This window comes from Myotis myotis, unplaced genomic scaffold (assembly GCF_014108235.1).
Source record: "Myotis myotis isolate mMyoMyo1 unplaced genomic scaffold, mMyoMyo1.p scaffold_m19_p_17, whole genome shotgun sequence".
Taxonomy (NCBI): Eukaryota; Metazoa; Chordata; class Mammalia; order Chiroptera; family Vespertilionidae; genus Myotis; species Myotis myotis.
This window is the reverse complement of record NW_023416321.1, coordinates 3,449,052-3,518,042: the sequence shown is the minus strand read 5'-3', so window position 1 is coordinate 3,518,042 and position 68,991 is coordinate 3,449,052. Positions and strand designations below refer to the sequence as shown.

The 68,991-nt window shown below is 51.7% G+C and overlaps 4 protein-coding genes and 1 pseudogene across 7 annotated transcripts in view; 1 reads left to right on the top strand and 4 right to left on the bottom strand.

The window, feature by feature from the left end:
• Positions 1-117, bottom strand: part of CD300LD (CD300 molecule like family member d) — a 6,430-nt gene extending 6,313 nt beyond the window's left edge. For all 3 annotated transcript variants that reach the window (XM_036338985.1, XM_036338986.1, XM_036338987.1), the window contains exon 1: positions 1-117. This exon is cut by the window's left edge and continues 190 nt beyond it. The gene's annotated coding sequence lies outside the window, so the exon portion shown is untranslated.
• A 1,132-nt stretch (positions 118-1,249) lies between these two features.
• On the top strand, positions 1,250-8,120 carry LOC118671172 (CMRF35-like molecule 7). Its single transcript, XM_036338984.1, has 4 exons — positions 1,250-1,381; positions 2,849-3,178; positions 4,530-4,749; positions 7,109-8,120. The coding sequence occupies exons 1-4, from the start codon at positions 1,342-1,344 to the stop codon at positions 7,227-7,229; spliced, it is 711 nt and encodes a 236-aa protein (XP_036194877.1). The 5' UTR covers positions 1,250-1,341; the 3' UTR covers positions 7,230-8,120.
• Positions 8,121-8,929: 809 nt separating this feature from the next.
• Positions 8,930-15,548, bottom strand: CD300E (CD300e molecule). The gene is made up of 4 exons (XM_036338976.1): positions 15,423-15,548; positions 12,598-12,945; positions 11,371-11,470; positions 8,930-10,506 (listed from the first exon to the last, which is right to left on the bottom strand). The coding sequence occupies exons 1-4, from the start codon at positions 15,541-15,543 to the stop codon at positions 10,233-10,235; spliced, it is 843 nt and encodes a 280-aa protein (XP_036194869.1). The 5' UTR covers positions 15,544-15,548; the 3' UTR covers positions 8,930-10,232.
• A 22,006-nt stretch (positions 15,549-37,554) lies between these two features.
• On the bottom strand, positions 37,555-49,310 carry LOC118671168 (CMRF35-like molecule 1). 2 transcript variants are annotated; one of them, XM_036338974.1, is made up of 7 exons: positions 49,071-49,306; positions 45,770-46,099; positions 44,357-44,480; positions 42,041-42,153; positions 41,127-41,149; positions 40,675-40,824; positions 37,555-40,205 (listed from the first exon to the last, which is right to left on the bottom strand). In XM_036338974.1, exons 1-7 carry the CDS (start codon positions 49,111-49,113, stop codon positions 40,050-40,052), a joined length of 939 nt encoding a protein of 312 aa, XP_036194867.1. In that variant the 5' UTR covers positions 49,114-49,306; the 3' UTR covers positions 37,555-40,049. The 2 variants fall into 2 exon arrangements, with proteins under 2 accessions (XP_036194867.1, XP_036194868.1); XM_036338975.1 differs by lacking the exon at positions 40,675-40,824 and having other exon boundaries at positions 49,071-49,310.
• Positions 49,311-58,513: 9,203 nt separating this feature from the next.
• LOC118671167 lies at positions 58,514-65,122 on the bottom strand (annotated as a pseudogene).
• Between the last annotated feature and the right edge of the window lie 3,869 nt (positions 65,123-68,991).

Sequence of the window (68,991 nt, the reverse complement as noted above, 5' to 3'; positions counted from 1 at the left end):
ACTTCCTCATTTCATTATGCAGGAGGAGACAGGCAGTGTTGTCATTTACGAGTATATGGCTGCTGTGTCTCGAATGATTTGGGGGAAGCAAAGCGTCCAGGCCTGGCCAGGGTTCCACTCGTGTGTGTGTGTGTGTGTGTGTGTGTGTGTGTGTGTGTGTGTGTGTGAGAGGAGCTGAGACGGTGGCTGCAGGCAAAGTGGGCAGGGCGAGCAGCAGGGCCTGGGAGGAGCTCAGAGCTCGGGGCGAGGGAGTGACCGACTTGAGCTGGGTTTGCCCTTTGGGGAGGGCGCAGCGCTCAGGGCCTTGGGGACATTACGAGGACGGAGCGGTCTTTGGCCTCAGCTCATTTTGTCCTGGATGCTTTCCCCCACATCCTTGCATGTTTCACTGGCTGTGGGCTCTTGGCATTGCCAGTGACAGCCAAGAACCACCCCAGGAGATGGGGTGGCAGGAGGGTGTGTTTGTGACGGTCCTGTGCTCAGAGGTGATGTTACGCAGCCGGGAAGGGACACTCCCTGAAGACAAGAGATTCTAGGACAGACTCCAGGAGATGGGGTGGGCGGGGGGAGAGAGGACAGGTGAGAGAGAAGGAGGGAGGGGGCTTCTGGAGGAGAAGGGGAGAGGGCTCATCAGCATAAGCAGTGTCCACGCAGTGAGTCCACAGCCAGTGGAACAGGCAAAGATGTAGGGGAAAAAGCATCGAAGACAAAAAGCCACTTCTCCTTCTTTATCATGTCCCCAAGGCGGTCTCTGCTGGAGAGTGACTCAGGACCTGGGAGGAAGCTGTCCTGGGGGGGTGGGAGGGAGGGGGTCAGGGGGTCAGGCTCAGGGAGGGACAATGGCCCAGGGCAGGAAGGGGGTCTGAGGTGCCCTGTGGTGAGGCTGCCTGGAAGGAGGCTAGGATGGGGTGTCCCTTCGGCCATGCTGGGAATCAGCCCTGAGCACGGTGTCCTCCCCAAAGGGCAAACCCAGCGGAGTCGGTCACTCCCTCGCCCCGAGCTCTGAGGTCTTCCCTGGGCCCCGCTGCTCGCCCTGCCCGCTTTGCCGGCAGCCACCTTCTCAGTCCTCACACACACACACACACCCTGGCCAGCCCTGGGCGCTCTGCTTCCCCCAAATCATTGGCGACACAGCAGCCATACACTCCCAAAGGACCACACTGCCTGTCTCCTAATTAATGAAATGAGGAAGTAACGGAAGACAAAAATTTAAGGGAAGTTGATGAGGAACAAAATATTATGACTTAGACAAATCGAGGGCAGAGTGTGCCTGGGCTCCGCGCAAGTCCCCGGAGGCACTGGCACTGGACGGTGACCAGGGAGAGAGCCCGCAGGCAGGACATGTGGCTGCTCCCAGCCCTGCTCCTCCTCATCGTCCCAGGTGAGTGGGGCCGGCGTGTCAGGAACGGGGATGACCGAGGCTGGGCAGGAAACCCGAGGGTCTGTCCCGGGGGACGGGGCACGTCAGGGCTCATGGCAGGGCCCGTTCAGCACCCAGGCACCTTTTGGTTGAATGGAAATCGAGGTGCTGCTACCTCACAGGGTCTCTGTCAGGTGCAGGAAAGAAACAGAAAACCCCAGCGAACACCAGCGCCCCCTCTCGGCCAGTGTTTCCCAGCCTGGCTGCGCTGTGGACACAGATGGATGGATCGTGGCGAATCCTTGAATCCTTCTCAGGGGCTTGTAGGAGCACAGACGCTCAACTCAGACCCACCCGGTCATGTGGGGCTCGGGGTCTGGGTTGTTCCAGAGCCTGGCAGCTGGTGTGGGCTGGCAGCTGGAGCTGGGAAGCCTCCAGGAAAGCGCTCAGGTCCAGGGAGGGGACGGGCAGCGAGGCCAGGGTGGGCATGCTCTCTGGACGTGGGTCCAGCCACCCATCCGCCTGCCTGAGGTTCTGCTCTGGCCGAGCCAAAGGCCAGATGTCACCCAGCGTGGTCAGTGCGATGACGGAGACCAGGACAAAGTGGTCTGGCAGCATTGGGAGGGCTGTGTTGGCCGCAGAATCTGGGACCCTTAGGAGAGATGATACAGGAGCTGAGCCTGGAGGGATGGGTGCAAGGGTTTGATTCCTTCAGCGGAGGGACGAGAACCTTCCAGTGGGAGGGAACAGCTGTGCCAAGCTATGGAGACACAAAGAGCACGGTGTTCAAGGTAAAAGGAAAAGGGTGTGTGTGAGTGTGCCGTGAGTGTGAGTGTGTGTGCATGAATGTGTGTCTAGTTTCCGCAACTCTATCCCCTGTGCAGAGTCAGAGGGCGAGGGCTTTAGGTGTGTGGGGGATGGAGGAGGCCCAGATGTAACCTCATGGCTCTAGGATTCAGAAATAAACCTGTGGCCCTAGCCAGTTTGGTTCAGTGGATAGAGCGTCGGCCTGGGGACCAAAGGGTCCCAGGTTTGATTCTGGTCAAGGGCACGTACCTTAGTTGCGGGCTTCTCCCTGGCCCAGGGCCTGGTCAGGGCACATGCAGGAGACAGCCAATCGATCTCTTCTCTCACACTGATGTTTCTCTCTGTCTCTCCCTCCCTCTTCCACTCTCTAAAAATCAATGGAAAACTATCCTCGGGTGAGGATTAAAAATAAGAAGGAGAAATAAACCTGCAGACTGTGGGCTGGTGGGAAGGAGGAGTTCAGGATGGGAGAATCCCCGAAACGGGGCGTGGGGAGTGGGCAGAGGCATTCAGATCCCAAAGGGGACCTTTGCATGAGAGGTGACAGCAAAAGAAACCGTGCCGGGGACTAAGGAGCACACAGGAGGTGGGGACGTGAGGACCCTGGGCCCAGGGCGGGGCCGGAAGCCCGCCAGCCCTGGGCTGCAGGAAGAAGGTGCACGTTGGGCCTCTGTTTTGCAGGCTGCTTCTCCATGTCTGGTCCGTGGTCCGTGAGCGGCCCCAGAGGGGGTTCGGCGACCATTCAGTGTCGCTATGACCCAGGCTGGGAAAGCTACTCTAAGTGGTGGTGCCGCGGAGAGGCCTGGGGTTCCTGCGACACCCTCCTTAAAACCACGGGGTCCGAGTGGAAGGTGCAGAGTGGCCGCGTGTCCATCCAGGACGATCACTGGAGGAACCGGTTCACCGTGACCATCGAGGAGCTCCGGGCAAGCGACGAGGACGTCTACTGGTGCGGGATCGAGAAGTCAGGAACCGACCTGGGGCACCAAGTGCGCGTGTACGTTGGCCCAGGTAGGACCTGCCCCTCCTGTCCTCGGAGCCTGGGACCGACCATGGAGCAGGCAGAACGCTCCCTCTGTCTGCACTGACAGGTGTGGAGGAGGCTGGAGACCACACGTGTGTGTGCGCCCGTGTGTCCGTGTGGGCACATACGTGTGTGCATGTGGTGGAGGGGTATGCCAAGAGTCTGGGGAGACGGAAAGAAAGAGCAAGCCTCGGCATGTGTGTGCACCTCCATCTAGTGTCACCAGGGGGCAGAGAAGGGCCAACGGGACTGGGCAGGCTTGTGCAAGGAGGGGGTTCCTCTTTTCCAGGCCTTTCGGGCATTGCCTCTACCCTCAGGGCAGCCCCAGCGTGACTGACAGCGGGGAGGGGGAGGGGGGGGTGGACCTTGTGGGCTGTGCAGGGAGGAGTGGGGTGCTGGAAGCCATTATCCGATTGTCTCAGCCACCAGACAAGTGGCCCTCTCCCTGCCCCCCCCCCCCCCCCCCCGCCTGCTTCCTCTCCCTCCTTTGGCTCCATAAGAGCAAAGGAGCCCTGGCCGGTGTGGTTCAGTTGGTTGAGCATCATCCCATGCACCATAAGGTCACCGGTTCAATTCCCCGTCAGGACACATACCTAGGTTTCAGGTTTTTTGTTTGTTTGTTTGTTTGTTTGTTTGTTTTTTAATATATTTGTATTGATTTCAGAGAGGAAGGAAGAGGGAGAGAGAGAGAATTGATTGGCTGCCTCCTGCATGCCCCCTACTGGGGATCAAGCCCACAACCCGGGCATGTGCCCTTGACCAGAATTGAACCCAGGACCCTTCAGTCTGCAGGCCGATGCTCTATTCACTGAGCCAAACCAGCTAGGGCAGGTTTCAGGTTTGATCCTTGGTGGGAACCTATATGGGAGGCAGCCAATTGATCTCTCGCTCTCTCGCTCTCTCTCTCTTTCTTTTTCTCCCTCTTCCCCTCTCTCTAAAATCAATTTTTAAAAACATATTAAGAGCAAAGGAGGGGGCGAGGGACTCTGAACTCATTAGTGGCGGAAGGGAAGGGTTCACCACGGGGCAGGGGCCTCCCACAGGCCTCCCCTGGCTGCCTCTGAGCCTTGAAGGGGCCTCTGGGCTCAGCCACACCTGCCCCGGAAGCACCTGAGCTTCCCTGGCGTCAGAGACCTGGAAGGAGAGTCAGGTGGTAGCCCCGCCCACAGGTCCGCTTCCTGAGCCCTCGGTCTTGTCTCCACTCTGGGAATCAGGGAAACCACCCCTCTCTGTTCCCACTAAACATACGCGCAGACAGCAAACTCGATGGACCTCTGTCACCAACAACAACTAGACCTGTGTCAACACACATGGCTGACCTTATGTTAACATATGCAGCTCTACCTGTGACAACGCAACTGGCTGTACTTGAGACAACACACCCGCCTGAACTTGAGACAACACACCCGCCTGAACTTGAGACAACAGATATGACTGAACTGACGTCACCATACCCGGCTGTACCTGTGACAACATCCGCCTGGGTCGGTCTGGCTACCTCACCTCCAATCGCCCAGAGCAGCAACAGCAGCATGGCTCTCACCAGATCCCTCACCAGGTGAGCAGAGCTGGGCCCCTGCAGACCTTCCCCGCTGCCGCCCTGTGACTGCTCCCCTGGGGACGCCCGGTCAGGGACCCCCCGGCGCCGCTCTGATGTGCCCCGTGCAGGGGAGAAACAGCAGAGCCGCACTGCGCCTCCACGGCTCCCTTTGACCTCTGTGTGCTTAAAGGGCCCCCCACTCCCCGCGTGGAACCTAAACAAGCCCTCCGCGGGGCTACAGGCTCTGGCTCCCTCTGGCTCCCCACCCCCCAGGAAGCAAAAGGAAGTGTAGTGGGGTTCAGCCTCAAGTGCGCTAGAAGGAAGGTCTGCTGTATTAGTGTCTTGCGGCTGCTGTAACAAATCGCTACTAACTCGGTGGCTTAAAACAACAAAATCGTTGTCGAAAAGTTCTGGAGGTCAGAAGTCTGAAGTGAGGCTCATTGAGCTAACATCAAGGTGTTGACAGGGCTGAGTTCCTCTGGAGATTAAGGGAAGGATCCCCTGACTGTTCCAGCTTTTAGGGACCGCCCACATTCCTTTGGCTTGTGGCCCCGCTCCCACCTGTAAAGAGCCTGGTGATTACTTGGGATCCACCCACATAACCCAGGATAATCTCCCCACCTCTGTCAGCTGATTAGTGATTTAAGTCCACCTGCAGCCTGAATTCCCCTTTGCCATGTAACATAACATATGCAGAGTTTCTGGGGGTTAGGGTGTCTTTGGGGATCATTATTCTGCCACAGTCATGGGTAGATACATGCTTCATTGCTCCAGCCCTTCTCTCTCCAAATGCTGGGGCGATGAGAGGAAGGGGTGGGAAGCTGAAGGCATCAACCTGAAGTCCACACCCTTCAGGGTTCCCAAAGGACAGTCGATGAGTTCTTCCATCAAAGGGCAAGCACCCCCAAGCCCACATTTATCCCATCACAGCCTGGGGGACTCCCCGAAATCCAGGGTCAGGCTCCCTTCTCGCCCGGGGTCCAGCCTCTCAGGACCGCCCTCCATTGGCTCACTCCCCTGCTCCAGCCCATCCCCTTCCTTCCTCGAGGGTCCTATTCTGTGCCGGGCCAGCTCAGCCAAGGGTTTGGTGAGCCTGAGGGGCTGGGGGGGGGGGGGGCAGCGAAGGATGTAGAAAAGACAGACAGACAGAATAAGCTGGGTGTAGGTGGCTCTTCCTGTGCCTGGCTGAGGCCACAGAGAGAGATCCAGACAGCAAGCTGAGCCTTTATTTTATAGCCAGAGGTAAACAAGGAAGTGGTCACCATAGTTACAATGTTCTTGTGAGTTTCACTTGTTCTGGCAGCACTTGCTGCATTTCCCTCCCCAGATAAGATCTAGGGAGCATAAGGTCAAGCCTAATGATGCTAAGAGGGCTGTGACCTCTAAGCTGGGACTTGCTTGTGGCTTTGCCAACAGGTCAGTCCGAGGCTTAACCCTATAGCCCTACACGATTCCTGGGGGCCAGGCCCCGCTGGACAGTTTGTTCAGTGCCGAGTCTGAATGGGGCGAGGTTCTGGGGGCCTGCTTCAGGACCCGGCTTTGTCCTGTTTGGAGAGCGGCTGTTCCGTCGAGTGGAGGGTGCAGAAGGCAGGGCATTTATCGAGGCTGGAGAGGCACAGGAGGATACGGTGGGGGAGTGATGGGTGCCGCAGGGAGCAGGGCTTGTGAAGAGAGCGCAGTGGGTATTTTTAGGGTGTGCGATACCGCACGCCTCTCTCCCTCCAGGAAACCATCAGTGACATCACCATGACTCACCTGCTCAGGGCAGGCTGAGGGACAGGGCAGGCTGAGGGACAGGGCAGGGGTGCCTGCAGGGACGAGGGTCCTAGCAGAGGGGATGAGGCGTAGGGCGAGGGGATCAGATTCTTAAACCCGGATAGGAACCCGGGGCCCAATCGTCTAACTGGGCCAAGTGTCCACCAAGAGGGATACATGGTCAAGTGCACCTCACCTGTGCCCTTAGGTGGGGGGTCACGGCCGCAAGAGGACCCTCCCAGGAGAGCCCAGCAGAGAAAGCCTTGCTCACAGGGTAGGGGAATCTCCCTCTGCTCCAAAGACCAGAGCTTCAGAAATGGGCAGGATGTACCAAGGGAGGTGGAGGTGGAGAGAACAGTAGAATAAAGCTTGGCTGGACTGCGGGTGAGCTGCAATGAATTGTGGGAGATGAGCCAAAAGGCAGGAAGGAACAGACACAGGGAAGCTCCTGCAGCTTAGCCCTTGGGCAGCAGGACTGAGCCCCTCAGAGGGGCCTTCCTGGCCAGGACAGAGACCGGGGCTTGCCTGTCACCCAGTCTGAGCTGTGGGAGGTGGGGGTGCTTGAGGGGGACGGGGGCTGCCCCAGAAGAGTCTCACCCCTGTGGCCACGCTCCCTGCACAGGTTCCTGCTCTGCAACCTGCACGTGGTGCTCCTGACCGTCATAAAGGTGCCCCTGCTTGGGTGCCTGCTGTGCACGCTGATGTGGCTGAGCAGGAGCCAGGGCGACCCCAAGGGGAAATAAGTCGGTCTTTGCAGGAGACGGCAGTCCCCACGCCATCGAGACCCTCGCCTGGGACTAGCAGAACCCCCTGCCGTCTTATCAGAGGGTGGGCAGTGGCTGCAGTTCCAGGAGAGACGAGGGCGCCTGCTACCTGAGGGCCCCCTCATCCTGGCCCCGGGAACACAGTCAGCTGCCCCCTCTAGGCTCAGCTCCGCACCCCAGTCTCCACCAAAGGAGCAGAGACAGGAAGAGCGAGGTGCTCCCCTCATGCCCTGGGCCCTCGGTCACCTGCAGTCCTGCCTGTGTGGATGCCCCGTTTCCTTGTGACTCTGCTGTGGCTCTGCCCAGGGTCATGGACCACGGACGGCACTGCCTAGGGCTCCGGCCAGTAATGGAATCAAGAGTCCAGACCAACCGATGGGTACAAAACCTGAATTAACCCCAAAGCTCAGAGTGTGTCTATGAGGGCAAAGACCGCCCCCCACCACCGCCACCGCCACCGCCACCACCACTGGAGGTGTCAGAGGGCTGCTGACCGCACCTCCTGTTGCATCGGGACCTTCTGGAGAATCACCTGAGCACAGACGATCAGAGACAGGGCTGGACCATCGCGCAGCTCACACCGATATGTCTCCTGTATGTTCCTATTGCATCCATGGATTTCCTGGGCTCTTTGAGATGATACCATTTGTTGCACTGTTTCCATACATTCGAGAGGGCGTGAAGGGAGCCTGAATCAAGCACCAGGGTCAGGTGTGTCTCACGGGATGTACCTGTGAGCCAGGGGAGGGGCGAGGGGAGTAGCCTGGCAGATATCTTTCTGTCCGCCGCCCCCCCCCCAAGAGAGGTAGCAACTAGGACCCCCTGTGTAGATGCAAACTGTAATTGAAGGCTAGGAGTGAATAAAGAAGGCACAGGACGTTTGTTTGTTTGTTTGTTTGTTTGTTTGTTTGTTTTTGTTAATCCCTAGGATATTTTTCCTTTGATTCTTTAGAGAGAGTGGAAGGGAGGGGGAGAGACAGAGAGAGAGAAAAACATGGATGTGAGAAAGACACATGGATTGGTTGCCTCCCGCATGCGCCCCATCAGGGCTGGGGCTGGAGCCTGCAACCGAGGTATGTGCCCTTAACCAGAATCGAACCCAGGACCCATCAGTCTGCAGGCCAATGCTCTATCCACTGAGCAAAACTTGCTAGGGCCACGGGGACTTTTTAAGAGAACTTTTAAAATGTTATTTTCTATATTTTTAAAAGTAATTATTGAGGTGTGTTTATATCTCAAAAATTACAAAGTCTTCGCACGCTACGTTTATGGTTTAATAAGTTCTTTTAAGGGTAAACACCTAGGTTGTTGTCGTCTCAGTCAAGATACTAATAGAGGTGGTGGAGAGATGACTAGTTTTGTCAAAAGCATATCTCTGTTGTTAAAATGTTGTGGGATGGGGGGAGTTTCAGAAAAAGAAGGTATCTAAACAGGTTCCTTAGAAAGAGGATGATGGGAAAAGCGTAGAGAAACCTGCTGTGTTTCCTGGTTGAAGCAGCCACTGCCCACAGACTTCCGGGAGGGGACATAAACCCTCCTCATAGGAGGAGGACAGTTAAGGAGTTTTCATCCATGGGTTTTTTTTTTTAATATATTTTATTTATTTCAGAGAGGAAGGGAGAGAGAGATAGAAACATCAATGATGAAAGTCATTGATTGGCTGCCTCCTGCACGCCCCCAACCAGGGATCGAGCCCACAACCTGGGCATGTGCCTGACCAGGAATCAAATCTCGACCTCCTGGTTCATAGGTCGACGCTCAACCACTGGGCTACGCCGGTCAGGCTCATCCATGTTTTAAAACTGCCCCCGTGCAAGTCTTAACCCAGCATGTTCATGTCACATGTGAGAACAAGGAGACCTGAAGGGCGAGGCCGCTGCTCCCCAGGCACGAGGTCGGGGAGCAGAGTTGGACCTGGCCTGAGCCAGCCCGGGACGGCCGCACGTGGTCCCCGCAGGCCCATCTGTGCAGGGAGGGGCTCAGTTCCCACGCCTGCTGAGGGCGCCATATGGTCCCAGCCGTAAATACGGGCAGACACAGCAATGCTCTACGATGTCCCCGCTTCACTCAGAGCTGACATCCTGCACCCACGGCTGGCAGGGACTCGCAAGCCCGTTCCATTTTGATCACAATATTTTTAATGGCGTTTGATGCCAGACAGGAGGAATTTCACTTCTGGCTTCTCGTTTAAAAGTTTAAATGCCTGAAAACCATGGATCTCCGATGCATTTCCGATGCCACATGCTCCCGACGGCCACCCGAGTGCTTAAAAGCCTCCCGGGGCTCCCTGGGGCCTCCCGGACACCATTAAAGCATATCCATTAGAAAAGAAGAAATAAACGTGTCTTTCTTGCACAATGCTTTTCTCTGTAGAAGATCCCAAGGAATCTACCAAAAAACTGCTAGAACTGATCGATGAGTTTACAAGGTTTCACCTCTCCATCCGTCTCCTCTCCCGCGCCAATGCTCTGCTAACCCACGTCTCTGGCTTCCTGGTAGGTTTCTCTGCTTGGTCACACAGAGAAATCTAAGCTATGCATCACTCAGGCCTGCGCCTGCCTGTCCTGTGCCTGTAAATGACGCCCCGTTCTCGTGGTGTTCTAGGTGTGGGACCCCCAGAAGAGGGGACGATGGAGCCCAGGGAGCTCAAGGACTGACGTTGTGAGGGGCGTGTGGGAGGTCAGTTCCCAAGCCTGCTGAGGGCGCCATATGGTCCCAGGCCTAAGTCCTGGGCAGGCAGGAGCCTCCTGTCTGCAGGGAGGAGGTGGTATTGCCCTGGGGGATACTGAGCTAAGCTTTTGTGCCACAGAGAAGAATAAAGAGCCAGGCTTCTGAGCATGCAACCTCCAGAGAATACTTGAGGATCTGGGACGGAGAGGAGGACCCGACACAGGGGCCCGAAGGTTCATCTTTCTCCCCTGAGAGGGTGTCCTCTGAGAACCAGGAGTCTCTGAAGGCACAGGAACAATACCCTCCAAAGGCTTAGGTCTCTGCAGAGTCCGGGCACGGCTGCCTCCCTGCCCTGGAGTGCAGAGCCCGCAGGTCTCTCTGGTCCAGTCGGAAGGTCTGTATTCCTGGACAGGGCTTTCCCGGAGCTGGTGGGCGGCGTGGTGGAGTCCCCTGGTCAGGCCGACTCTGTCCGCCTCCGGGGCCCTTCTGACACCTGCTCACCCAGAGGACAGCACCGAGCACGCCCAGGAACAGGGGCAGCTTCAGGAAGATCAGGAGCAGGAAGTGGACAGTGCTAAGCGGAACCCTGCGGGGGACACGGTGATGGGAAATGAAATGCCCCTCAGGGGGAGGCCCCGGGACCCTTTTGGCCCTGCTTCTCCGTGTGCCCTGATTCTAAAGCCCAAATCACTCTGAATCCAATTTAGAAGGGACCCACTCCCGGGCCCCTCTCTAGGGCCCCTGCCACCTCTCCTCCCTTCGTCCAGACCTGCCCTTGGGACTCTCCCAGAGGGACGATGGAGAAAAGGAGAAGAGGAACCAGGCTGCGCCTGCTTTCTGAGCATGCTCCCTGTTCTCTCTCTCTCTCTCTCTCTCTCTCTCTCTCTCTCTCTCTCTCTCCCCCCCCCCCCCCCCCCCAGCTTCCCCTTTACCAACGAAGTCTTGAAACACACACCGTTAGCCCTTGTCCCTCCCCTCAGGGGCAGGCAGCAGCATCCCAGCTCTTCTTTAGTATCATTGGGAGGCTAATGGGTCCAAACTCCAGCCTGGAGCCAGCCTGTCTCCCCACAAACCCACAAGCAGCTTGTGGGAGGAGCAGGACTCCAGTAGAGAAAGGCCATTGGAGCGAGCCCAGGTTAGGGGCCAGAACCAGGACTCCGAGTCCAGCACAAAGTGGGAAGGAGGAGGGGAAAGGTGGGGCTGGGAGAAGGGACTTCACCGGCCACCTGAACCAGCCTCCTCCTGTGTCCCCGAAACTGCCCCACGGGGCAGCATACACAGAACCAGTGACATTTTCCACTCAGAATTCCCATGTGAAAATCAGGACCTGGTTTGGAGGGAAACCCACAGACGTGAGGAAAAAAAGACATGGTGTGTTTTCATCCCCACCACAGGGTCCCATAAGGCTGCTGACCCTCCTCTCCATGGCCTCCGGGTCTTGGGCCCTTACCCTGGGCAGTGGTTGGTACTGAAATTCTGCCCAGCGGTCTCCGCAGGGAACGTGGCAGGTGTGGCTGGATGTGTGGTCCGTCTTGTGGTCGTACAAGGTGCTGGAGGTAAAATCACCCATCAGACATTGCTGTCTCCCCAGCCATGCACCACGCAGCTGTTTGAATCTTGGGGCGGCGGTGGGGGTGGGGAGAGGGGGAGGCGCGGTTCAAGAGATAGCCTGAAGCCAAACCCAGGCCACATCCTGGGTGGCGCCCCTCAGGGACTAATGAGACTTTTCTAGATCCAGCCAAGAATCACCTCTAGTAAATGCCAGGTTGTTCCTTCCACCCCAAGTCTGATTCTACCGGGGGTGAGGCCAGGGGTCCCTCAGGGGTTCCCCAGCCTGATGGGAGCCTCGGAGGGGGTATTCTGGATGAAGATGGCTCAGAGCCTCATAGAGACTGTGGGAGGGGCTCAGAGCGCCATTTATATGGGAACTAAAGCCACTTTAACCCAAAGCGGGATGGGGTAGGTGTCACCCAGCTCTCCCCAGGACCTCGGGTGCTCAGACAGCCCCACCTCCACTCTATCTGAGCCTCCTGATGGCCCCTGAAAAGCAGTCATCCGGGCTCAGCCCTTCACAGAGCACCCAGCACAGGCTCAGGTTTACCCAACCACAGCCTTCGAGGTCCTTGCTGTCGGGGACTTGTTGATGGATGTGGCACCATCCTGCCCTCACAGAGAGGCAGAGACACCTAAACAGACCAATTGACTCGCTTTAATGGAAAGTGTGGACTCTGGGTGGGACCCCACCGGGCACAGCTGGAGCATCGAGGAGGAAGCGTCCCTCATCCACCTTCCAGGCCAGCGGAAAGGAGGGAAGGAGGAACAGTGGCCGGGGGAGGAGGCCGCAGGATTACCAGCTGACATGCACAGGGGATAGGCCGAGGCGAAGAGCAGTGATGAGGAAGAGGCTGAGGATCGGGAAGGGTGTGGGTAATGGATGGAGAAAGGATACGGATCAGCAAAGAGGGGATTTGGCCCAAGGGGATGGGAGGCAAGGAGCCATGGGGTGAGAAGCCAGCCACAGGAGCATTGCTCTTGAACTGGGGGAGAAAACTTTACCCTCAACCTAAAAGAGAAAGAGGGAAGAACGGGTTAGGCTGCACGGAAGTTTGCAGGTGAAGAAGGAACGCAATCGAGAGAGTTAGTCTGATATCCCATGAGGAGCAAGGGGAGCTCTTACCTGGGGAAACAGACACCTGAACCTGGAACGAGGGGTCACGTGACCACTCGTCCAGGATCCACACTGTCTGAATTTTACACCAGTAGGATCCAGCGTCGGCTGCATTGAGGTTCTCCATGGTCACTGTGAGGGTGAGGGAGTCAGCGTTGTCTCTGATGGACACACGGCCACTTCTCTCTTCTCTCTCTGTTCCCTGGGTCTCCACAATCTTGTTACAGTCGGTGTCATACTGTCCTCGGCACCAGTACTTATTATACCCCTTGTAATCCTTCTCATACCGACACCGAATGGTTAGGGAGTCCCCCGTGGTGCCGGTCACAAATCTGGGGCCCACCAGGGACCAGCAGCCTGGAAAACACAAACCACATCCGTCCCAGGACTCCATCCCCTGGCCCCCAGTAACAGCAGCAGCAGCTGCCTGGAGGCCCCGGGGGAAGGGGCCAGGGAGGTGTGGACGGTTCTGGGCTCGGGAATGGCGACCTGGAAGGACACCTGAGCTTAGACCGAAGCCAGAGGGTCTGGGGACTGCAGTCAGCGGGAGGAGAAGCCTGTGCTCTGGGTGCCCAGAGACATGGAGTAACCACAGGGGCCCCTGTCCCTTGGGGACAGGCAGAGTCGGCCCACAGCTGGAGGTGGGAGCAGAGAGAGCTGGCTGTCCTGCCCTGTGCTTAGCCTGCAGCCTCTGCCAGGGGGGCGGGCGGGGGCAGGGGGGAGATTTGGTCATTACTCAAACCTCCCTTTGGAGTGAGGGCTATGCATGCTGGACTTCCTACAACTCGGACCTGTCCTTTAAGAGTCCGCGTCTGTTTACTCCGCTCTCCGTGTGTCCGTGAGGGAGGAAAACTAAATCTCTGGCTCTCCAGGACTCTCTAGGGAGGATCAACACACTCTGTCACACCCCTGGCCACTGAGAAGGGGCAGGTTCCCAAGGAGGCCCTATTAGGCTTCCTGACACAGGTTTGGGGTATGAGCTGGTCACCCAAAATCAGAGTGCCCAGGGCCTGGAAAGACAGGAGCGGGGATGAAAAAGGAGACTGGACATGCAAGTCTGTCCTAGTGACTTTGAAGTTTTCAGTTGAGCCCCAGCTGCAAAGGGCCCTGGAGGGAAAGGTGAGCCTGTGGGGTTGTGGAGGTCAGCCAGCTGCACACGAAGGGGTGGGACGTGCTCTCCGTCATCCGTTCACTGCACCCAGGCTAGGGCATTTAGGTAACTTTATCTCATTGAAGCAAGTACATTAAAACAAGTAGTGACAAAGCTGATAACCAGCTCTCTGCGGGGGAGAGGGGAAGAAGGCCTGATTTGAAGCATTTGCCAATTTCCCTGGTGTAAACACTCTCACTATGACTGATCTCAGGCTAACCACATGCTGTCACTGAACGTGAGGTTGGGAAAACACGCTCATCATCGACTCTCGTGAGCCCGTGCAAGCTGGCCCCAGCCAACACTCTCTGCGTGCCCATCCCGTCCCCGATGGTGATTCACAAAATGTCTATCCATGAACATCGTCATCATCTTTTAAGACATTTCGAGCACCTCCCAGGTGTACGGAAATACATCTCTGGAATGTCGTTCTGCATCTAAGACTTGGATTATGAGGGCCTTAGGACGCCTCGAAGGTCAGCCAGTCCACTCATTCATTCCACTTATTAGGAAACTACACAAGGTCAGTGTCACCCTTTGAAATCTCTGCCTTCCCACCCAGTTTTCTAAAAGAGACTATCATTGTGTTGGGCAGGTTCTATGCTTCATATGGAAACCCAACCATAAAATTATTCTATGAGCATGAAGACTACCCTCTCATTTTTATCCTAAACTTACTTCCCACAGAGGGGAAAACATGTGCCCTCAGGCATGTGCAATGTCTTTTCTAAGAGTTGCTCTTCTAAAAGTCCAGCCTGGGGTGGACAATTTCATTTACTTGCTTACATCACACCTTGACTCTAGAAAAAAATGTAAGGTAAATGCTGAAAATGGCATTTTAGACCTCCCCCCCCCATTAATTCTTTCTAGCAAATCTTTCCAACTCCTTTCAACTGGACTCCGACAAAACAGAACCACTGCCAATTCCTGAGCCTTCCACGATCTCTCTAACGCAGTGGTTCTCAACCTTCCTAATGCCGCAACCCTTTAATACAGTTCCTCATGTTGTGGTGACCCCCAACCATAAACTTATTTTCGTTGCTACTTCATAACTGTAATTTTGCTTCTGTTATGAATCGTCATGGAAATATCTGATATGCAGGATGTATTTTCATTGTTACAAATGAACATAATTAAAGCATAGTGATTAATCACAAAAACAGTATGTAATTATATATGTGTTTTCCGATGGTCTTAGGCGACCCCTGTGAAAGGGTCGTTCGTCCCCCAAAGGGGTCGCGACCCACAGGTTGAGAACCGCTGCTCTAGCACCACACTTTTACGCAACCTATTCCCCTTTCCACTCATTCTTCAAGACCAACGTCCAGTGAGGCCTTAGCAAAGACTAGTGTCCTTCCAACAGGAGAGTTAGGGGTCTCTTCTACAACGAGCTCCACGTTGTATCGGAATTACTTGACTTCCTCATTCAACCATGAGCCCCTGAGTGCAGAAAGTGTTAATTACAGCATCTGGAACAGTCCTGGCACACACTTGGTACTCAATAGGTGTCTGTGGGATCTGTGGACGGATGTTTAGATGCATAGCAGAATATTCAGGTGGATGGATCGGTGTGTCCTTCCCGTTTCTGCTTTTGCTTAGCCTCTGGCTTAAACCCAGGGCACACCTTCTACCTTCTGTCCTGCCCCTTGTAATAGCAGGCCCCCCAAGCCCCAGCCCCACTCACCTGGGAGGCAGAGAAGGAGCAGAGCTGGAGGCAGCCACATGGTCCTATATCCCTGGCTGGTGTCCCCAGCAAATCCAAGTCCCAGCTGGAATCCAGATGTCTGCAACAGAGCGTGGCTCATCCGCCCTCTCCTCTTTCCAGTTTCCTATATGTTTCCGAGTCATCTACTTCCTTTTTAATCGCTAAGCTACTTCCTAATTTGAAGCCTTAATTAGAAAAATGGGAGGAGGGGCAAGAGACATGCTGGAGAATGGACTAAGGAAAATCTGCTGACTTTCCCCCCTACTGAGTGGCAGTGTAATGTTTGGGCCACACCCTGAGCCTTCATGAAAGTCAATCCCAATTATGTGAAACCTCCCACAGAGGAGATCCTGTGTCCCCCTGACTCTCTCTGTCTGGGACTCTTCCTTGACCTAATCAGCTACCCCTTCTCTCTGGCTGCCTATTTCTGCGTCATAAAACACCCCACTTAGAGACCACCTCCAAGCAGATGGCCTCATACCTCTTCCTCAAACCTAATCTCCTTCCTGGACTCCAGACCCAATTTTCCTTCTTCCCAAGGGGCCACTCCTCCTGGTTGTACACTATTAATCTAATCCTATATAATAAAAGCTTAATATGCTGAGTGTCCAGTCGGCTATTCAACCAATCAAAGCGTAATATGCTAATGATATGCTAAGGCCGCTCAACTGCTTGCTATGACATACACTCACCACCAGGGGGCAGATGCTCCAACCTGTAGGTTAGCTTGCTGTTGGGGTCCGGCCTATCAGAACTGAGTGAGGTGGGCCAGACACGCCCTGGAGCCCTCCCGAGGTCCCTCCCTGGCTGGTCAACCTTCCCCGTCTCTCCCCAGTCCTGATCCTGCACCGGTGGGGTCCCCTGACCTGGCCTGCACCCTCTCACAATCCGGGACCACTCAGGGGATGTCGGAGAGCCAGTTTTGGCCCAATCCCACAGGCCAGGCCGAGGGACCCCACTGGTGCACAAATTGGTGCACAGGGCCTCTAGTTCGGTATAAGGGTATTGGTTAAGAACATAGATGTGAGCACAGATTCAAATCCCATCTCCATCCTTTACTAACCATGTGCCTACATCGTGCTCATCCTCAGTTTCTTCAGCTATAAAATAGAATAATAGTAATCGCTCTTATCTCATGGGAATAAATGAGTGAACACAAGTCAAGTGCTTGGCACAGAGCCTGGAACCTAGTAATTGCTCAGCAAATGCTAAATATCTTTGGAATAGTCGTGGACATGAAAAATAGCTTCTCATCTGGTCTCTCGGCCAGTTGTACATTCCCTCCAGTCCAGCATATCTATCGGAAGTGTATTTTTCTATAGGACACCGGTGCCTGAAAGTATAATCAGTGATGAGCCCCGTCAGCGGCTTCTACTTTTCCTTCTATTTCCCCAGAGATCGACATTTATGGCCTTAAACGTCACTCTCTTTCAGAACTCTCTGCCCATTCACCTGCCATTTCTAACTTTTGCTGTAAGGCACGACTTCTTATCTTCCCTCTTTTGCCATATCTGATGAAAGATGGTACATAGGTTGAGCCCTAGACCCAACAACAAAGCACATGGGTACTGACAGCATTCTATTTCTTGACCTCATTGGTAGTTATATAAACAGAGCTTCAAAATTGTTCTGCAAACTATACAGGTGTGTTATATGCAGTCTTCTCTAGGAATGATATATTTTACAATTAAATGCATACGTGTATATCTTATATACTATATGCAATTAAGTAGACATATATACGCAATGGAGTAATGTCTATGGTATTTTGAAAGAAAAGAATCAATGCCCAAGAATGTTATATCCCATAGAGAAAAAGAGACATTTTAAAAATGCAACGACTCCAAATGTTCACCCTCCATGTATACTGTCTTTTCTTAAAAAATGACTGATAGCCATGGCCAGTGTGTTCAGTAGTTAGAGCACAAGTCCACACACCAAACAGTCACAGGTTCAATTCCCAGTCAAGGGCACGTACGTATGTACATACATGGGTTGCAGGTTCGATCCCCAGACCTGGTCCGGGCGCATGCAGGAGGCAACCAATCGATGTCTCTCTCACATAGATGTTTCTCTCTCTCTGTCTCTCCCCCACCACACCCCCCTGCCCTGCTTCCACTGTCGCTAAAAATCATCAGGGGAAAAACATCCTCCAGTGAGAATTAACAATTATAACAAAAATGACTCATAGTACTCCACCCAACCCAGAAATCAACCCAAAGAATTTACATTTGAGGAAGATGCGGTATGCAGGCAATAACAGTGGAAAAAACTAGTTAAACTTTAACATATAAACTTTATTTTTTTATCTTTATTGTTGAGAGTATTACAGCTGTCCCCCCCTTCCCGCTCCCCCACTGCTCCCTTCCACCCGCCCCAGGACTTCACCATTGGTTAATCTCTTCCCACACCCCCTGCCCACTTCCCCCTGAGATTCACCCGTCTGTACCATGCTTCCAGGCCTCTGATTCTGTTTTATTCACCAGCTTATTTTGTTCATTAGATTCCTTGTGTGTAGGAAACACCTCTATGAGGCAGGACTTGCTTCAGTGGGGCTTTGGTGCTCACTGAGTCTGCCCCTTGAGTGTGTCGCTCATGGACGTGTAGAGCTGTAACCTGCTATGGTCTGCAGCTGTCCGCGGGGTGCACCGGCTCTAGGGCCTCCAGGGAGGTGCAGTCAGCCCCTGCCTGGGGCCGCCCTGCAGGAGCTATTTGTATTGGGCTTGGAGGTGCCCAGACGAGGCCCAGCTGGGAAGCAAGGCAGGCTCCTGCTGGTGCCGGGTCCTGGGCCTTTTACTGCTCGGCTTGGGGCGCGCTGAGCCAGCTGTAGCTTGTTTAGAGGTTTTACTACTGTAGTCTGAAAGCTGCTGCTAACAGGTTGGGTGAGGCTTCAAATCAGATGCGGCTATAAATTGGATGGGGCGGGCTCTTAAGGAATCACCAGGGCAGAGCAAACAGAGATGGCTGCCAGTCAGCCCTGTGACCAGGGAGGTCCCAGCACAGGAACAATGACCCTGCAAGCACCTCCATTTGGGAGAAAGCTGCCCGGAGTTCCTTCCCTGATGCCAGACAATCCAGTTCCTTCCGGTATGTGTCTGGGTTCCCCAGAGCCTCGCCCTGGCGCTGGAGCTCAGAGGAAGTGGGACTTTGTAAACTGAGGTTGTGCACTGGCCCTTTAAAAGGAACACCTGGGTCTCTAGCAGCTTCCGTGTCACTGAGCCCCAATCCCCGCTAGTTTTTACAGTTAGGGGACTTCTCTTCCCAGCTCTGGGAGCCTGGGCTGGGGGTATGCATGGGGCTGGGACCCCTTGCTCCTCATGGGCGGCCTCCGCAGCGGCGACCTCCCCTCCATTCAGCCAGCTGTCAGGCAGTTCTGAGTGATGGTTGTTCTGTATTTTAGTTGTAATTTTGATGTGGCTGTGGGAGGCGGTGAGTTCAGGCATTTACCTATGCCACCACCTTCTCCTCTCTTAAAATATAAACTTTAAAATGAGGTTTGGAAAGAGGCTTCTCCTGCAGGGGTATGTGGGATGAACTGGAAAGAGGAGAGTCTAGTAATAAAACTCCAAGTCATGAGAGCGGCTATGAGAATGGACAAGACAAGAAAAATGTGAGCGCTACGAAATAAAGGTAGAATTGACACCATTTTTGATCTCTTGGAGGTGAAGAATAAGGAGCCAAAAATAATCTAGAACATCTAGCTTTGGGGCTGGGGACACCACGAACGGAGTGAGGGAAGCCGGGGGAACAGGCTGGGAAGGAAATGAGAAGTTTGCTCTGACGCGTGGGGAATTGGAGGAGCTTCAGGAACGGTCATGAAAAGATCTCCAGGTCGAGGTCCAAGAGAGAGGTGGAAGGCTGACACACTAATTGGAGGGTTTGACAGAGGGGCTTAGGCAGACCAGTAGAATAGATGAGACAGTGGTGAAGAGGATGTCCTCCAACTTAAGTGTATGTACTGCTCAGAGAACCTGTACTGCAGACCAAGAAGCAGACAGGAATGTTGGAGGACCTGACATTTAAGGGGTTGGCTGAGGAAGAGGAGTCAATGAAGAAAAACAAGAAGCGAATTTCAGAAAAACAAGAGAACCAAGGGACATGATATGGCGAAGTTCCCAAAGGGAGCAGCCAACAATGGCAAGTGAGAAAGAAGGGAAAGTTGGCCTTCAGGGGCAGCAGGAGATGTCACTGGAGATTTAAAAAATATATATATTTCTTTTTATTGATTTCAGAGAGGAAGGGAGAGGGAAGAGAGAGCCAGAGACATCAATGATGAAAGAGAATCGTTGATCGGCTGCCTCCTGCAGGCCTCACGCTGGGGATCGAGCCAGCAACCCAAGCATGTATCCTGACCGGGAATTGAACCCTGACCTCCTGGTTCATAGGTCGATGCTCAACCACTGAGCCACGACGGCTGGGTGTCACTGGAAATCTTCATTTCCAAAGGTCACTTCAGTTCCTCAGGCCCCACAGCCTTGTCCCACACTCAGGACACGTTCTGTGACCGGCTTTCAGAGGCCATTTGGCCGGGTCCCTCCATCCCCTGTTGTTCCAGCCTGTGATGCAAACCCTGCCTGGGCCCACCCTATGGAGGTTTGTACTGGACAGTGTTGCTACTCCTTCCTCCACCTCTGCTTCCATCAGGATATCCCGGACAACTTGGAACCTGGACACTGGCCTCTTTCCCCACCCCCACGACGTGATTTCTCCCCAGAGGACCCCAGCAGAAGAGGGAGCCGGCAATGCTGCAGTGTGGCACATTCCCCCACTCTGGTTTCTGCAGCTCCTCACAAGCCCAGTGTGGCCAAAAACCAAACCCAAGGCGAAGGTTTATGCCCACAGGCTGTCCCGGGGAAAGCATCTGAGCCACAGCGGTCCCAGATATCTCTGGGCACGTGTGTGAGCAGCCCCTGCAGACCCTGCTTTTCCACTTGGTGAACCCCATAGAAGAACACATAAAATGCTCACAGGCAAATATAAAGAACTTTCAAAAGGCCCTAACCGGTTTGGCTCAGTGGATAGAGCATCGGCCTGCAGACTGAAAGAACTTTCACACATTCCCACTTATGTTCACATGCACAGTCCATAGTCAGCAAGAAAATGACAAATACAAGCTTCTAACTAGGAATTAGTCACCAAGAACCACACGAGCAGTAACTCTTAGAAACTGCCCAGCATTGCACACTTCCTGCTAACCTGCCTGCAGTTTCAGTTCCTAGATTCCACAGACGTTTCGATGTGAGCTCATACATGCATGCGGGCGAGTGTCCCAGGAAACTGAGGGGTGTAAACAATGGGGAGATGCAGGCACAAAGGCAGCTCAAGGCTTCCTGTGGTCATTGGTTAAGAGGTTGCAAGTTAGCCCTAACTGGTTTGGCTCAGTGGATGGAGCATCGGCCTGTGGACTGAAGGGTCCCAGGTTCGATTCCGGTCAAGGGCATGTACCTTGGTTGTGGGCACATCCCCAGTGGGGGGTGTGCAGGAGGCAGCTGATCGATGTTTCTCCCTCATCGATGTTTCTAACTCTCTATCCCTCTCCCTTCCTCTCTGTAAAAAAATCAATAAAATATATAAAAATAGCTTCTATTTTTTTAAAAAAAGAGGTTGCAAGTTAAAGAGTGTGTGGTTACCCTAAATATACAGGCAAGACTAGACTAAGGGATCATTGGAACTGTTTAGATCCACTGCAGAGGGTAAATGGAACTTAGCCAGTACTACCACTCGCCCAAGGTGGCACAGAGTGGGGCTGAACTAGCTGGTTGCGATCTCTTATGAAGAGAAAAGAGAGAGTAGTGAGTGAATGTCTAGCTTTACCAGCTATGGGGGTGAAACTCTTTTCCTTCTGCAGCCACCAGAATATTGAGGCAGGACCTCCACGACTGGAACAAGGCAGATAAGAATATCAAAGGCCAGTAAAGAAATGGCATTCAGAACTCCAGCAAGAAACTTACCCATGAGTTCATAGGAGAACCTCACCCAAGGATCCTCTCATCTGGCCACCCCCAATGGCCCTTGGTGAGCCTACACCTCCCCCAACTCTGCAGCCAAATCCTTGTGCACATGTTGGGTGTGGAGACAAGATACAGTCTGGTAGACAGGGAAGGAGTGTGAGCAGAAAACAGGCTGGGCTCTGTGGAAAGAAAAACCACAAACGTGAGCTATAGCACCACCCTCTGGAAAACAAAAGAGGCTCCCAACAGCCAGCCTAGTAAATTGTAAGGTAGAGCGAAAATATGCAAGCTTAAGAATTCTGCCAAGAGAGGGAGCAAAAAGCAGATATATTCATACAAGGTTGGAGAAAGTCCCAGATATAGATAAAACCAATGAAAAATATCTCCTATCTGAAGCCAATTAGTAAATACTGGAAGAGGTGACTTCTACTTCAAATGCAAAAACAGAATGCAATATGCCAAAGAACATGAAGACTCAAAGAACCAAGATATCATACACACACACACACACACACACAAAAAAAAAAAAAAAAAAAAAAAAACTAATAATAATCTTCTGGTAAATAAACTCAAAGACATAAAACTCTGCAACCTACCTGATGAAGAATTCAAAATAAATGTTTTGAGGACTCAAACAAAAAAACACACACACAAAGACAATTTAACAAAATCAGGTAAACTATACATGAACAAGATGAGAAATTTAATAAAGAGATAGAAATCATGAAACCAAATAGAAATTATGAAACTGAAGAATTAAGTGAATAAAAATTTTTTAAATATTATGAAGAGCATCAGTAGCAGAATAGACCAAACAGAAGATAGAATCAGTGATCTAGAGGATAGTAACTTTAACATAATCTGGTCAGAGGAGATCAAAGGAAAAAGAAGGGGGGAAAAAGCAAAGAAAGCCAACATGATCTACAGGACACCATCAGAAGTACAAACATCAGAATAATTGGAATTGCAGAAGGAGAAGAGAGGCTGAAGAGGGGAAAGTTTATTCAAAGAAATAATAGCTGAGAACTTCCCACACCTGGGGAGAGAGACTTGGACATTCAATTTCCAGAAGCTAAAATAGAGTTTATGCCAACAATAGTAGCAAGAGTCAAGAGGACATGATACATGAGGCCAGCCTTCAGGGAACCCTGCTCCAATTAAGACAGCTTCCAGATTACTAGTACATTTTATTAAACAAGAGGTCCTACGACTGAAAAAAAATAGTGTTAAAATATTTCATACAAAACATATATACCACCTATAAATAAATGATAAAGAGTAATAAAATACACACCTGTGTGTGCCCGCCATCCAGCTTTAAGAAAGAGAATTTCTTGTTTTTTCTAAATTTTGTTTCCTGGTTTAAATGTATATTTTCTATATTCACTATAGAAATTTTGCAAACTCCAGAAGACTGAGAAAATAAAAATTACCACAATCTCTTTACCTGACTACGAATGTGCTGGTAACAATGCTTCCCTTTTTATTCAGAATATATAGTCTACATCTGAAATTGGCATCTTCTTATACAAATTGTCCCCTTTTCTCACCATGACCATTTTCCACGGGCCAGCTCATTTCTTAGTATCCTTCCACCTCCAAGAAAATGATCCTCAGATACACTTATTTTTTGAACTGAGGGTTGTTTTTCCAAAAAGAAGCAGAAGCAGGAGTTGATGGATGGGGGGAATCTTTCTTGTCTGGTTTCTACCTGAAGCATAAACTAAATTAAGAGGCTGACAAAGCGCATCCTGTGGTGTCTGGCACAGGGCAGTATCTGGAGAGCAAATGTTGATTGATGACTGCGTCTCACGAGGCTGAAAGCATCCCTGGAGATAAGAGAGAAACAAAGGCCAGCGCTTTTGTGATAAACAAAAAGGCCAGAGAAGCCTTCTCTACAGCCCAAGCCGAGTTCAGGATCCAGGGTGGGTCTCAAAACATATCAGGAGTGTTTGTTTCCTGTGCTTTGTCACTGTGCCTTTATTTAATTATTATTTATCCAGAGGATAGAGGATAGAGGAGGTTCTGGGTGTTTTGAGGAAGGCCACAAAGAAGCCAACATGCTAGTAGGGGTTGTGCAGGAAGCAGCCAATCAATGATTCTCTCTCATCATTGATGTTTCTATCTCTCTCCCCCTCTCCCTTCCTCTCTGAAATTAATTTTTTAAAAAAAATTTAAAAAGAAGCCAACATGGTCCTAGCTGGTTTGGCTCAGTGGACAGAACATCAGCCCATGGACTGAAGAGTACCGGGTTTGATTCTGGTCAAGGGCACGCGTGCCGTGGTTACAGGTTCCCAGCCCTGGTCGGGGTGTATGCAGGAGGCAACCAATCGATGTGTATCTCTCACATCGATATTTCTCTCTGTCTCTCCCTCTCCCTTCCACTCTCTCTTAAAAAAAAAATCAATGGAAAAATATCCTCAGGTAAGGATTAACAAAAAAAAAAAAAGAAGAAGAAGAAGGAGGAGGAGGAGGAGGAGGAGGAGGAGGAGGAGGAGGAGGAGGAGGAGGAGGAGAAGAAGCCAACCTGTATATTGCTCTCAAGGAGTTAACAATCTGGTGGGAAGGTAGGGCATGCAGACAGATGACTCTGTGTCATGTAAGAGCCCCTTTGTGGCCCAGCTCCCTGTACACAGTAGGCGTTCAAGTACACTCTATTGCACGGTGGTAGGAGAATCACAGAGCTTTACTACTGGAAGGATCTGAGTGGAAAGAGACCTCAGTGCAAGTTCTAATTCTTACTTTTACTAGCCATTTGTTAAATGGGGCCAACAACCTGTGTCTCCTTTGATGTTATAAGGAGCAAAAAGGATAATGAACATAAGCTATGAAGGGCTTCCCAATGTAAGGTGTCTTGGAAATATCCTTCTCACCCCGCCCCAAATCCAATTTGAGCAATGGGGAAACTGGGACTCAGAAGAAAAGTGACTTGTCTTGCCCAGTACATTAGAGGCAAAGTAAAGACTGGAATCTAGTTTCTTAGCCCCCAAGCCCAGAGCGAAACATTGGATGTATTTGCTATGAGTAGTAGATGATCCTTGGCTCCTACCTAACCCACCCCAAACCCATGTATTCCTTCTTTCCACTACTTCCTACGGATCTTGCTCATGGCCCCTTGGATGGGCTACTGCGCCGTGGAAGCCAGGATAAAACCCCAAAGGGTCAGCAAATGCTTCCTTAAATGAGCATTGGGATTCTATGTCTCCCACCACTCTACCCTACCTCATTGATCGTGAGCACTCTACCTGGGGGTGCGGGGTGCGGGGTGTTTCTCAGCATACACCTCCCTGCGCTGGGCCCAAGGCCAGCTGGAAATGTGCTGCTGGAAGCTCACTCCCCCAAGTGGAGATTCCTGCTAAAAAAAAAAAAAATAAATACAAATGGTTTCTACAAGGTTTCCAATGAATTAGGCACTTTTTAAACTTAGCATTTCTTTTTTAAAAAATATATATATTTTATTGATTTTTTTAGAGAGGACAGGAGAGGGATAGAGAGTTAGAAACATTGATGAGAGAGAAACATCAATCAGCTGCCTCCTGCACACTCCCTTCTGGGGATGTGCCTGCAACCAAGGTACATGCCCTTGACCAGAATCGAACCTGGGACCCTTGAGTCCGCAGGCCGACACTCTATCCACTGAGCCAAACCGGTCAGGGCTAAACTTAGCATTTCTAAGGTGCTTTATGATTTGGGTGGTGCTTAAACAAATGATTGGTTACTCCCTTTAGGACCAGGTGTGCAGGCAGGTAGGTTTTGTTGCTCCCATTGTATGAGTGAGGAAACTGAGGCTCAGGGACTGGGCCTTGATCAAGGTCTCATGGCTTGATCGAGTGTTGGAGTCCGATGCAAATCCAAGCACTTCCTTAGGCTCTTCCCCAAAGAAAAATGGTCTCTCCTATGTCTACGGCCCATCTTACTGCCATTCCTACCAAGACTCTCCTCCCACCTCTCTGGAGGAAACAAAGCCCTATTTGAATTATATTTTCAGGTGCATCCATTAGTTTTGAACCAAGCAGAAATCCCAGCAACCCCATGACCTCTTTTTGAAGTCCAGATATCCCCTTCTTCAAGCCTCATGCTATAGGGAAACTGCGGGCAGGCAATGGGATCGTGTAATGCCTGGATATATAACAGACACAGCCCTAGACTGTGGAGATTATTCCAGGTTGACCCTATTTAGTCTCACAGCCATTGCTCACCTGGCAGACCATGAGGCCATAGCTGATAGGACAGGACAAAATAGCTGTGCCGCCTGCATCGGCCTCCTGGAAATGGGAAGGGCATAGGGCCAAAGTCTCATCCTCAGAGCTGCTCTTGGAAATAGGTTCCCCCTCTAGTGCAGCCACAGCCATGGCCTGGTGACCTCACTTTAAATATGGCTGTGGGTGTTGAGCTGCTGACACTCACCTGACTGTCACACATCCCTGTCCTTTGTCACACTCTCCCTGTTGAGTGCAGAATTTCTCTCCCCATTTATGCCTGATTTTCAGACCTTCCATCTGTTCCCAGCTCTAAAATACAAGGTGTAAGAAATACTCTCCTAATTAAAAACTTTCCATGCGGAACCTTTAACATGAAGATTTCCCTTGACTCTTTACTCTTTCCTCTCTTCCTTTCTTCTCCTATAATTCCTCTCCACTCCACCCAACCCTATCCCCACTCTACTCTCGCTCTGTTTCCACCATCCCTCTATTATCTATCTCATTTTCTTCCCATGATCAAGACTACAAGAGAGGCACCTAGGGCGCAAAACATAAGGCATAAAAGATCCTCAGAGTGGGGCATTGGGTGTACTTGCTAAAAGTAGTAGATGGTCCTCAGAGTGACTGTCCCTAGGCACCTATCATGCCTCATCCTGTTCACCCTTTCCCCACATCTGCTTTACATATTCAGACAAGTCTTTTTCTCCCATTCTTCCCGACTCTCTTGACCACCTGGTAGGGTGTTAACTTTTTATACACATAGCAACTATATTATTTAGAATACCCATTCAGCTGTTGTATTAAAGACCAGTATTACTATGGTATACACAAGATAGAAATGTATGTATCTTTGCTCTGACATCCAAGGGTAAGCAGTCCAAGGCTGATATGGCAGCTCCATGGGCCTCAGGTTCCTTGTAGCCTGGAGCTCTATGATCCTCAGCACCCGGCTTGCATCTTGGGTGGAAGACGGCTGCTCCAGCTTCCACCACCACCTTCACTGGTGGGGGGAACAGGTGGCTGTATGTACAGGCTGTTCCTTTCCTACTGTGTACTTCTCACTCACGCCAAGAGCCCAGAGCCTGGCCAGGGGAGCAGTGCCAAGCCCTTCACTAGAGGAGGGATGTTGCTGGGTTTTTAATGCAAGAATGGCCATCCCACCCCACCCCCATTTCACAATTTTATGCAGCATCAAATCCTCACAGAGTTTATTCTGGATATTTTCTTTAAATCCATTGAACCTAACAGTTCCCTTGTTTCCCACTGGGTACTATGATTAATAGATTACTTCCTTAGAGACCCTAACTGAAACTACCACTTAATCACCACATGAGGGTCAACTCAAAATTTCCGAATAAAAATAGTATATTGGTGAAAAGTGTGAAATCTGAAGTCATCTATTCCTTGGTTCAAAGTCCAACTAGCTACATCAGCTTTTTAAAACCCCTGATGCCTCAGTTTCCATTCCTGTAAAATGGATACACTAGTAACTATCTCATAGAATTCTTGGTCAGATCAATGAGATAATGTGTAAAACATTTTGCACAGTAACCTGGAGCAACTAAACATTATCGGAGCCAAGGTTTGAATCTGGAGTCTGTGCTCTCAACCAACATCATTCTGCCATTCCCAAGCCAGTTTTTCTTAACTTCCGGGGGGGGGGGGGGGGTGATGTGCATCCTAGAGAGTGTGATTTAAGGTCGGGATCCTCTCCCTAGGAAAATGCAGTTAAGGAGAATTTTGCAAAATATTTCAGAGACTTCAGGGGCTCCCTAAGGCTCGTCATCTATCAGTCTCAGGCTTCACACCGCTGTTTGTCTCATAGATGCTGGAGGGAGCTGCCAGGGAGAACAGAGGAGCGGCGCCAGCGTCTCAGGACTTCGCCTCTGCAAACCCTGGGGAAGAGCTGAGCTGCGTGGTGTGACGGGGACGCTCGTTCACTGAGAATCAGGAACCCTGAGCTCAGGGACCGCAATGCCCTGCGAATGCAGCCGGGTCGCTGAGCCTCCGGAGATCCCATAGCTGAATGAGATCCGCACGGGCCGCTGGCTAGACTGAAAGCTGGCGTCCCTCCCCGCACCCTGGAGTCACGAGATAGGGGACTCAGAGCAGACCAGGTCTCAGAACTCTGGTCCCACAGGGACGGTGTCGCTGTTCCTGGTGCTGAAACGCCGAGGTCGGGGACCTGAGCTCCGGGTACTACGCGCGGCCGCCGCGGGCGCTGTCCAGTGCTGAACCCGGATGCGGCCCGGCCCGACCCGCGGGACTTAGACCCGAGCCTGCAGCGCCCAGCTGAGCCTGGAGCCCGGACCCAGCTTCCGGAAGCTCTGACGCAGAACGCGGGAGAGCGGGATCCGCGGGCTCCAAGCCGGACATGGACCTGCAGAGACTCAACTCCTACCAGGGGGGAGCTGGCCCTGACTTCCATGAGCATGTCCTGCATAAGGTAAGACCCCCCTCCAGGCCCCCGCCCCCGTCCCAACGCTGGGAGAAGGCGCCCTCACCAGGAGTTCTCTCTGTTCCCCTGACTTGGCTTAGGGACTTAAGAAGAAACTCGCCCCTATCCGTGAGCCTAGGGAACCCTTTCTGTTGGATCCTGTTTACTGCTCAAAACAGAGATGGGTGTGCTTTGGGGGAAGGGCCGCCGCCAGAGGTTCCGATCGCCAGGAGCTTCGTTCATTCATTTAAATCACCGGTGTCCCTTTCTCATTCACCCCCTCCTGCCTCTCATCCATCTGAACTCCCGTGTAACCACTGGGGAGGCTGTTTGTCTTCCCACCCAAGCTCCAGTCTCTTTAGGTCCTACAGTTGTGGTCAAAGAGCTCAATCCCTGGCCAACTCGGCTAAAATTAGACACAGAAGTGATCTGCAGCAGGAAAAAAAAATTGTTGTTTTCAAGCCAGACTCCCTCGTGACTCCAGAAACCTGCCCTCCAGCCTTAACTTAGTCATATCCTCCTGAAACTGTCTGCTTATTTCACAGTTCCTATTCGTCCGTGGCTTCCCTCATTCAAGTTCCTTATGCAGCTCAGTCCTCAGTAATGTAGGTCTCCTCTTGTAATGATTATTGGGGAAAGTGGCAGCCTCACTCTAGGCAACATTTTTTAATCCAAAATCCATTGTTTTGAAAGAATCAGAACCTTATTTGTAAAGGGGCAGGGTCTTAACATACTTGTCTTATTTTTTTTTTTAAGTATATATAGTAGAACCCAAGGAATTACTGCTGTTTCATTGACTAAGGGATGTAGCCCCCCCCCTCCAACATCAGTTGCTAGGAAGAAGGGTTTTTAAAATAAACTTTTATTGAAGTAAGAATAAACACAAGAAAAGCTCAAATCATGCGTGTACACCCTGATGGATTATTACAAAGTGAGCACCTCTGGGCAACCACTAACAAGATAAAGAGATGGGACCTTCCGGTTTCTCAGAACTCCCCCCACATACCCTGTCCCACACACTCTCCTCCATCTTCCTCCCCAGAGGTTACCATTACGAAGGAGGAAGAATCATTTCATGTTTTGACAGAGCAGCCAGATGGTATGTCAAATAGTCCTGGAAACTTGTCAGAAAAGACTTGCTATATGGTGGAAAGAACCCCCAGGCTTGGAATCAGACAGACCTTGATGTGACTTTGAACAACATCTGTGGGCCTTACTTTATTTACCCACAAATAGGAAAAAAGATGCCTGGCTTATTGTTTTTGGAGGGAAGATGTTGGGTAATATATTATTTGTTCGCCGGTTTGTTTTGCAAGTTGAATATTTTCTTTTTCTGGGACATAGAGGAGGTGAGGTGTGGGTGGCCTAAAACCTCTCATTAAAATTTACTTATATGAAAACCATACGCCAAATAGCGTTCGCCTTGGATGGCACTTGCACTTTTGCTGGTCCCAACAGTTGGAAGCTGACCCAGATGAGCCTGAGCAGCTCTTAGGATATTCCTGGGGGGTGGGCTGGAAGCTGGGAACTGCTTGGAAACATTGAGTTCATCCATCACATGCCTGGAGTTTTTAAGTAGAGTTGCTGTTGTGCTCACAAATCTGAATATTTTATGCAACTAAATAATTTAAAACATGTGGACAACCTTGCTGCTCTTTCCCTTGGAGATGCCCCACCCTCTCTCGCTACCGGTACAGCCTTGAGAGCCATCAAGGGCAAAGATGTGAGTTAGAGGCTCAGGAACAGCCCAAGGGTTGGGTTCTTGCTGAGCCAGGCCTGACTGTGAGCTCTGGGAACACGAAGCACAGACAGGGGGCAGTGTTTGCCCAGATGCTAGTGAATCAGGACAAAGGAACTTCCGTTTAAGAGCTGTAACTCATGGGACAGTGTGTGGGGAGTGAGGGCAGAGGGTGGGATGGGAACTGGGAGGAGGGGAGTTATGGGGGGGAAAAAGAGGAACAAATGTAATAATCTGAACAATAAAGATTTAATTAAAAAAAAAAAAGAGCTGTAACTCATGCCCAACCAGTGCAGCTCAGTGTTTGAGCATCGACCCATGAACCTGGAGATCATGATTTAATTCCTGGTCAGGGCCCATGCTGGGTTTCAGACTTGGTCCTCAGTAAGGGGTGTGGGGGAGGCAGCCGATTAAAGATTCCCTCTCACCATTGATACTTCTATCTCCTCCCCTCTCCCTTCCTCTCTGAAATCAATGAAAATATTTTTTAGATAGAGCTCTAACTCACTATCACCAGTGCTCCGATGAATACCTACATGCCAGTCTTGTTCCAAGAGGAGCAAACAATTGCTAAGCTACAATCAGTCACCTCCGTAGCACTTCACAAAGACCAGCACCCAGGGGGGCAGAAAGATGTGGACTGTCCATCCATTCATCCAGGGCTTGGTCCCTGTTGGGGGAAAAAGGAATTACTGATGAGATAAGAACCGACAGTGTCTGTCCTACACGCGATTTCCATTCCCTCTGACTCTGCATAACACGTCCTCTCCGTGAGTGGGAAAGGCAAGCAGGTCATCTCTACTTCTCTCACTCCTCTCTCTCTCTCTCTTTTTTTTTAATATATTCCATTGATTTTTTTACAGAGAGGAAGGGAGAAGGATAGAGAGTTTGAAACATCGATGAGAGAGAAACATCGATCAGCTGCCTCCTGCACACCTCCCACTGGGGATGTGCCTGCAACCAAGGCACATGCCCCTGACCGAAATCGAACCCGGGACCCCTCAGTCCGCAGGCCGACGCTCCATCCACTGAGCCAAACCGATCAGGGCTCACTCCTCTCTTGCATTTGTCCTTCACTTCCCTCTTGTACTGCTCACCTGGTGATTTCTGCATCCCCTCGGGAGCCCATGTGCCTCACCTAGTCCTTCAGCAAACTGGTATCGAGCATTTCCAAAGTGTAAGGAACTATGCTGGGCATCATAAGAGAACACACACACACACACCAAAAAATAAAAATAAAAAACGGCTCTCACGCCAACCAGGGATTGAGCCTGAAATCTAGGCATGTGCCCTGACTTGGAAGGGAACCGGCAACCTTTCAGTGCATGAAACAACTCATCCCATGGAGCCACCCCAGCCAGGGCAAGTGGTGGGTTTTTTAAAGAAAAAAGACATGTAACCAAAAGGACAGCAGAATCTCCACTTGTTGCCACATTTCCATCCTCAGCTCAGCAACAAACAAGAAAACCCAGAAAAGTGAGCAGCTTTCCTCCCTGTGGAATGTCTCCATCCCTCCCTGTGGAATGTCTCCATCCCTCCCTGTGGAACGTCTCCATCCCTCCCTGTGGAATATCTCCATCCCTCCCTGTAGAATGTCTCCATCCCTCCCTGTGGAACGTCTCCATCCCTCCCTGTAGAATGTCTCCATCCCTCCCTGTGGAACGTCTCCATCCCTCCCTGTGGAACGTCTCCATCTCTCCCTGTGGAACGTCTCCATCCCTCCCTGTGGAATGTCTCCATCTCTCCCTGTGGAACGTCTCCATCCCTCCCTGTAGAATGTCTCCATCTCTCCCTGTGGAACGTCTCCATCCCTCCCTGTGGAACGTCTCCATCCCTCCCTGTAGAATGTCTCCATCTCTCCCTGTGGAAAGTCTCCATCCCTCCCTGTAGAATATCTCCATCCCTCCCTGTGGAATGTCTCCATCTCTCCCTGTGGAATATCTCCATCCCTCCCTGTAGAATGTCTCCATCTCTCCCTGTGGAATGTCTCCGGCAGCTTGTTTTCCTCCTGCTGGAAAGCCGGGAGACTTTCAGATAAATGGATGAAGTGCAGGTCACGTCACTGGTGATTGCTGGCTTGTGGGTCCTGCCCAGATCCCAGGGCAGGCAGCTGGCATGGGGGGTGGCGCTGGCTGGTCCTCCTGGGCAGCCTGAGCAGTAAAGGATGGTGACTCAGACCAATCCCCAACGTCATTTCCCACGCTCTGCAGGCCTCCCCCTCTGCGCGCTCCCCTCTCGTGTAGAGTCCCTGGGCCCTTTCGTGAGAAAGTTCCTGGAACGCATGGCTGTTGGTGTGCTGATGTTTCCTCTTACCAGCTGCTCTGGGGAAGGGCTCTGACTTCCTCCATGTTCAAGGCAGGAAACCCAGCTTGGCTAGAGGTAAACAGCCAGAGGTGAGCACCCGACGGGGGAAGTGTTGAACAGACACTTGAAGTGGCTCTAAATTTACCCCGGCCTGCTCCTGTCTCCACCTCCCGCTCAGGCCAGAGAAGCCTCCCTGGAGCCCACAGGGGAGGATGGAGGTGCAGAGCACGCGGGCATGTCCTTCCCAGCGGGGTCCATCCTCCCAGGGGAGATAATGGTGCAACTGTTGAAAGAAGTGGAGCTCCAGAGTCCCCCTAGCAAGTGGTGCCTATTCCCTGACCTTGATGGCAACGTCTGCTCCCTCCTCTCATTTGCATTTCTGCTCATCAGGGACAGCTTTTACCCATCCGGGTGGAGATGTTGTTTAATAACATCTGCTCCTGCAAATGCCTTTATGCATCTTGTATAATTTGTATAATTTTAGGTGTCTTGAACCAAGTCATGTTTAAGCTCATATTTCTTCTTGCTTTCTGCACCTCTGCCCCTGGCTGCCATCAGTAACACACACACACTCTCACACACCTCCTCTCATAAGGTATAAGCAGGGCCAGTGATGACATGTTCTTGCTCTCAGTCCCTCCTTCTCTTTTGTTGTTAAGGGCCTTTTAAAGGCAAAGCAAACCCCAACTTAAACCATCTGAAGCAAAAAAGAGAATTCATTGGCTCATGCAGCTGAGAAGCCTGGGGGTGCCGCCCAGTTGGATCTGGTGGCTTGAGCAATGGCTTGGGTATTACTCTCTGGGCCTCTCGACCTAGATCCAATGTTCATTGGACTGAAATGGGTCACATGCCCAGCCCTGAAGATGAGTATGGAAGAGCTTGGTTTCCAAGAGAAACGGGTGGTGTTAGCTGTAGGCAGCCATGGAGCCACAGCAGCTGATCCCAGGGGAATCACAGGGGAGGCTGGGTCCCAATATTTTTATGTCTTTAATGAGAAGTGACTGAAAAAGAAATAAACTTGTCATTCTCGCACCTAAACTGGGCTAGTTGTGTCTCACACATGGTGTCATTTAAGAACGAATAACCAGCCCTGGCCAGTGTGGTTCGGCGTCATCTGATGCACCAAAGGGTTGCCGGTTCAATTCCCAGTCCAGGCACTTGCCTGGGTTGCAGGCTTGATCCCCCATCGGGGCATGCAGGAGGCAGCTGATCATGTTTCACTCTCACATCAACATTTTTTTTTCTCTCTCTCTCTCTCTCTCTTCCTCTCCATTCCCTAAAAAAAAAAAAAAAAAAGACTGCATAATCAAACTTAGGTTATTAATAACTGGACTTTAGACAACGAACTGATGTCACCCTATAAAATTATTGGCTTACTGGGGCTCTGGAGCTAGACCTCACCTTTGGGTGAGAGTAGACTTTGCTGTGGAGGGAATAGATGACCCAACTTTCAACCACCCAAGAAGAAGGTTCTTGTGGGGACAGGGGACGAGGACACAGGAGGGGAGGCTCAGGCTAGAATTAGGGGAAGCTCTTTCTCCTCTTTTTGGGACCAGGGTGAGTGGGTGAAGGTGCCTGGATTTTTCCAGTGGGTATAAGGCATAAGCAACCATGGTCACAGGAAGGCTGGTGAGAAGTGAGGGGGGCGCCCGCCAAACAAGGCTGGCTTCATGGGTGTCACACAGGCACCACATTCAGAAGGGCCTTGTGATTGGTTTAACACTCTGGGGTCGCCATATCGAAAGTCTTAATAACTTTTGTACAAAGACGTCACGAAATTCTAGCACAGCCCTGGCGACAATCTCAGCCTGGCCCGGGACAAACACAGGGGTCCGTGCCAGTGGGGGACACTCGGTCACCATGCAGGTTCAAGACTCTGCCCCCGGAGCTGCTCAGATGCCCCTGCCAAGGAGGCTTGATGCAGTGAGTCACCCTTAATTGGGTCTTGGGAGCTGAGCAACATCATCCCCTGGGGATTTGGCTCCATCAAAACCCAACTGCAGAATTACAGCCCCAGGGAAGCAAGCCAAGATGTACTGACATCAGGGCTGCTTGGGGCAGAGCCTCCTTCACTTTACCGTCACCTGCTCTCACATCTGTTCTCATGTCTCATTGTATTTTAAGATAAAATGCTTTCTCTCCCAGTTCTACTTTCACTTGCCGTGAGCCAGACAGCAAGGTGTTCCCATGGGAGGACGCTGGGTCTCTGGGCTTAGTTCTTCTGCTTCTGTGGCTTATCATTAATCCTGCAAAGGCTGTGTGAAATTTGAAATGAGTACATCATCTGAACTTTGCAGCTCCTTCCAGTGCTTTTCAAGTGACAAACCAATCACCGGGTCCTTCAATAACACAGACACGATTGGGCATTGGGGCGGGGGGAGGGAGAGGAAAATATTAAAATAAGAAGAGCTGCACAGACTTGTCAGTTTAGTACAGAATACCACAGAATCGCCTGGCCTGCATGGTTCAGTGGTTGAACATCAACCTATGAACCGGGAGGTCATGGTTCGATTCCCGGTCAAGGCACATGCCCGAGTTGCAGGCTCAGTCCCCAGTGTGGAGTGTACAGGAGGCAGCCAATCAGTGAGTCTCTCTCATCATTGATGTTTCTATCCTTCTCCCCTTCTTCCTTCGTCTCTGAAATCAATAAAAATATTTTTTTTTAAAAAAAGAATACCACAGAATGCAGACCAGCTCATCTGATGACTTTACCCATTAATATGAAGATGAGAATAGTGGCCAAGGGCTGCCATGGACTGCTAGAGCTACCTATGCAACCATATTCCTCTTTGGAAGAAAAAAAAAGGCAAATAATGAGCTGTGTGGCTTCAGTGGTATTTGTAATGTTCCATTTCTTCAGCGCTGTCCTTTATAACATGTATACACTTTATATAAGTATGTAGTATGCATCAGATATTTTATAACTTACAATAAAAAATTAATAAGCTAATAAATGGTAGGATTGGGGCCATCTGGGTTGGTGGCACAGAAGGTAGGAAGGTGACAGGAAGGGATGCAGGAGCCCTCAGAGACTCACCAAGATGGGGTTTTCCCTCAGGGACCTGCAGGGAACACAAAGAAGACTCCCTTCCGCTCTGCAAAGAGCAGATTTCCTACCGCACGAGGGTTCGACATGTGCCTTGTCTATTCCTGAGCCTTGGAAATGGAGTCTTACCCAGTCCTTAATTCTGAACCTGTCCTCAGAGGTTCTTCAGCAAAACCAATGAGTCAGTCACCCTACCTTGAGGCAAGAACCCCGCACCCTCAGGGCAGGGCCATGTGAGTTTGAGATCACTGTGGGGAAGGGCTTGTGCTGGGCAGGGGGAATCTGGCGTTGGGCCATGGGGCCCTCATGACTGACGGCCTGAGTCAGCACCCAGACGCACAGGGTTACGAGAGGTTGTGAAGGGAATGCTAGACTACACCAGCTGGGACGTACTGGAGGGAATCATGTCCAGAGAACAGTATGAACGAGATCAATGGCTGCCAATCCTGAGTCCATATGTGAGTGCCTGCCCCTGATAAAGTTTCCATCCCTTAGGAGGAGATAAGGTGCACAGAACGTAAGTCCACCTTGGCATAAAGTCACCAACTATCTCTTCTTGGGAAACACTGACTGCTATTCTGACTTGGGACTGCTATTCTGACTTGGGGTCCTCGACTGTCCTTTCTTTTATGAAATTATGGTCATAACAGATGGTTCAGTGGAAACTTTCTTCACCAATTCCACTCTTACTAGTTCAACCAACACCCTTTAGTCTCTTGGTGAAACATCCTGACTTGGTCCCTGTGGCAAAGAGTAGATTCTTCTGTTCTCGCCCATTGAGGTGCGCGTTTAAGGAGCGTCAACTGTGTTCGGGCCCAAACTTGCTTAGGCCCGTCGTGCGCAGTAATTATGATGGTGTGATTTAATGCCTGCATCCGTGAGCTCATCAACGAAGAGTATCAACAGAAAGGATACCAATGAAAAAGAGTGTAAGCAAAAAGAGAACTGTTATTTCTACAAAAACGAAATGGAATGCTTTGGAAAGACTCGATAAAAGCACGTCACTTTTTTTTAATGCAGTCAAATTAGGAATGAGTGAGAGAGCTGTGAAATATTCTGAGGAAAAACAGGAAAATGAGATAGGGCTTTGCAATCTGATTGCTTCACAAGTGTCTCGCGCATCTTCCTCCACATCAGACAAACTGGAACTGGACTCCGGCCCCACACCACATGTGTGCAGTTCATGCTGAACTGGCAACAGCCCCTGAGAACGGCAAAGGAATGGCTCAGGTCGACATCAAAATACCAGCGAACTGCTACACACTTAAGTATTTGGAGTCAAGACAAAGCATTTAGAGAAAGAATACCTCTTTCATGATTCCCTGATTTAACCAACTCTTTCAGTGAACTGACCGATTAATTACCAATTCCAATCACTTTGGCTAAAAACGCACCTACTTGGTAAAATAAAAGGCCGGATCAGTCCCTCCGGATCTAAAACATTGTTGATTACGTGAAATCGACTTAGTCCAGCAGCCTGGCCCTCCCAAGGCTAAGCGGCTGCTGTTTTTAAGGTCAATCCAACACTTGTCTTCATCATGCATTTTGAAGGTTACCAGTCCAGTGTGCCTGTCTCTGTCAACTGCTCAGAAAGGCTCCGTCTTCTGAAAGCACAGCATTCTCAAAAGAAGACTGCCCAAACCCTACAACTTTTATAAAGTAGAATCTTTAAATATTAATAATTCAACAGCCAGGGGAGGGAGGCCCGAGTAGCATTAGACAGGCTGTGACTAACGAGGCACTCCGCCAGAGCTGAGTGGTTAGATACCTTGGCGTTTGCCTTCGCAGAAGTGCGCTCGCCTGGAAACGGTACCACAAAATGGCCAATGCCGCCGTCACTCAGACCAGAAGAACCATGTCTGGACTTTCTCTCTCTTGCAGTAAAGGTGCTAGACCAGCACCCAAGATCTGCCTTAAAGTACTCGTGGAGCCACCGGATATGGCCGAGACAACGCTGAGATGCCAATCTATAAACATTACGAAACAACTTCCTTTCGTACCTCTTGCATATGTTTGCTTCCCTTCCCCCGGGGCCCTGACCACTTCCAGACCACAGTCTAAACTCCAGTTCTGGCTTGAACAAATTGGACTGGCTTCAAGGTAGATTCCTGTAGTCAGGCCCACCGAAAGGACCCGATGCTTCCCGGCAGGACCACAGCCAGCAGTCTGCTCCGTGCCGCTGTAGGATGGATGGGGCAGCTTTCCCAAGTGCCATGGGCTAGTCAACCCCGTCCCTGAGGACATGAAAAGGTCCCTTTAAAGACAGCCACCAACCCAGCAGTATATCTGGTGGACACCTTTATAAAAGCTTGAATAAAACAATCGAAAGTGATCAGAGTGGATGTCTTTCTTTTTAAGAAAAATATATTTTATTGACTTCAGAGAGGAAGGAAGAGGGAGAGAAAGACAGAAGCATCAATGGTGAGAGAGAACCATTGATCGGATGCCTCCTGCACGCCCCATACTGGGGATCAGGGAATGGAACCGTGACCTCCTGGCTCATAGGTCAATGCTCAACAATAAGCCACGCCAGCCAGGCATGGATCTGTCTTTCTAAGCTGGTTTCTTTTTCCTCAGCTCAGCCAGGCTGCCAGAAACTTCCATTTCCAGCCCATATCCACGGTCCAGAAAAAGGCAGAAGCAACCAGAGTCCTCCAGCCAAACTAAACTGAGCTGCATTCTAGTCTCCCCGGTGTTTCTCGATTTATGTCAGGAGATTCATGGCAGGAACTCCACTAGTTACTAGAAAAGATGTAACTAGTCCGACAAACCCAGGTACTTGTGGATTCTGCTTGGCGCTGGCTGCTTAAAAACTCAGCAGTAAAACCCCGTTATACACAGAAGTTAAAATGGCACAGCGGTGCCCTGGCCCAGGGCTTTCTATTTTGACTTTTATTTTTCTATTTTGCCTCACTCTGATTTTGCTTAACGTTGACCTTTTCCATTTAAAGATCTCTCTGTCAGCACTTCCTGTTCGGTGTAAATCCTAAAACGGCCAGGGTCACACGGTCTCTCTCTGACCCCAGCAGCATAAATGACCAGCCCAAGAATATGTAAGCTTGTCAGGACTCTGCAAATTCCCCATGATCGGATCGTAAAGCTGTGGCCATGCTAGGGAATTCCCCCGGGAGGGAGAGCACAATCATGCTGGGATGGCCACCATCCTCCCCAGGCCCCTTGGGTGTCCACAGCTGTGAGAAGTGAGGCCAGCCCCAGAACCCACTGATAATGGCCCCTAAACACTTCCAGGCCCCCAACCCTGAGGCAACCAATTGATGTGTTTCTCCCACATCGATGTTTTCTCTCTCTCTATCTCTGTCTCTCTATCTCCCCCTCCCTTCCACTCTCTCTAAGGAAATCAATGGAAAAAATATATATCCTCAGGTGAGGGTTAACAAGCCTTATTAAGTTCCAAGGACAGCAGGAAGGCCCCTGGGGGTGAAGGACAGCAAGGGGCAGGGAGAGTTGGCAGAGACAGGGTCATAGGCTCAGGCAGGGACCATGGATCCCGGTGGCCTCATAGGCTGTGGAAGAAGCCACCCAAGGGTGATAAGCAGGGAGTGAGCAGGTCTGGCTGCTGGGAGAATGGACACAGATGGAAAGAGGGACTCCAGCCAGGGGACTGGATGGCAGCTTGAACGAGGCTGGTCACCATGGAGACAATGGGACTGGACAGGATTCAGGACATGCTCTGGAGCAGTGGTCGGCAAACGCATTAGTCAACAGAGCCAAATATCAACAGTACAACGATTGAAATTTCTTTTGAGAGCCAAATTTTTTAAACTTAAAGTATATAGGTAGGTACATTGTTATTAACTTAATTAGGGTACTCCTAAGGCTTAGGAAGAGCCACACTCAAGGGGCCAAAGAGCCGCATGTGGCTCGAGAGCCGCAGTTTGCTGACCACTTCTCTGGAGAGAGGGCTACCAGGACTCTAGAAGAAGCATGGTGAGTCCGGAGTTTGTAAATATTCACTAACTATTGCTGTGTGAATGCAGGTGCCCACACACACACACACACACACACACACACACACACACACTATCCTCCCTAGACTCACAGTGCAGGGTAGTGGCCCAGACTCTCTCTGGACCTCGACTCTTCATCTGTAAAATGGGGCAGTAATGGAGGCGCCCTGTTGTGAGGATTGAATGAGTTTCTATAGGTAGAGCATTTAGGAAAGAGCACCTGCCACAATAGGGTATCTGTTCCCAATGTGGCTTAACCAAATACCTTCAATTTAGTGGCTCAATGAAAACAATGTTCATTTATGCTCCTACAGTTCTGGAGGCCAAAAGTTCCAAATCCCTTTCACTGGGTTTAGGTGAGGGTCTCCGCGAGGCTGGTTCCTTCTGACGCATCCAGTCCTTGACTTTTCCAGCTTCTAGAGGCTACAGCTTTCCTTGGCTCCTGGCCGCGTCATTCCAACCTCTGCTTCCATCGTCACAGCGCCTTCTCTTGTGACCTTCTTGCCTCCCTCTTACAAGGAGGACCCTTGTGGTTCTATTTAGGGCCTGCCAGGATAATGCAGAACAATCTCCGCATCTCCAAATCCTTCATTTAATTACATCTGCCCAGCCCCTTTGGCCAAAGAAGCTAATGCTCACGGATTCTGGAGATTAGTACATACATAGCATTGGGAGCTGTTATTCAACCCATCACACATGGCAGCAATAAATAGACGTTTGTTGCTATTAATGTCATGATCATCATTATTCTTCCCTCAGCTACCCCAGACCATAGCCCCAGCCTCTGGGAGAGGAAGGAAAATGGGGAAACCCCTTTCTATCTCCCAGAATCCCCCTGAGACCAGGCTTGGAGCCCAGTTCCGGGCTGGGAGCGATGAGAGGACTGGGAGCAGAAAGCAGACGAGGCAGGAACATGCTGACAAGCCTCATGTGGGGTCAGGCAGGGGGTCCTTAGCACAGCTAAGGCTTCCTGATGGCACTGTATTGGATGAGCTCCTCCTGGCTCCTGCTGGGACGGGGGGTGATGAGGTCCTGTGTGTTGATGTAGATTGAGTCCTGATCTGAGGTGTCCAGAGACAGAGCTGCATAGCAAATGTCCTTGTCCAGAAAGGGGGCCTGTAACAAAGACACATGCAAGTCAGGGAGGCTGGTGGGGGGAGGGGTGGGGTGCTCATGGATGAGGAGGCCTCCCTGAGGCTGGGGGACACGCCCCTCAGGAACTCTGAAGGCCACTCCCAGGCCCTCCAGCCCCGCCTCCCTCCTCCCTGCAGGGTACCCTGAGCTCCAGCCACAGCAGGAGACTCTCCCTCAACTCTGTGCCAGGGCAGCACGTTCTGCGTGTGCTCCCAGGTCACTGGGCCTGGCTGGGTCTCCATTGACCGGCTCCCAGTCCCCCATGTGGAGACCTGATGTGGAGACACTTCCGAAGGCCAAGCGCCTTGGGGAGCCCAGCAGGCAAGTCTTTCAATGGCTGCGATTGTGCCCGGCACCCACCCTCCTCTGTGCCCACAGGGGTGGGGGAAAGTCCATCCTCAAAGCAGGGACGATGAATCCAAGGCCCAAAGCAGCCCCAGCAAGTACCCACCATGGTGATGTACTCCACTTCCCCCTGGTCGTCCTGGGCAGAGGAGGAGGGCTGTGTGGGGGCCCTCTTCCTGGGAGAGCTGGGCGAGGCTCCTGTCTGCTTCAGGTTCAGGTTGGCATAGCAGACATTGTCCTCCGGGGGCTGGAGCACCTGGGAGACAGCCCAGGTTCCTCTTCCGCAGAAGGACACCAGCCCCTCTGCTGCCCTGCCTCCCCCCCAGCCCCCCGCCCCAGCTTCCTATGCAGCTCCCACATCTCTGTCTCCTTCGCCTTTCCCCTTCCAGCCCTCCTCTCCTCTGGCTGTTTCCAGCACCCCCTCCATCCACCCTGGCCTTGCAGCTGGGAGGATCTGGGCACTTGGGCACATGGTCTGCCTGATACCTTTGGACCTCAGGGCCCCTGGGAGACAGAAAATGAGGGAAAGTGCTGGTCTGCCCTCAGGGACTCTCTTACCTGCTCTGGGGATATCCCAGCAGCTAAAAGACAAAAACAGTCAGATTTTTAGTTTCAAAATCTAGATACTGAGGAGCACAGAAAGTATTTATAACGTGAGCCACGGACAATGCACTTGGGGGAAAATGTGATGAACAGAGCCAGGCTCCCTCCTCCCAGACTACAAGATCCCCCAGGCTGCGGGGAGGGAGCGGGCTGGAGAGGACCCCATGAGAGAGAGCGCAGGTCCCAGTGGACTCTGAGAAGGGGCGGTGCCATTACATGAGGATGTGGAAGTGGAGCCAGACAGGAGGAGGGTTTGTTTGGGGCCAGATCCCCTGTTGGATGAGGCTGGCTTGTGAGTGAATGGCTGGGGCGGAGGAGGAGCAAAAGTAGGAATCTCAACCAACCTTTAAAATACAACCCAGAGAACTCTGTGTATGATGCATACGCAAGCACACACGTGTGTGTGTGCATATGTATACTCTCTATGTGCACATGTGTGTTATCTGTGTGTTCATGTGTGTGCGTGCACTGTGTTATATGTGTTCGTGCATGTATGTGCACATTCTTGCATGTGTATGTGTTTCTGCCTACCTCTGTGTCAGCTCAGTACCTCCTTGGCAACCATATAAATTTCACTGAAGTGTCTGGGTTCCCAAAATGGGCCTACGGTCATGGCCGCTTCTGCCACCAAGAGTCAAGCCAGGAAACAGAGAAGGAAGTGGTGGGTCAGAGAGAAGAGAAGGTCAAGGAGGGGTGTGCAAGGCAGACAGCTAATGTCAGCGCCTCCTGGGCTCAGCTACCAGTGGCCTTTGGGAAAACACCCCTTCCAAACCCCATGGGCAACCCCTTGGACCGATGGCTCCTGGATGACCATCCCAGCCATTGACACACACACTTCCACCCAGCCCAGCCCAGCCAGGTCCTCTCACCTTTCCTCTGTCGCTTCACCATTCTCCACACCAACAGTGAGGCTGCCACCAAGAGAAGCAGCAACAGAGTAAAGAGTAGGGGCAGGAGGATGAAGAGCTTCGGGGAGTCGCCACTGGAAACAACAGAAGACACGGGTGCGCCCTTGCTCACCTCCTGCCTCTGGGCCTTATCCCATCCACCCAGTAGCAGACAGGGCCACACACCTTTTGGCCTGCAGTTTCCAGCCTGGGAACCCCACTCCTGGGTGCCCTCAAAAATGGCTGTTGTTTTTAAAGGAGAGGAGGGTTCCACAAGGGAGTTTCATGGGTCTAGAAGCCTAAGAGAAGTATGACAACAGGCACCGGTGAGGTCTCCTGCTTCCTCACTGGTCCTCTGACCTGGCTGCATAGTGTCCCCCAGCCCACAATTCATGTCACTCAGAACCTGGGATCATGACTTATTTGGAAATAAAAGCTTTGCAGATGTGATCAAGATGATGTCATACTGCATTAGGGTGGGCCTAATCCAATGACTAGTGTCCTTATAAAAGGAAAATTGGGGCAACAGGGACACGGTCACAGAGACCATGTGACAACAGGGGCAGAGACTGGAGTGATTCAGCCACAGGCCAAGGGACGCCAAGGATTGCCAGCCACCAACAGCCAAGAGAGAGGCATGGGACAGGTTCTACCTTTGCGCCCCAAGGAGCCAGCCCTGCCGACACCTTGATTTCAGATCATGGACCTCCTGGGCTGTGGGGGAATAAACTTGTCTTGTGTTAAGCCACCCAGTTTGTGCTGTTTCGTTATGGCAGCCACAGGAAACTCATGCACCCTCCTGTTGTTCATCATCAACACAGCACAGCAGCCAGAGATGCTTTTAACCAGAGTTCCATCACCTCCCTCCTGTGCTCAACATCCCAGAACAGCCCCATTTCATTCCAAGAAAATGGCCAAGGCTGACATTGGCCTCCACTGCCCTCCCCCGCCCGCGAGCCCCACACCCCTCCCCCCCACACACACCCCACAACACACACACACACTCTCTCTCTTTCCTCATTTCTTACTCTTCTCACCCTCGCTTCCTCTTCTGGGAGGAAATGCCTGGGGTTCTTATAATAATAAGAAGAGACTGGGACACTGACAAACAAAGGGGAAACCATGGGAAGACTCAGGGAGAAGATGGCCGTCTACAAGCCAAGGACCGAGGCCTCGGGAGGAACCAACCCTACTGACACCCTGACTGAGACTTCTGGCCTCCAGAACTTGAGGCCTCAATGGCTCACGATAGGATGTCAGGCGCCCGGAATGCAACTGTTTGTTTAAGCTGACGCTGCTTTAGATGGCAGTCTGCGCTGATGAAAATAAGGATTATCTCTTACTCATCACTATTTACACTGAGATTTGTAAAATAAATTCATCAATTAATTACTTAATTAACTCTGTTTGGTATGTTAATTATCTCTTGATTGTAAGTGCCTGGAGGGCAGACAGACAGCTTGATTGTTTTGTTCACCTCCCATCCCCTGTGTTTCCTAAGTCGGTGCTGGATATGAGGGGGGCTCAATAGCTACTTGTTGAATAAATGAGTGAGTTATCCATAATGTGAGCAAACGCTCCAATTGGCACTTACATCTGGCTTTGACTCATAAAATGAGAAACTCCTTGCTGTTACTTGTTAAAAGCAGTCCGGTAGAAAGAAACTCCCCCAAAGAGAGGTCTAATGGGTGAGGGGACTAAGGAGTCCCTGGTGTGGGAAGCCTGAGGATGGAAATGTACGTGGTCATCAGCAGGGTCAACGTACAAACAGAATAACACACAGGAAAGTCCTCTGTGAGCTGCTAGGGGCTCTAGAGACACCAGGGCCTATCAGGGTCACTGCTGTTGCCTTAATGTAACTAGGGAAACAGGGCTTCCCCAGGCCCTTCCTGTTCTCCCAGAATTTGGACCGGAGGCACTGTGGCCCCATGACCCTGTGCCCACACATTCTAGCCATGCCCTCTGCCCTGACTGTCGGCTCTTCCATCTCCCACACTCTCAGCTCCGCATGGGACACTCTATATCTGTGAGACCTGAGCTCAACACAGTGCCGGCCAAGCAGAATGTAACTCAGTGGAAGTGGGATGGATGCGTGAATGAACCAACAAACCTCTGAAGTGCACTGAGCTCCAGGACGCAGGATGGGGGTGGGGGCTCACCAAGGACACTGCGCGGCCTGAGAGCAAGAGGAAGGGCCCCTGGCATCCTGGCTGGGACGTGGGACCACAAAGGGTCCCCACACCGGAGAAGTTTGGGACCAGTGGGCCACAGGGAATAGCAGCATCCATGCTGACTTACCTGCCATCGGAGTGCTGGCTGGTCACATTCAGGAAGCCTGTGGAGTTTTCTGGGGTGTCTGGTACTGTGAACGCGTTGGCAGTGGAGGCGATGGCAGAGGTGGGGGTCAACACTGTAGTTGGTGCTTGTCATACAGAATAGGTTACATTCCACTCTCCTGCTGTCCCACCCGCAGCCCTGCACGTAGCTCAGAGCCGGGGAGGATGTGGGCTGCCCTGGCCTGCAGAGCCTGGGGCAGGGCCACGGGAAGGGGCCTACAGCAGGACCACTCATCTCTTTGGCTGTAGGAGACCTGGGCACAGGTCCAAGGGGTCATCACACAGGCCCGGGAAGGCTCAGGGGGCCCCGGATTGCCTCAGGGCAATGGCAGCTGGAGTTCAGCTAAACTTTAAACACTCCCGCTGTTTATGGCAGGGCCTCCGCCAGTACCTCCCCATCTTACTTATCCAGCAAGGACCAGAGCAGAATGGGGACGTGCCAGGTAACTAACATACCCAAGAGCTATGACTTCTAAGGTCAGGGCCGGCCCTGAGCAAAATCACAATGTTCAAGAAGAGCCTTTCCTTTGGACAAGTTATTAAGTTTCTGTGATGGGGTAGTTCCTGCTCAGAATCATTTTCAAGATCCCATGAGACAAGGAACATGCTGCACTTGGCAGCTACCACAGGCCTCCCGGGTTCCAGGTGTGGTGGGGACGCTATGAGTGGGTCCCCTCCCGGCTGTAAGTGCCCTGTGAGCTGGTGCTGGCTGTCCGAGGGTCGGCAGAAGCAGAGCCCAACAGATACACTTGTTCACACCCAGATGCTCCCTGGAGTGTCTATTCCAGAAGGTCTTAGGAAGAGAACGTCTCCAAGCCCAGATGCATCCATGGCTCATGGTGGGATGTCAGGCACGCAGAATGCAACTGTTTGGCTGTGGAAGCCTTTCCAGACCTCGGGAGTGACCCACAGCCCCAACTGTGCTGGGCCTCCTTCCCCCTGAGACCAGATATGGAACAAGGGGTGGGCCAGCGGCTATGAGCCCGGGCCCCAACCTCCAGGAAGAGCAGGGACACCAGGGCACCAGAGGTGCCAGGGAAGCCTTGGCAGGAATGGAATCTCTGGGATTCACGGTAGAAGCTTCCCTCAGCCCATGAGCTAAAACTGGGCCATCACCGTGGTCTCTATGGCAATAGACTCAGGCGATGAGCTGTGCAGAGAAAAAATGTGCCCAGAATGGTTTGAGCCGCTAGAGCATCTAAGAGAAGCCCTGCACCTCCCAACCTAAGTGAGCAGCCAGGGTTCCATGAGACCTCAGGACTCACCCCCCTCTGTGGCAGTTCATCTGAGTGAGTTCAGTCACTGGACAGGGACCTCAGGGACCAGGGCAGAGCAGGCCCTGAAATGACACAGCCACACACGCACGTCCTCTTACCTGGTTCAATGGTCACTTTAACACGGAACCCAGGGTCAGTTCCAGTTTTCTCAATCCCACACCAGTAAGTGTCTGTGTCTTCTTGCCTGAGCTCTTTCATGGTCACAGTCAATGTGCGGTTTGTCTGATGGTCCCGGATGGACACACGGTCCTTCTCCCCAAACGCTGATCCATTGGTTTGAACAAGGATCTTGCAGCTTCCTAAAACAGCCCCTCGACACCACCACTTCAGGTAGGTCTTCCATCCTGGGTCATAGCGACACTGCACAGTCAAGACTCCCCGCTCCTGACCTCTCACTGCTTCTGGACCCGTGATGGGAACTGATGAGCCTGGAAAACACAAACCCATGTACCTGTCACCACCACCTGAGGGCAGGGCCACCGCCGCCTGCACTGTGAGCACCTCCGACAAGTCCAAGGCCTGAGGAGTGGGACAGAGTCAAGGAAGGAATTCACCTTCCACAGCACAGACCTTTGTCCTTCCAAGTTCCCCTGGCTCAGAGCCACCTCCAAAACCACCTAACGGCACCACTGCGGAGCTCAAGGAAACAAAGCACTGACTCTGAGCAATAATTATCTCCTATAACTCCCTCCCTCCCGCTCCCTGTGGCCCATAAATCTTCGTCCATTTGCAGCATCTCAGTATTAACTGGTCTCAGGGGGAGGACGCACCAGCGGACCCATGGCCACAGGAGTGAGTGCTCCTGGCCTGTGCTGCTGGCCTCAGGAGGTGCAGCTGCTATGAACGTTCATATACTCTTTTTTGCTTGGATATGTGTTTTCAGTTCTCTCAGCTACGTACCTAGGAATGGAATTGCTGGTTCACAGGGTAACTCTGTGGAACTCTTTGGGCAACTGTTAGGTTTTTTCCTAAGAATTTACTTTTGAATACAGCTTTGGCTATGTTGCCTAAGTTTCGATATGTAGTATTTTCATTTTTCTTAATGAGTCTTTGCCTGCCCAGTGTGGTTCAATGGTTGAGTGTCAACCTATGACCCAGGAGGTCACGGTTCAATCCAGGTCATGGCACATGCCCCATTTTGAGCTTGATTTCCAGTAGGGGGCGTGTAGGAGGCAGGTGATCAATGTTTCTCTCTCATCATTGATGTTTCTATTTCTCTCTCCCTCTCCCTTCCCCTCCAAAATCAATAAAAAGTATATTTTTTTAAAAAGAAAGAAGAGTGCTTTAAAAAATTCCATCGTATGAACAGACCATTTATATTTATTTATACATCAGTTGATGCACATGTGAGTTGTTCCCACTTTAGGGCAATTAGAGATAATGTTGCCATGAACATTTGCGTCCAACTTTTTACATAGACATATATTTTCAATTCTCTTGGGTATTTACCCAGGAGTGGAATTGCTGGGTCACATGGTAACCGTATGTTTAGCATTTTCAAGCATGTCAAATTGTTTTCCAAAGTGGCTGCACCATTTTACATACCCATGAGCAATGTATGTCCTCTCTAATGAATGTTAAGAGTCTCAATAGTTCAGTTCTATGAAAGTAGAAAGATTTGGTCTGGAGCTGGGGTGGTTACAACAATCATATGGCTCCCTCTCCATTAGATACATTCACTCATTTAACTCATACTATTTGTCTAATCCAGCCGTGGGCAAACTACGGCCCGCGGGCCGGATCCGGCCCGTTCGGCTGTTCTATCTGGCCCGCGGAGCCGAAAGAGTGAAGGGTTCTCTTGCTCTCCCCTCCGCTCCTTCACCAGCAGCAGTATTAGCATGTATTAGTTCACACAAACACTCCATCCATGCTTTTGTTCCGGCCCTCCGGTCCAGTTTAAGAACCCATTGTGGCCCTCGAGTCAAAAGTTTGCCCACCCCTGGATCTGTACCTGGTATGGTTGTAGGTGCAAAAAATCCCTGCCCTCCTGAAGCTTATATTCAATCAAGGTGGGGGAAGGGAAGAGACAAACGGGAGCAAAATGATGCCAAAAAAAATTGTTATTGTAATTAGGGTCATCAATAAAGGCCTCTGTGAGAAGCAAAGACTTGAAAGATGTGAGGGACTGGAACCTGTGGCTCAAGAGAATAGCAGTGCAAAGGCCCTGAGGTAGGAGTGTGCCTAGCATGTTCAAAGAACATCTAAAAGTTCATTGTAGCTGAAGTGGGTTGAACCAGGGGGAGCAGAATAGAGAAGAGCCCACAGCAATGAGATGGAAAAACTCAGATGGTGAGCACCTGGTAGCTCAGTAAGGAGCTGGATTTTTACTCTGAGTGGGATGAGAGGTCATTGGAAGGTTCTGACTAGAGGAGAGATAGGATGTGGCTTACATTGTCAAAGGGTCATTATGGGATATAAGAGGAGATGGATGCCCAGGTTTTGCCTGAGCACCTAGAAGGATGGAGGTTCCCAACGCAACGGTGGGACAGAAAAGAGTTGAAGGGGGAAGGAGTGGTCAGGTCATATTTGAAATGTCAGTATATGAGTGGAGTTGTTCAATGGGCAATTGGGTAGAAGATTCTGGAATCTAGGAAGATGTCCAGGGAATAGGGATACAGGATTGGGAGTCATCTGTACACAGATAGCATTTAAAGCCAAGAGAGGAGATGAGATCAACAAGGGAGTGACTCCAGAGAGAGAGGAAGCCCAAAGGCCTAGCCCTCAGGCCTTCCAACATTTTCAAGACAATCCCCTTAATTTGTAATCCAACCGGTGGCATCCAGCAACTTCAAGGTCACTTCAACCCTCTGTCCATGTCCCAGCTGCTCCTTTCCTCTTCACCCAACCAAGCTACCTCCTCTAGATTTTTCCAGTCCCTCCCTCGGCAACTTCTGCTACTGCCTTCTACCTCAAAGACCTAGAATCACCCCCCTCCCTGTCTGGCAACCTCCCTGCTTTCCTTCCCTCAAGCACCTTCCACCTTCACTTCTTTCCCAAAGCCTCCCTTGCTTCTAACACAGTCACAAAGGTCCAGGAGCAAGCATCGCCAGCTCCCCTGAGCAGCCAGGGCTCCTCTGCTGTGACCGATGGGCCCCATCCTTCTGTCCTCTTGAATTATCAGCCCCCGAGGTGGTTAGGAGGTATGCCTTCCGCTGGGCTCTGTGTGAAAGCCAGGCTGCATATTTCTTCTTTGGCAACTGTAGCCGCTGAAACACTGGTGGTGAGTTGAGTGGATGAACCGCACAGTCTCATGGCTTGGAGGAACTACTTAGAAATGGGGTCCACTTCTCAGCAGGACACCTTCTGGGCCACTTCTCCCCCTGGCAGCCACCTCCTCCTGCTGCCACCTTCTCCTGCCCATAAGCTTTTCCCATGAGTTCAGACCCAGATCCCACTTACCTGGAACCCAGAAGAGGAGGGGAAAGAGCAGCAGCAGGTACATTTTCAGCCTCGCACGGGTCCCCCTGGGTTGAGCCCCTCAGCAAGACCGAACTAGAGGCTCGACTCCTTCATCCTCCAAGCCTTCTGCTTTCACTCACAGTCACTCTCACACTTCCTCCCCCAGCCACTTCCCATGTGTGAATACAACTAAAAGAGGAAGTAGATGTAATGGGCAAGATTTCATAGTTGTTGTGAATAAGATTTTAAGTAATACCTCCCTGCCCAGAGCCACGATGGTTCTCTAAAGAGAGAACTTGCGGTGCTGCTCCGTCTTCTAGAAATTGCAGACACATGATCAGGCTGGCTCTTGCACAATCCTCTCAACTGGAGGTGGGAAACCCAGCTCCCAACAGAGAGCCAAGCATGGGACACAATATCCTAAACCTGGAATTTCAGGTGTAGCCAGATTCTCAGGAGCCTAGAAGGTCAGGAGTTCAACCGGGTGAAGGAGGACTTGGGGCCAAAGTCAGAAAGTCAGGGGAGAGATTCTGGACCAGAGATTGGCATGAAGATCAGGCTGAGGGGGTATCAAAACCCAGCCTGCAAAGAAAGGGGCTCAGAGACAGGGCACCTGCTGTCCAAGGGGCAAGAGGGGCCTCTGTCCTGAGGACATACCGGAAACTCACTGCTGTGCCCCAGCCCTCCAGGTAAGAGCCCATGGATATCAACCCCAGCCTGAATCTTCCATAAACTTGTCAGTAATGCCAAGGGCTCCTTAATGGAGAAACTGGTTCATTGTGCCCTGGCCGGGTGGCTCAGTTGGTTGGAAGGTAGTTCTGATATGCCTGGATTACAGGTTTGATCCCAGTCAGGGCATATACAATAGGCAACCAGGGAATGCATAAATAAACGAAACAACAAATTGATGTTGTCTCTCTCTCTCTCTCTCTCTCTCTCTCTCTCTCTCTCTCTCTCTCAATCGACAATTTTTTTAAAAAAGAAAAGCAAACCAGCTCATTGCTCTTGGCCATCCTCCCTCGCTCCTCACACCCCCACCTCTTTATAAAACCTATCACTGTTGCTTCCTTTAAGACACGTTCTGCAGGTCTTATTCCCTTTTTCCTGCAACTCAGTGCCCATACCCCAACTTCCACCCCCTTTGGGATCCCAGCAAGCCCTCAGGGTGGGGCTCAGTGGTTATGAAAAGATAGAGTCTTTCTCATATTTCACTCCTGGAGCCACTTTGGCCATGTGTCACACACACCCTGTGACATCTTGAGGAGCCACTGAGTCCCGAGGGGAGACCTCAGGCCTTCCTACCAAATCAGAAATGAATAGGAGAGCAGGGGGGTTCTTTGCACAGAAAAACACAGCAGCTGACGAGCCAGGGCGTTTCCAGGAAGTGGCCAGAGCCCGCCTTTCACTTCACAAGATCAACTACCCAATCGGGTGAGAACCTGCTCAGTTTTGTGACCCACTTCTCCGCAAGCACGTCCTCTGCCCAGCGTCTCTGAAAATGGGGCGAGTGTTTAGTTTCTAGGGAAAATGACGGCCCTGAGAAACCAAGGGGGCAGAAGCTTTCCTGGTCTTTCTTGGGCGTGGGAGCAGGGAGTGAACAGCCTCTGAGCTGCTCAGGGGTCTGCCTGTGGCCTGGCCTTGATCCTGGGCCCTCCTGCCCCCGCCAACCCGAGAAGGCTGCCCTTGGAGTCCAGAGCAGGGAATTATCTGGTTGTCTCTGAGTGACGGCAAAACTGTACCTGTGTGTAAGAGTGTGTCTGTGTATGTGCCTACCCTCTGTCCATGTGTGCATCTGTGTGAATGTGTCTGTGTGGGGGTTTGTGTGTGTGTGTGCACACATGTGTATGTGTGTTTACAAGGAACCCACTGTCCCAGCCACAACACCATCTCAGAAACCAACTTCACACTGTGGCTCCCACCTCTCCATTGCTCCCTTCAGATTATCCTGGTGGGTGACAGTGGTGTGGGGAAGACCAGGGCAAGTTCATCCCCGACTCCTTCTCGGCCACTGTGGGCATCGGATTCACAGTAAGTGCTCCCAGCCTCCGGGGCCCCAGGTTGGCTCTGTCAGGGTCCCAGCAGGAAGCAGGTGGTCACTCGTGTTGGATCATTCTAGGAGGTTTAATAAACAGACTATTGACCAAGATGTTGGCAGGGTGCTGGGAAACCAGGAGGGATGGTGCAGTGTTTTGGGGTCCTTATAGGGCTTCCATCCCCCACCCCACTCCCCAGCCTAAGAGAGGTGAGAGGAGGGAACCATCACAGACCCAGGGACCAAGAGGGCTGTGTGCAGGGGGCTGGCAGGCAGGAGCTGTGACCATCAGTGGAGGAATGCAGCAAAGCCTAGTAACCCTCCCCCCACACTGCCCTCCTCCTGCTCCCCCCATATCCTATGGGGCTCCCCATTGATGGCACACAACCAGAAGCTGGAAAGCAAGGGAATATATCAATACAGATTGTTCAGGGGCACCTCCCAATGCAACAAGAAGGCAAAGTCATGGCTTGAAAGTTTAAAAACAGTGCAATCATGCCCAGCCAGTGTGGCTCAATGGTTGACTGTCGACCTATGAACCAGGAGGTCATGGTTTGATTCCCCGTCAGGGCACATGCCAGGTAGCTGGCTCTATCCCCAATAGGGGTTGTTCAGAAGGCAGCTGATCAATGATTCTCTCTCATCATTGATATGTCTATCTCTCTCTCCCTCTACCTCCCTCTCTGAAATCAATTAAAAATATTGGGGGGAAAATAAAAACAGTCTGATCCTAGCATTGCGGTCCTAGGGCACTGGTAGGTCGAAGGTGAAAGTTCCGTTTTTAGCCCTTGGGCTCTCCCTGGACACAGCACGGGCCCGCTGAGATGAGGGAAATGGTCCCAAATGTCCAGGGAGAACAGAGAAGCTGCGCCAGCGTCTCAGACTTGGCCTCTGCAAACCCTGGGGAAGAGCTGAGCTGCGTGGTGTGACGGAGACGCTCGTTCACTGAGAATCAGGAACCCTGAGCTCAGGGACCGCAATGCTCTGCGAATGCAGCCCGGGTCGCTGAGCCTCCGGAGATCCCATAGCTGAATGAGATCCGCACGGGCCGCTGGCTAAACAGAAAGCTGGCGTCCCTCCCCGCACCCTGGAGTCACGAGACAGACCAACCAGGTGTCAGGACGCTGGTTCCGGGCACACAAGGGCGGCATCGCTGTGCTGAAAAGCCAAGGTCTCAGACCTGAGCTCCAGGTACCCTCCTGGGTGCCGCGGGAGCTGTCCAGTGCTGAACCGGGATGCGGCCCGGCCTGGCCCATGGGACTTAGACCTGAGCCTGCGGCGCCCAGCTGAGCCTAGACTGTTTTTAAACTTTCAAGCCACGACTTTGCCTTCTTGTTGCATTGGGAGGTGCCCCTACGACGCCCAGCTGAGCCTGGACCCAGCTTCCGGAAGCTCTGACGCAGAACGCGGGAGAGCGGGAGCAGCGGGCTCCAAGCCGGACATGGACCTGCAGAGACTCACTCCTACCAGGGGGGAGCTGGCCCTGACTTCCATGAGCATGTCCTGCATAAGTTAAGACCCCCCTCCAGGCCCCCGCACCCGTCCCAACGCTGGGAGAAGGCGCCCTCACCAGGAGTTCTCTCTGTTCCCCTGACTTGGCTTAGGGACTTAAGAAGAAACTCGCCCCTATCCGTGAGCCTAGGGAACCCTTTCTGTTGGATCCTGTTTACTGCTCAAAACAGATGTGTGTGCTTTGGGGGAGGGGCCGCCGCCAGAGGTTCCGATCGCCAGGAGCTTCGTTCGTTCATTTAAATCACCGGTGTCCCTTTCTCATTCACCCCCTCCTGCCTCTCATCCATCTGAACTTCCATGTAACCGCTGGGGAGGCTGTTTGTCTTCCCACCCAGGCCCCATTAGGTCCTAAGGTTGTGGTCAAAGACCTGTCATGTGGCCCATGAAAACTTTCACTTCCAACTTGGTTAAAATTAGACACAGAAGTGATCTGCAGCAGGAAAAAAAAAAAGAAAGAAAACCTGTTGTTTTCAAACCAGACTCCCTCGTGACTCCAGAAACCTGCCCTCCAGCCTTAACTTAGTCATATCCTCCTGAAACTGTCTGCTTATTTCAAAGTTCTTGTTCATCTGTGGCTTCCCTCATTCGAGTTCCTTATGCAGCTCAGTCCTCAGTAATGTAGGTCTCCTCTGGAAGCGATTGTTGGGGAAAGTGGCAGCCTCGCTCTAGGCAACACTTTTCATCCAACATCCATTGTTTTGAAAGAATCGGAGCCTTCTGTTTGCTGCAAGAAGTCACTGTGGGTCCTCATGACTCCTCATTCCATCCTTACAGTTTCTACTTTATTTGTCGGTCCCGGAGAGGCTGTGCATTGTCCTGTACGTGGACATTTTTTAAGATCAAAATACCCTTCTGAAAATTCCATTGACGCAAGCTCTGAAATAATACGGCCAGCGGTCCTCAAACTTTTTAAACAGGGGGCCAGTTCACTGTCCCTCAGACATTCCACACATGCGCACTGCAGGCCCGGGGTGAGTCTGCTGCTAAGCAGGACAGGCAGAGGCGGCACAAACACCCGGCGGGCCGGATACATGTTTTCGGCGGGCCGCATGTGGCCCGCGGGGCCGTAGTTTGAGGACCCCTGAATACGACTCCTCCTCTTCCCTTATTGCACAGTTTATATTTGAGGAAACTGAAGTCCAGAGAGCCCAAGTGACTTGTCCAAGGAAACAAGGTAGAAAGTGGCAGAGCTGATACTAAAAGCCAGGAATTTTGACTCTGGGTCTCATAAGTTTTCTCTGTACAAGTGTGGTCCATAGAGCAGCAGCGTTAGCATCGCCTGAGAGCTTGTTAGAGAGGTGAAACCTCAGTCTCCTCCCGGATCTGCTGCGTCTGCATCTGTAATTTAACAGGATCCTTAGGAAACAAATATACACAGTAAAGTTTCAGACGCACAGCCCTGTGTCATGCTGGCTACTTCTGACACAAATAAAGAAAGATCGGTCATTGGAGAGAGCAGGTCCATGTTCAAATGGACTCTGAACTGTGGGGTATAGAAGAGAAGGATTTATAACAACTGCCCCCGTCTGAAAGTTTTAAAGCCATTACAGTTTAAAGTAAACTATTATCAAATCTGTGTTGTTTGAGGTTGAGTCTAGCCTTTATAGACAGTGTATGCAAGCGAACGACATAATTACCAGTCAATTACAAAAGCGTCCTGGTGACTAGATACATGGGTCTAAGCTTAAGGTCATTCCCACCTCAGTTGCTCACACATGAAATGCAGGACGTGGCCCATGAGAACTTTCACTTCCTTTGGGCTTACTGATCAACAAATTGGGCCGAAACCGGTTTGGCTCAGTGGATAGAGCGTCAGCCTGCGGACGGAAAGGTCCCAGGTTCGATTCCGGTCGGGGGCATGTGCCTGGGTTGCGGGCACATCCCCAGTGGGAGATGTGCAGGAGGCAGCTGATCGATGTTTCTCTCTCATCGATGTTTCTGACTCTCTATCTCTCTCCCTTCCTCTCTGTAAAAAATCAATAAAATATATTTTTAAAAAATTGGGAAAGATCAACAAACTGCTAATAAATGCCCGGTCTTTTGAGCTTGGGTGTGAGCCTCTTGAGAGAAGAAGCTGGCTTCAAACCTTCTGGAGTCTCAACAGAGTGACATATGTGGGTAGAAAGTTTTTATTTCTATGATAACGCTGACTACTTCTGACTGATATTATTTCATTATTGTGCATGACTTTTTTATTGTCATCCACTTAAAAAACCATTTGTAAAGGGGCAGGGTATCAACGTATTTGTCTTATTTTTTAAGTTTTCTGTATAGTAGTTCCTGCTGTCTTGTTAGGAAGCAGTGACCATGGGATGTAGGCTCCCCTCCAACCTTAGTTGCTAGGAAGAACGGCTTTTAAATAAACTTTTTATTGAAGTATAGCAGCCACAAGAAAAGCTCAAATCATACAGGTGCACCCTGATGGATTATCACAAAGTGAGCACCTCTGGGCAACCACTACCAAGATAAAGAGATGGAACCTTCCAGCTTCCCAGAACTCCCCCCACATACCCCGTCCCACACACTCGCCCTTCTTCCTCCCCAGAGGTTACCCTTATGGAGGAGGAAGAATCATTTCATGTTTTGACAGAGCAGTCAGATGTTGTGTAAAATAGTCTAGACACTTGCCAGAAGAGAATCGCTATATGGTGGAAAGCCCAAAAGAGTGAGCGGCTTCCCTCCCTGTGGAATATCTCCATCCCTCCCTGTGGAACGTCTCCATCCCTCCCTGTGGAATGTCTGTGGGAAGAGCTCAGGAGATTTATCTCAGTGCAGTGGCAAATGCAATGGCATAAGCGCACTCCGCCTATACAAGCTTCCTTGGCACACCGGGAAGTGGCAACGCCCGCCTGAGTAAGTCCCCTAGAGCCCCCTACATAGTACCCTAACTTTCCTACCAGTGGTTGCCCTAAAAATGTTATAAACTTCTGATTGGTCTGAAATATTATATATATCCCTATACTTAAACAATAAAATTGAAACTGCGTCTTAAACCTGTCTCCGGAATCGGGCATGCTTCAATAGAACTCCGTCGGCCTCACCCCCGCGAGACCCCCTGCCTCAAATGTCTCCATCCCTCCCTGTAGAATGACTCCAGCAGCTTGTTTTCCTCCTGCTGGAAAGCCAGGAGACTCAGATAAATGGATGAAGTGCAGGTCACGTCACTGGTGATCGCTGGCTTGTGGGTCCTGCCCAGATCCCAGGGCAGGCAGCTGGCATGGGGGGTGGCACTGGCTGGTCCTCCTGGGCAGCCTGAGCAGTAAAGGATGGTGACTCAGACCAACCCCCAACGTCATTTTCCACGCTCTGCAGGCCTCCCCCTCTGTGCGCTCCCCTCTCGTGTGGAATCCCTGGGCCCTTTCGTGAGAAAGTTCCTGGAACGCATGGCTGTTGGTGTGCTGATGTTTCCTCTTACCAGCTGCTCTGGGGAAGGGCTCTGACTTCCTCCATGTTCAGGGCAGGAAACCCAGCTTGGCTGGAGGTAAACAGCCAGAGGTGAGCACCCGACGGGGGAAGTGTTGAACAGACACTTGAAGTGGCTCTAAATTTACCCCGGCCTGCTCCTGTCTCCACCTCCCGCTCAGGCCAGAGAAGCCTCCCTGGAGCCCACAGGGGAGGATGGAGGTGCAGAGCACACGGGCAATGCCCTTCCCAGCGGGGTCCATCCTCCCAGGGGAGATAATGGTGTAACTGTTGAAAGAAGTGGAGCTTCAGAGTCCCCCTAGCAAGTGGTGCCTATTCCCTGAGATGCCAACGTCTGCCCCCTGCTCTTATTTACATTTCTCTGTGTGTGTGTCTCCCCCTCTCTTCCACTACCTCTAAGAAAATCAATGGAAAAATATATGTCCTCGGGTGAGGATCAACAAACAAACAAAATTCATGAAGCAGTACATGCTCTAAAGCAGTGGTTCTCAACCTGTGGGTCGCAATCCCTTTGGCGGTCGAATGACCCTTTCACAGGGGTCGCCTAAGACCATCCTGCATATCAGATATTTACATGACGGTTCATATCAGTAGCAACATTACAGTTATGAAGTAGCAACGAAAATAATTTTATGGTTGGGTCACAACGTGAGGAACTGAATTAAAAGACCAGAAGGTGGAGAACCACTACTTTAAAGGAAGCAAAGCAGGGCAACATGACAGAGAAAAATCGGAGGCATCGTGGGGACTTCGCCCACTAGAGTGGTCAGGGAAGGCCGCTCGGAGAGGGGACATTTGAGCTGAGATGTGATGATGAGCTGTAGGTAACTATTCATCCAGCTGCAAGGAGAGGGTTCCAGAAAGGGCAGGCACCTGCCAACGCCCTGAGATGGGAACAAGCCTTATCCTGTAAGGCGAGCAGGAAGGCCCCTGGGGATGAAGGACAGCGAGGGGCAGGAAGGTTGGCAGAGACAGGGTCATAGGCGCAGGCAGGGACCATGGGGTCCTGGTGGCCCCATAGGCTGCGGAAGAAGCCACCCGAGGGTGATAAGCAGGGAGTGAGCAGGTCTGGCTGCTGGGAGAATGGACACAGATGGAAAGAGGAACTCCAGCCAGGGGACTGGATGGCAGCTTGGACGAGGCTGGTCACCATGGAGATAAGGGGACAGGACAGGATTCAGGACATGCTCTGGAGAGAGGGCTACCAGGACTCTAGAAGAAGCATGGTGAGTCCGGAGTTTGTAAATATTCACTAACTATCCCTATGTGAATGCACATGCCTGCACGCACACACACACACACACACACACTATCCTCCCTAGACCCACAGTGCAGGGTGGTGGCCCAGACTCTGGAGGCAAAATGCCCGAGTTCAAATTCCAACTCATCCACTTGGTGGTGAAAAAACTCAGTAAGTCACTGAACCTCTCTGGACCTCGACTCTTCATCTGTAAAATGGGGCAGTAATGGAGGTGCCCTGGTAGGGCTGCTGTGAGGATTGAATGAGTTACTGTAGGGAGAGCACTTAGGAGGGAGCGCCTGCCACAATAGGGCGTTCGTTTCCAATGTTGCCGCATCAATCAGTGGCTTCATGTAAACAACGTACATTTATTCTCCTGCAGTTCTGGAGTCAGGGTCTCCGCGAGGCTGGTTCCTTCTGACGCATCCAGTCCTTGACTTTTCCAGCTTCTAGAGGCTACAGCTTTCCTTGGCTCCTGGCCGCGTCATTCCAACCTCTGCTTCCGTCATCACAGCCCCTTCTCTTGTGACCTTCTTGCCTCCCTCTTACACGGAGGACCCTTGTGGTTCTATTTAGGGCCTGCCGGGATAATGCAGAATAATCTCCGCATCTCCAAATCCTTCATTTAATTACATCTGCCCAGCCCCTTTGGCCAAAGAAGCTAATGCTCACGGGTTCTGGAGATTAGCACACATAGAACCGTATTCAACCCACCACACATGGCAGCAATAAAGGTTCATTACTATTAATGTCATGATCATCATTATTCCTCCCTCAGCTGCCCAGCCCATAGCCCAGCCTCTTCCCAAACTATGAGGGAGAGGAAGGGAAGTGGGGAGACCCCTTTCAATCTCCCAGAAGTCCCCTGAGACCAGGCTTGGAGCCCAGTTCCGGGCTGGGGGCGATGAGAGGACTGGGAGCAGAAAGCAGATGAGGCAGGAACGTGCTGACAAGCCTCATGTGGGGCCGGGCAGGGGGTCCTTAGCACAGCTAAGGCTTCCTGATGGCACTGAATTGGATGAGCTCCTCCTGGCTCCTGCTGGGAAGGGGGGTGATGAGGTCCTGTGTGTTGCTGTAGATTGAGTCCTGATCCAAGGTGTCCAGAGACAGAGCCTCATAGAAAACGTCCGAACCCAGAAAGGGGGCCTGTAACAGAGATGCACGCAGGTCAGGGAAGCTGAGGGGCAGGGGTACTCATTGATGAGGAGGCCTCCCTGAGGCTGGGGGACATGCCCCTCAGGAACTCTGAAGGCCACTCCCAGGCCCTCCAGCCCCGCCTCCCTCCTCCCTGCAGGGCACCCTGAGCTCCAGCCACAGCAGGTGACTCTCCCTCAACTCCGTGCCAGGGCAGCACATTCTGCGTGTGCTCCCAGGTCACTGGGCCTGGCTGGGTCTCCACTGACCGGCTCCCAGTCCCCCATGTGGAGACCTGATATGGAGACACTTCCGAAGGCCAAGCGCCTTGGGGAGCCCAGCAGGCAAGTCTTTCAATGGCTGCGATTGTGCCCGGCACCCACCCTCCTCTGTGCCCACGGGGGTGGGGGAAAGTCCATCCTCAAAGCAGGGACAATGAATCCAAGGCCCACAGCAACCCCAGCAAGTACCCACCATGGTGATGTACTCCACTTCCCCCTGGTCGTCCTGGGCAGAGGAGGAGGGCTGTGTGGGGGCCCTCTTCCTGAAGGAGCTGAGCGAGGCTCCTGTCTGCTTCCGGGGCAGGTTGGCATAGCAGACATTGTCCTCCGGGGGCTGGAGCACCTGGGAGAGGAAGCCCAGGTTCCTCTTCCGCAGAAGGACGCCAGCCCCTCTGCTGCCCTGGCCCCCCTCTCCCAGCTTCCCCTGCAGCTCCCACCTCTCAGTCTCCCACACCTGCCCCTCCCCCCTGGCTGTTTCCAGCACCCCCTCCGGTCATCCAGGCCCTGCAGCTGGGAGGATCTGGACACTTTGGCACATGGTCTGTCTGAGACATTTGAACCTCAGGGCCCCTGAGAGATGGAAAATAAGAAAAGCGGGGAAAGTGCTGTCTGGTATAGCCAGTCTGACCTCAGGGGCTCTCTTACCTGCTCTGGGGGTATCCCAGCAGCTAAAAGACAAAAACAACCAGAATTAGAAAGCTCATCCTGAGACTGGGAGGGTCCCCAGGTCTGGGGGAGAGAAAAAGAAAAGAAAAGAGGTGAATGAGGCTCCAGAAGGGAGACCTGGTTCTAATTCTGACTCTTCAGATGACACAGTCTGTGACATGGGGCATTCACTTCTCTGGGCTTCCATTTCTCGACTTGAAAAATAAGGGGATCTCAGCTCAGTTCCCCTCATCACAGAACTGTGACATCAACTGATTGGGGGGCCCAGCCAGCCATCAGCGTCCTGGGATTGTTTCCCTCACTGCCATCCCAGGGCCATCCTGTAATGTCAACCAGAAGCTCTGCCTGGAATGCTACCGGGAGCTCTACCTCATCTGTCATTCACACCGACCTACCCAGCCGCCCGGCTGTCTGATCCCCTCTCCCCAGCTCTCACTGCACTTGATGTCTGTCCTCTCATACATCAGATGGTCCCACCGAATTCTGGTTAGACTTCAGGTGGGCTGTGGGCTGCTGGGCGGCTGAGCCTGCCCTTCCTTGCATGGCCGGCGCCTGGCTGTGCCTGACACACGGGTGCCCATCGTAAAAGTCATCTGTGGAGACCCAGGGGTGCTCAAGCTGGGTCAGCAGCAGATGGACCGGCTTTCAGGTGTTCGCTGGTTCCCATTTCTGTCTGTCCTTTGGTCCTCCCCTGGCCTCCCAGCTTTAGAGACAACAAAGAAACAAGACATTTTCCAGCCAGATTTTTAGTTTCAAAAGTCTAGATACTGAGGAGCACAGACAGTACCTACAACATGAGCCACGGACAATGCACTTGGGAGAAAACGTGATGAACAGAGCTAGGCTTCCCCTCCCAGATTATAAGATCCCCCAGGCTGCGGGGAGCGAGCGGGCCGGAGAGGACCCCATGAGAGAGCTCAGGTCCCAGTGGGCTCTGAGAAGGGGCAGTGCCATTACATGAGGATGTGGAAGTGGAGCCAGACAGGAGGAGGGTTTGCTTGGGGCCAGATCCCGTTGGATGATGCTGGCTTAAGAGTGAATGGCTGGGGTGGAGGAGGAGCAAAAGTAGGAATCTCAACCAATCTTTATAATAAAACCCAGAGGACTCTGTGTATGACCCATGTGCATGCACGCATGTGTGTGCATACATGTAATCTGTGTTTACACGTTATTTGTGTGTGCATGTGCAATATGTCATGTTGCATACATGTGCGTGTGCTCATACAGGTGTGTGCACATTTACGTGTGTGTGTGTGTGTGTGTGTGTTTCTCCCTACCCCATGTCAGCTCAGTACCTCCTTGGCAACCATAGGAATTTCACGGAAGTGGCTGCGCACCTGACATGAGCATGAGGTCATTGCCATTGGTCCACACACTTGAGCTCCAAGGAGCTAGCCCTGTGGACATCGGCCCACACACTTCCACCCAGCCCAGCCCAGCCCAGCCCAGCCCAGCCCAGCCAGGTCCTCTCACCTTCCTTCTGTCGCTTCACCACTCTCCACACCAACAGTGAGACTGCCGCCAAGACAAGCAGCAACAGTACAATGAAGAGGGGCAGGGAGATGCAGAGCTTCAGGGAGTCGCCACTGGAAACAACAGAAGACACCGGTGAACCCTAGCTCACCTCCTGCCTCTGGGCCTGATCCCATCCACCCGGTAGCAGACAGGGCCACACACCTTTTGGCCTGCAGTTTGCAGCCTGGGAGCCCCACTCCTGGGTGCCCTCAGAAATGGCTGTTGTTTTTAAAGGAGAGGAGGGCTCCACAAGGGAGTTTCATGGGTCTAGAAGCCTAAGAGAAGTATGACAACAGGCACCGGCGAGGTCTCCTGCTTCCTCACTGGTCCTCTGACCTGGCTGCACAGTGTCCCCAGCCCACAATTCATGTCACTCAGAACCTGGGAAGATGACCTATTTGGAAATAAGAGCTTTGCAGATGTGATCAAGAGATGTCATACTGGATTAGGATGGGCCTAACCCAACGACTGGTGTCCTTATAAAAGGAAAATTTGGGAACAGGGACACGGTCACAGAGACCATGTGACAACAGGGGCAGAGACTGGAATGATTCAGCCACAGGCCAAGGAACGCCAAGGATGGCCGGCCACCAACAGCCAAGAGAGAGGCATGAGACAGGTTCTACCCCCACCTCAGCTCAGCGCCTCCTTGGAATTTTACTGAAGTGTCTGGGCACCCGAAATGGGCCTAAGGTCGTTGCCATCGGCCCACACACTTGAGTTCCAAGAAGCCAACCCTTTCGAAACCTTGATTTCAGATCATGGACCTCAGGAGCTCCAGTGGCGCAATCGGTTAGCGCACGGTACTTATACAGATCATGGACCTCCTGGGCTGTGAGAGAATAAACTTGTCTTGTGTTAAGCCACCAGTTTGTGCTATTTTGTTATGGCAGCCACAGGAAACTCATACATCCTCCAACACACACACACACACACACACACACTATAGTTCATCATCAGCACAGCAGCCAGGAATGCTTTTAACCAAAGTTCAGCATCTCCCTCCTGTGCTCAGAATCCCATAACAGCCCCATTTCATTCCAAGAAAATGGCCAGGGCTGACATTGGCTTCCACTGTCTCCCCCTACCCCCACCCGATCTCCTCATTTCTTACTCTTCTTGCCCTCGCTTGCTCTTGTGGAAAGGAAATGACTGGGGTTCTTATAAGAAGAAGAAGGGATTGGGACACAGACCCACACAAAGGGGAAACCAGGCAAGAAAGTCCTCTGTGAGCTGCCAGGTGGTCTAGAGACTCCAGGAATCGTCAGGATCCCCGCTGTTGCCATAACAGTAACAAGGAGTTCATAACAGAAACGGGGCTTCCCCAGGCCCTTCCTGTTCTCCCAGAATTTGGACCAGAGGCACTGTGGCCCCATGACCCTGTGCCCACACACCCTGGCCATGCCCTCTGCCCTGACTGCCGGCCCCTCCATCTCCCACACTCTCAGCTCCGCATGGGGCGCTCTATATCTGTGTGACCCGAGCTCAACATGGTGCCGGCCAAGCAGAATGTAACTCAGTGGAAGTGGGATGGATGCGTGAATGAACCAACAAATCTCCGAACTGCACTGAGCTCCAGGACGCAGGATGGGGTGGGGGCTCACCAAGGACACTGTGCGGCCTGAGAGCAAGAGGAAGGGCCCCTGGCATCCTGGCTGGGACATGGGCTACAAAGGGTCCCCACACCGGAGAAGTCTGGGACCAGTGGGCCACAGGGAACAGCAGCATCCACGCTGACTTACCTGCCATCGGAGTGCTGGCTGGTCACATTCGGGAAGCCTGTGGAGTTTTCTGGGGTGTCTGGTACTGGGAACGCATTGGCAGTGGAGGCGATGGCAGAGGTGGGGGTCAACACTGTAGTTGTTGCTTGCCATACAGAACAGATTACATTCCACTCTCCTGCTGTCCCACCTGCAGCCCTGCACGTAGCTCAGATCCGGGGAGGATGTGGGCTGCCCTGGCCTGCAGAGCCTGGGGCAGGGCCACGGGAAGGGGCCTACAGCAGGACCACTCATCTCTTTGGCTGTAGGAGACCTGGGCACAGGTCCAAGGGGTCATCACACAGGCCCTGGAAGGCTCAGGGGGCCCAGGATTGCCTCAGGGCAATGGCAGCTGGAGTTCATCTGAACTTTAAACACTCCCGCTGTTTATGGCAGGGCCTCCGCCAGTACCTCCCCATCTTACTTATCCAGCAAGGACCAGAGCAGAATGGGGACGTGCCAGGTAACTAACATACCCAAGAGCTATGACTTCTAAGGTCAGGGCCGGCCCTGAGCAAATTACATGTTCAGGAAGAGCCTTTCCTTTGGACAAGTTATTAAGTTTCTGTGATGGGGAAGTTCCTACTCAGGGTCATTCTCGAGGTCCCATGAGACAAGGAACGTGCTGCACTTGGCAGCTCCCTCAGGCCGCCCAGGTCCAGGTGTGGTGGGGACGCTATGAGTGGGTCCCCTCCCGGCCATAAGTGTCCTGTGAGCTGGTGCTGGCTGTCCCAGGGTCGGCAAAGCAGAGCCCAACAGACACACCTGTTCACACCCAGATGCTCCCTGGAGTGTCTATTCCAGAAGGTCTTAGGAAGAGAACGTCTCTAAGCCCAGATGCATCCATGGCTCATGGTGGGATGTCAGGCGCCCAGAATGCAACTGTTTGGCTGTGGAAGCCTTTCCAGAATTCGGGGGTGACCCACAGCCCCCAACTGTGCTGGGCCTCCTTCCCCCTGAGACCAGATATGGAACAAGGGGTGGGAACAACGGCTATGAGCCCGGGCCCCAACCTTCAGGGAGAGCAGGGACACCTGGGCACCAGAGGTGCCAGGGAAGCCTTGGCAGGAATTGGTTCCCACAGAAGAGGCTTCCCTCAGCCCATGAGCTAAAACTGGGGCCATCACCGTGGTCTCTATGGGCAGTAGTCTCAGGTACTGAGCTGTGCAGAGAAAAATATGTGCCCAGAAAGGCTTGATCCATCCTGGGGAGGTCCTGGGAGCCCCAAGAGCATCTAAGAGAAACCCTGCGCCTCCCAACCTAAGTGAGCAGCCAGGATTCCATGAGACCTCAGGACCAACCCTCCTCTGTGGCAGTTCATCTGAATGAGTTCAGTCACTGGAAAGGGGCCTCAGGGACCAGGGCAGAGCAGGCCCTGAAAGGACACAGCCACACACGCACGTCCTCTTACCTGGTTCAATGGTCACTTTAACAGGGACCCCATGGTCAGTTCCAGTTCTCTCAATCCCACACCAGTAAGTGTCTGTATCTTCCCGCCTGAGCTCCTTCATGATCACAGTGAACATGAGGCTTCTCGGATGGTCCCTGATGGACACACGGTTCTTCTTCACCATCTCTGATCCATTGGTTATAACGAGGATCTCACAGCTAATCCAGTCATGCCCACGACACCACCACTTCCTGTAGGTCTCCCACCCTGGGTCATAGTGACACTGCACAGACAATGAGTGCCACTCCCCGCCTCTCACTTCTTTTGGTCCTGAGATGATGTACGATGAGCCTGGAAAACACAAATCCATGTGTCTGTCACCTCCCCCACCCCCACCCCGAGGCTCAGGCAGCAGCCGCCTGCACTGTGAGCAGCGCCGACAAGTCCACGGCCTGAGGAGTGGGACAGAGTCAAGGAAGGAATTCACCTTCCACAGCACACACCTTTGTCCGTCCAAGTTCCACTGGCTCAGAGCCACCCCCAAAACCACCTAACGGCACCACTGCGGAGCTCAAGGAAACAGAAGCACTGACTCTGAGCAATAATTATCTCCTATAACTCCCTCCCTCCCGCTCCCTGTGGCCCATAAATCTTTGTCCTTTTGCAGCATCTCAGTGTTAACTGGTCTCAGGGGGAGGACGCACCAGCGGACCCATGGCCACAGGAGTGAGTGCTCCTGGCCTGTGCTGATGGGCTCAGGAGGTGCAGCTGCTGCACCCGCTCACCTGGCTGTGCAGAGGCCGCTCCTAGTGGGTCTAGTGGTTCCACAGCCAAGCACCCACTGCAGGGCCTTTGACATTGACCACAGCAGTGATGCCAACTACGGAAACCATATCACACTGATCCCATGTTCTCCATTGAATTGCTTTGGTTTCTTTGTCAAACAGTAAATATGTGAGTTACTTTATAGATTTTCCTTGCTGACCCATTGATCCCTTTGTCTATCCTTATGCCAATCCATCCTATGGACAGACCACATTATATTTATTTATTTATGCATCAGTTGATGCACATGTGAGTTTTTCCCACTTTAGGGCAATTAGAGATAATGTTGCCATGAACATTTGCATCCAACTTTTTACATGGACATATATTTTCAATTCTCTTGGGTATTTACCCAGGAGTGGAATTGCTGGGTCACATGGTAACCGTATGTTTAGCATTTTCAAGCATGTCAAATTGTTTTTCCAAAGTGGCTGCACTATTTTACATACCCATGAGCAATGTATGTCCTCTCTAATGAATGTTAAGAGTCTGAATATTTCAGTTCTATGAAAGTAGAAAGATTTGGTCTAGGGGTGGGGTGGTCTCAGCAGTCATATACCTTCATCACCATTAGATACATTCACTCATTCAACTATTTTTCTAATCCGTACTTGGTATGTTTGTAGGTGCAAATATCCCTGCCCTCCTGAAGCTTATATTCAATCAAGGTGGGGGGAAGGGAGGAGACAGACAGTGGAGAAAAATAATGCAAAGTAATTGTTGTTGTAATGAAGATCATCAATGAAGGCCTCCATGAGAAGCAAAGATGTGAGGGACTGGAACCTGTGGCTCAAGAGAATAGCAGTGCAAAGGCCCTGAGGCAGGAGTGTGCCTAGCATGTTCAAAGAACATCTAAGAGGCCAGTGTGCATGAAGTGGTTGAACCAGGGGAGCAGAATAGAGAAGAGCCCACAGCAATGACATGGAAGAACTCAGATGGTGAGCACCTGGTAGCTCAGTAAAGAGGTGGATTTTTACTCTGAGTAGGATGGGAGGTCATTGGGAGATTTTGACTAGAGGAGAGACAGGATGTGGCTTACATTGTCTAAGGGTCATTATGGGATGTGAGAGGATATGGATGCCCAGGTTTTGCCTGAGCACCTAGAAGGATGGAGGTTCCCAACGTAACGGTGGGACAGAAAAGAGTTGAAGGGGGAAGGAGTGGTCAGGTCACATTTGAAATGTCAACGTCTGAGTGGACTTGTTCAATGGGCAACTGGGTAGAATATTCTGGAATCTAGGAAGATCTCCAGGGACTAGGGATACAGAATTTGAAGTCATCTGTATACAGATAGCATTTAAAGCCAAGAGAGAAGATGAGATCAACAAGGGAGTGAATCTAGAGAGAGAGGAAGCCCAAAGGCCAAGCCCTAAGGCCTTCCAACATTTCAAGACAATCCCCTTAATTCTTAATCCAACCGGTGGCATCCAGCAACTTCAAGGTCACTTCAACCCTCTGTCCATGTCCCAGCTGCTCCTTTCCTCTTCACCCTACCAAGCTACCTCCTCTAGATTTTTCCAGTCCCTCCCTCGGCAACCAACTTCTGCTGCTTCCTTCTACCTCAAAGACCTAGAATCACACCCCTCCCTGTCTGGCAACCTCCCTGCTTTCCTTCCCTCAAGCACCTTCCACCTTCACTTCTTTCCCAAAGCCTCCCTTGCTTCTAACACAGTCACGAAGGTCCAGGAGCAAGCATCGCCAGCTCCCCTGAGCAGCCAGGGCTCCTCTGCTGTGACCGATGGGCCCCATCCATCTGTCCTCTTGAATTATCAGCCCCCGGGGTGGTTAGGAGGTATGCCTTCTGCTGGGCTCAGTGTGAAAGCCAGGCTGCATATTTCTTCATTGGCAACTGTAGCCACGGAAACACTGGTGGTGAGTTGAGTGGATGAGCCTCACAGGCTCATGGCTTGGGGGAATTACTTAGAAATGGGGTCCACTTCTCAGCAGGACACCTTCTGAGCCACTTCTCCCCCTGGCAGCCACCTCCTCCTGCCCATAAGCTTTTCCCATGAGTTCAGACCCAGCCCCCACTCACCTGGATACAAGAAGAAGGGAGGGAAGACCATCAACAGGTACATTTTCAGCCTCGCACGGGTCCCCCTGGGTTGAGCCAGTCAGTGAGAGCAACCTACAGACTCACTTCCCACTGGTGAATAGAACTGAACGAGAACTCGCAGTGCTGCTCCGTCTCCTAGAAATCGCAGACACAGACCCACCAGGTCAGGCCGGCTCTTACTCAACCCTCTGGACTGGAGGCGGGAACCCAGCTCCAACAGAAAGCCCAGCATTGGACACGATATCCTAAACCTGGAATTTCAGGTGTAGCCAGATTCTCAGGAGCCCAGAAGGTCAGGAGTTCAACCGGGTGAAGGAGGACTTGGGGCCAAAGTCAGAAAGTCAGGGGAGAGATTCTGGACCAGAGATTGGCATGAAGATCAGGCCGAGGGGTATCAAAACCCAGCCTGCAAAGAAAGGGGCTCAAATACAGGGCACCTGGTAGCTCAGTAAGAAGCAAGGGGCAAGAGGGGCCTCTGTCCTGAGGACATACCAGAAATTCACTGCTGTGCCCCAGCCCTCCAGGTAAGAGCCCATGGATATCAACCCCAGCCTGAATCTTCCATAAACTTGTCAGTAATGCCAAGGGCTCCTTAATGGAGAAACTGGTTCATTGTGCCCTGGCCGGGCGGCTCAGTTGGTTGGAAGGTAGTTCTGATATGCCTGGATTGCAGGTTTGATCCCAGTCAGGGCATATACAATAGGCAACCAGAGGAATGCATAAATAAATGAAACAACAAATCGATGTTTCTTCTCTCTCTCTCTCTCTCTCTCTCTCGCAATCGATCAATAATTTTTAAAAACAGAAACTAGCTCATTATGCTTGGCTATGCTCCCTCCCTCCTCCCTCCCCCCACCCCTTATAAAACCTATTTTGCTGATGTAGGGAGAGAAAAGCACCGGTTCTGCAGGTCTTGCTCCCTTTTTCCTACAACTTGGTGCCCATCCCCCCATTTCCCTCCCAACTGGGATCCCAGCAAGCCCTCAGGGCGGGGCTCAGAGGTTAGCCTTTCTCATATTTCGCTCCTGGAGCCACTCTGGCCATGTGTCACACACACCCTGTGACATCTTTTGGAGCCACTGAGTCCCGAGGGGAAACCTCAGGTCTTCCTACCGAATCAGGAGTGAATAGGAGAGCAGGGGGGCTCTTTGCACAGAAAAACACAGCAGCTGACGAGCCAGGGCGTTTCCAGGAAGTGGCCAGAACCGGCCTTTCACTTCACAAGATCAACTATCCAATCGGGTCGGAAACCAAGAGGGCAGAATCTATCCTGGCCTTTCTTGGGCGTGGGAGCAGGGAGTGAACAGCCTCTGACCTGCTCAGGGTTCTGCCTGTGGCCCGGCCCTGATCCTGGGCCCACCCGGCCCGAGGAGGCTGCCCTTGGAGTCCAGAGCCACGAGTTGTTTGTTTGTATTTTTTTTTAATTAAATCTTTATTGTTTAGATTATTACATTTGTTCCTCTTTTTTTTCCCCCCATAACTCCCCTCCTCCCAGTTCCCGCCCCACCCTCCACCCTCACTCCCCACCCACTGTCCTCATCCATAGGTGCACGATTTTTGTCCAGTCTCTTCCCGCATCTCCCACACCCCTTTCCCCCCCAAGAATAGTCAGTCCATTCCCTTTCTATGTCCCTGATTCTATTATAATCACCAGTTCATTCTGTTCATCAGATTATTTATTCACTTGATTCTTAGATTCACTTGTTGATAGATGTGTATTTGTTGTTCATAATTTGTATCTTTACCTTTTTCTTCCTCTTCCTCTTCTTAAAGGATACCTTTCAGCATTTCATATAATCCTGGTTTGGTGGTGATGAACTCCTTTAGCTTTTCCTTATCTGTGAAGCTCTTTATCTGACCTTCAATTCTGAATGATAGCTTTGCTGGATAAAGTAATCTTGGTTGTAGGTTCTTGGTTTTCATCACTTTGAATATTTCTTGCCACTCCCTTCTGGCCTGCAAAGTTTCTGTTGAGAAATCAGCTGACAGTCGTATGGGTATTCCCTTGTAGGTAATTGAGTTTCTTTCTCTTGCTGCTCTTAAGAGTCTCTCTTTGTCTTTTGCTCTTGGCATTTTAATTATGATGT

What these genes read in the sequence shown, in the direction of transcription:
- LOC118671172 (XM_036338984.1), top strand. Translation starts at nt 1,342, where the DNA reads ATGTGGCTGCTCCCAGCCCTGCTCCTCCTCATCGTCCCAG. An exon ending in GCTCCTCCTCATCGTCCCAG is followed by an intron (nt 1,382 to 2,848) that starts GTGAGTGGGGCC and finishes TCTGTTTTGCAG; the next exon opens with GCTGCTTCTCCATGTCTGGT. An exon ending in CTCACCAGATCCCTCACCAG is followed by an intron (nt 4,750 to 7,108) that starts GTGAGCAGAGCT and finishes CTCCCTGCACAG; the next exon opens with GTTCCTGCTCTGCAACCTGC.
- CD300E (XM_036338976.1), bottom strand. Translation starts at nt 15,543, where the DNA reads ATGAGCCACGCTCTGTTGCAGACATCTGGATTCCAGCTGGGACTTGGA. An exon ending in TCAGGTGTCTGTTTCCCCAG is followed by an intron (nt 11,471 to 12,597) that starts GTAAGAGCTCCC and finishes TTTTACCTCCAG; the next exon opens with CACCTTGTACGACCACAAGA. An exon ending in AGTACCAACCACTGCCCAGG is followed by an intron (nt 10,507 to 11,370) that starts GTAAGGGCCCAA and finishes TGTCCCCCGCAG; the next exon opens with GGTTCCGCTTAGCACTGTCC.
- LOC118671168 (XM_036338974.1), bottom strand. Translation starts at nt 49,113, where the DNA reads ATGTACCTGCTGCTGCTCTTTCCCCTCCTCTTCTGGGTTCCAG. An exon ending in TAAAGTGACCATTGAACCAG is followed by an intron (nt 44,481 to 45,769) that starts GTAAGAGGACGT and finishes CTGTATGACAAG; the next exon opens with CACCAACTACAGTGTTGACC. An exon ending in GGTGAAGCGACAGAGGAAAG is followed by an intron (nt 41,150 to 42,040) that starts GTGAGAGGACCT and finishes TTTGTCTTTTAG; the next exon opens with CTGCTGGGATATCCCCAGAG.